Raw genomic sequence first — 72,089 nt, 5'->3', positions numbered from 1 at the left:
GACAAAAGCTCCAAGCACTCTCGATTAGAGTTGTGAGCAGAATTTGATTATCTATTGCTCAGCATGCTTTTCGAAAACCCAATTGGTTGAACAGTAAGACTTGTTTTAAATCTGCCCATTCTGTCAATTTGGCCAATAGGACCCTGGCGAATATTTTCGCTGGGGCATCCAGCATCGCCAGGATGCGAGAGCTGTTGGGATCGATGGTAGGGCCACACTTCTAAACCACAATACTCTCAGTCCAGGTACTAGGAAACTGACCAGTCTTGCTCATTTTCTAAAGCATACAACAGAGTACTGTATCCCATCTCTCTGGGATGCATTTCATAAGGGCGTTAAAGTACCCTACGGCCCTGGAACTCTGGAGTCCTTGCTCCTTTTTATATAGGAGAGGATGCCTTCTAGGTTGTGTTTTAAGTGCCACTTGCCACTGTTTCCATTGACATCCGTGTCCCCGTCCGGAGTCTTGGTCAGCGTCTTGGTAATAAACTCTTCCTATGCATCTTTATGCTCTCCCTCCAATCATTTTGGATTTCAGGGGTGGACATTGACCACTATCCGAAATGCATGCTCGTCATTTTTGTTAATCACCTCAATCAAGTTTCTCCAACATAATTTTTTATCATTTCTGTAGGCATGCAGACATTGCCGATATCGTTGTTTGATAAGTTTACAGTGGGCAATAACCACTTGGTGCACCTTCCTAGCATAGGCGACAGCACGTAACTCCCTTCAGAGAGTACGTTTCTTATCACAGATTTTGCTGTCATTGCAATGTGCACATTTTTCCCTGACATTTAGTATTCACAGTTCTTTTCTCATATAGAAAAACATCAACCCCCAAGCTCAGAAAGCCTACCACTTCTTTCAGCAGTAGGTTATAAATTAATCTAGAATATAAATGCACTACAACTAAGTCTGCTATTTGCACATTTGATAAACTCGATTTGTGCTAAGTGCTTGGTGCTCACTGAATGAATTGGAGGAATTGACTCAAATAAAGCAAGGAGGAAGGAAGAACTATATATAACCAATTCAATTGAATCCTTAAATCGAATTTCAAAACCAATTTGTTAAAAGTTGGATTGAGTGGGTTTCCTCATAAGCTCCTTACGATGTAGCCACATATATTTTATTTTAGACCAATTTGATCTTTCATTTGAAATTGTCAATGTTGGTTTATCTTGGTTCAGATATTCCTCCTGTTCTTAACACCCATTGCTCAAAGTTTCCTTCATAGGTCGAAAAAGTTGGTGATATCACTACATCATCTATGGGCAAATGATTCACTGTGTTCAAGACCCCTGATGCTGGTTTCACCAATAAAGTATCATATCTAGAGGGTTGTGCTGTACGGTTCTTTAAATAGGACAGAAATGATAATTCAAACACATGTTTTTCCAGCTTTGCTGTTCTTTTTGCTCACAGCTATATCGTGTACAGAAGGCTTATGTTGCTCTTGAGGTTCACTTATCTTTTTTGGCTGTTTCCTTTTTTTCATAGTTTATTTCTTCCTCCTCGCCTGCGATAACCATTGTGGAATTTAACTCAGGGTTTAGTGATCTCAAACATTTCTGTGAGCTCTTCATTTTAAATTACGGTGCTCTCTTGACTTTATTAGTTTTTGGTGCCTTCTCTCTGCCCTTATGTAATATTGTCTGTGTACTCTTTGAGTGGTCATAAACTCCCAAATCCGTTATAATTGCCTCCCTGAGCAGTTTCCAAAGATGGTTCACATTCATCCCGGCACTCCTGATTTCCTTCAAGCACAATTGTATTAGGCCTAAAGTAGAAGATTGATAAAATATAACAGATCTTCCTTCTTCTCTCTTTTCTATTTCCTCCCTTCTACCAGCATCAGGTGTGTAGTTATGGTCCTGATGAATCTTATCCTGTATAACAGATCATTTTTTGAATATAGCCTTGATATAGGTTAGTAAACACGTATGTCTTAACTCACTTCACTCAGAACATCATATAATCTAACCAACCATTGCAATACCAAATTTAGAGCCATAGTGAAGTTTGTTTGTATCCAGCTAGGAAAACTCAGAAGCAGACGTTATGGTTGTGTCATGACTAGAGTGAGTAGTACCCACAGATTTCTGTTGCTTAACTGCGTAATTTAGTAATGAAGGTACCTGCAAATCATTACCAGAGACTGACCCATTCATCATAGAATTCTGAAATAATCCCAGAGTTAAATATAAGGCCATTTTTTCCAACTGGTCTCCTTCCTTTTCCAAACTTTGACACAGTTGTAAAATGAGTTGTAAAATGAGGACACAATGTCTTCAATTGGACGGTTTACCCATCTAATTGTCACATGTGTCAGAGATTCAATCCTTGTTGAGTCTTTTAGGATTGATAGTGTTGTTTTCAGTCCTAGATCATGGGTGCAATTAGCCACAGTGTTAGGAGGCTGGGATACACAGAGAGACCACTTGTCTGCTAAAAGTGATTGAATAAGTAACGATTCATTGATAAAGTCAGAAAGTATCTCTAAAGGGCCACTACGAAGGTTATTGCACAGGGGGTAAGACAGGACTTAATGCGGGGACCAGCATAGATATAATGAAATATCAGGGTGTGTCTTAGGAGACTTATCCACTTTCGACTGTGTTTCTGCTGCTGGCAGCCTGCCGTCAGCTGAACTGCCATACTGCACTTTTTTGCCCACACCTCCGCACACAGTGCACCCGCGCTGACCAATGCAATAAGTACCTCCTCCTTGCAATATGAGTAATAGGCAATATTTTACATGCAGTGATGATCTCCCAGTGCCAAAGTTCACTTTTTGCCCTGCACTTGTGTGCTTGGCGCTCCCTCGCTGACCAGTGCAATAAGTAGTCCCTCCTTGCAGTAGGTGTAACAGCTATAAGGTCCCCACAGTAATGGTCTCCCAGTGCCAAACTTTTTTGCCCATACGTCTCCGCTCAGGGCTTCTGCGCTGCCATTGCAATAAGGAGTTCCTCCTTGCAGTAGGTGAAACAAGCAATAGTATCCTTGCAGTTACGGTCTCCCAGTGCCAAACTGCACATTTTCACATGCATTTCTGCATTCCCAAAATGAAAAACACTTTCGTAATGATGCCCACAATACACCTCTTAAACACTTTTCATGTGCGGTTATTTATTTATTTGTTTATTTATTTATTTAATACATGTATATAGCATATCTAACCATTAGGCATCAGGGTGCTTCGTTTAAGAATATTGTTACATCCAGTTACATTACAGGCTTAATCCATGTCACAGCTTGTGCTTCACAATATGATTACATCCAGTTACATTTCAGGCTAGTCCAAGTCATAGCATTTAACAGTTATCCCACTGTCTAACATGATGAACAAAACAATATGTGTTCACATATGCTCGGGGGAAAAAATGTTCAATCTTCCTGTGTCCAAAATATTGTACTCTTACCACTTTTAATCCCTTTAATAATGGTGCTGACCGTACATGTCAGCACAATGCCATGGTACATCACGTATTACCTCAATACCCTGACAAACAAATAAATATGTGCATGCACCACACTCACACATAAAAAGATGTTCTCAACCAATGATGCCAATTCATGCACACTCATTTAAACTTTAGCGCACACACACAAACACATTGCATAACATTCTAAATGCACATGCATACTTACACCTCTTTTAGAATGCAAGTTTTTTGGACAACCAGCAATCTCAAAATGACCTTCAGAGCATTTTTATAATTTAATTTGTATTTTGAAAGGCATGTTGGAACCATTTCTTGTTAAGTAAACAATATTTTCTAGACAACATTGATATATATGAATTTACACTGTTGTGCTATGTTGAACTCTTTTCACTTCCACCAATCGACCGCCACTATGAGCAAGGAAGCTAGCAGTCTTGTTTGCATTAGCCATGAGATTTACTTGATATCTGGAATTTAAAGCTCATTCAGTGACATGTTTGTGACTTCTAGGCATTCCTGTCACCATATTGCCCCCTGGCCACCTTCCGAATGTGAAATTAACCCTACACCCTATACTGATAAACTTCATGGAGTACCAACAAACAACCATGTTTTAAAAGCAAACATAACAAGTCAATCGCTGTAGTGCCTCTTGTATTGGTAGTTATGGGTAACTTATTAGGCTCTTGACACATTTTTTCTACATTGCTGATAACCTTGCGTTCCTACAAACCATAAGAACATGCAAGCCTCTGGGCAGTGTGGCTCAGCCTGCGTGGAGATGCATAGCCCTCTTGCACACGTAAACACACATACCTCTTTCCTATTCTCTTTCAGAGACCCTCAAGAACCTGGAGGATGTTGGGTGGGTCATATGTCTGAAGCGGTACGTTAGCTACTCATGCACGAGTAAATCATTTTACAATAATATTAACGGTTGTATTATGCAAGTCTATGCAAAAAGGACAAGTATACTCATCCTTGGCAATTAAGGTGTGAAAATAACGTGTTCATGGTCAATCACCAGAGCAAATACAGTGCAGTTGAATTTGTGGTGGGGCTAATTATATTTGACCCAACTGGACTTGACCATGTATAATTTATCATAATACCACCCCAATTGTTAATAATCATGAATAATTAAGGAATCCACTCCTGCATAAGATGAATTTATTTTGTAAAACAGATTCACTGAATGTCTTAAGTTACCCTTTCACCTGATTGAACAATACATTCATATCTTGTTATTTAATATAGCATATCTTGTGGTCATCAATTGATCAGCTTGTAAAAAAACATGCTCATAATTGATGCAACTCTCAATTTGACATTGTCAGTGATAACATGTGTTTTGTTGAAATCCTCTGATGAATCGGGATTTATCACCCGTCTCTTCTTTCAGGTTTTTGTTGTTGATCCTTGATTTGTGCACAAAGTATATATCAATTTTCATGTGGAAGACAGCAATATCTTTTCCCCAAAAGGCACAATCCTTATTTTTCTCTAATATTCATGACCTAATTAAATTACAAAGGTGCATTTCATACTCATTAAATTAATTCTTTCCATTCATAATATTCCAACTTGATAAATCACTGCACACTGACAACCTCAGTCATGCAAGTGAATGCATATTTGTTATGTTTATTTAACTTTGTTTGTGTGGCTTCCTATTTTATGCAAATTATTTAAACATTTAGTTTGGTATGTTTAGCAACTTAATTTATTTTTCTTTTGGTAGATACTCAAAATTATGCCTACTATCGGAAGATATTTACATTTTCTTTCAGAGTTGAATGCTCTTTTGAATAGGGGGACAAACATTGATAGAAACATGATTAATTCTTAAAACCAGATAGGGTTAGATTATTCACGGCCTTCTGCTCTGATCAATTAGGGCAGTTCCTTAATTTAAATGTATGCATGCAAATCAGATTATATTTTCTCTTTCCTTTATCACTGGTGGTGTAAAGAATACTCCAAATCCCAGAGATGGCTTAAGTGTTTTAGTAAATGTTTCATCAGGGTGCAAGGGCTGTCTTTCTCTCTCTCTCTCTCTCTCTCTCTCTTTCTTTCGCTCTCTCTTTCTCTCTCTCTGGTCTTGATTTATTTTTTATTTTTTTTATTTTGTATTAGTGTAAAATAGTTTATTACAAACTTTTCAACATTTACATCCACTAAAAAGAAATAACCTAAAACACACCTTTCCCCAAAAGCTTCTACAGGTAATTCTTTTGTAGATTGTTCTTCTTTATCTTTCACGATTAGTCTTTCAACCTTTTTCCTTCCATCTTTCTAATGTAACCTCTAGAAACTTTACAGTGGCTAAATACAGTGGCTAAATTAGTTTTTACAATTTCAACATCCATATATCAATTTCCACCAATGCTCCGCCTCTGGATCTCTCAAGTCTATGATTTGGTCATGTAGATGAATGGTCCTCAAATCTTTCAGATCTGGACAGAAAAGGATTAGATGTTTTAGTGTTTCACTTTCTGATTTGCACAGTTGACAGACTATGCATGCAGCTCTGATGTTTACCGTATCTTTGCAATGTGGTTTTGTTGTGTAACACATTTAATCTAAATCTTTGTAAAAGATCTTGCTGCTTGTTATGGTGGAATCTCTTAAGATTCAAGGGGAGGACATTCATCATTCCCCAGTCAGTTCCCAGAATTGTGTGAGTCTTAGATTTGTATCTTGCATATTCAGATTTCTGCCAATCATCTGCCCACAGATTTTTCTTTATTAAGGTTGGATTTTTGATCAAGGTATCTGTTGAATTTCCAAGTTTTCCCATGACTGCGTCACATTCCAATTTCCATTTGTCTAGAATGTGCTCTTTATTTACCAGTTAGAACATTCCCAGAACTCTGAATTGTTGAAGGCAATCATTCGCAATTGCTTTTCTGTAGAGCCTCAACTTACTCTCGGTAACTTGTGCGTGGAGCGATATTAGCCCCAATTCTTGTCGAATTATGGCTATATTGGTAGTCGTAGGATGTGCTTCCAAAAATATCCTTCTAATAAATTGCATGTCTCTGGTTTTAATCCAAGACAGGTTTCTCCTCCATACACTAGTGCAGGGGCCACTTTTTGCTTGTAGAAGGCAATAATCGATTGCAGTGAAAATTTCCCATATCTTCTGTTTATGGTCATTCCCTGAGCCGCCAGTGTCTTTGTCTTCAATCTCAGAGTGTCCAGCCATGCTTTTTCACTTTGTAGCATGCTTATCTGGACTCCAGATACTTTATAGCCTTTACTGGTTTCAGTTGTTTCCGAACTAAAGTCCAACTTTCTTGTATTTTTTTCCGCCTATGATCTCCCAGAACCATGGTTTCCGATTTTGCAGCATTTATTTTCAGGTCTTTATATAATACGTATTTCTCCAACAGATTTAAAGATGTTTGTCGGCCAGTCTTTGTTTGGTCTAGAAGAATTACATCACCGGCACACAATAGTCTGCCTACTTCTGTGCCATTTATTTTAGGTGGAAACAGAATCTTATTCTCTGGGAGCATTTTCATGTCATCAATATAATAACTGAACAAGGTGGCAGCTAAAGGGCATCCCTGTTTCAGTCCTTTTTTGTTTCGATTTTCTTTTACTGCTTTTAGAAGGTCATTTGGGCATCCATTTGATTTGAGTTTACTCCACAGCTGACCTCGAGCCACGCTATCAAAAGCCTGTTGTAGGTCTATACTAGCCATATAGATCTTGTGCTTGTTGTGTAAAGCCAGATTTTTCTATATACTTAATATGAATAGGTTGAGACTACATCCTACTTGTTCCACAAATCCTGATTGTATAGTGGCATAGTGTGTTGTCTCTTTGATCCATCTTTTTAGGTGGTTTAAGAGTAGTGTGGCAAAAATGTTCCCTATGCAATTGATTGGGACCACAATTGAGCCCTTCCAAGAGTCTGGAACTTTTCCTATTCTTACTATCCTTTGAAATAGGGTCTCACAAAATTCAGAACATAGTATCGGGTTCACTTTTAGAACTGCATTTGAAATGCCATAGGGCCTGGTGCTCTTGATGCACTTGCTCTCTTACTGAGGTTTTCAATCTCGTTTCGGTTAATTGCTATATCCCAGGGCTCTGTGATAATTTGATCTTCTGCTGATTGCACTTGCTCATTTTGTTTTATCGTCAAATAAATTAATGAAATGATTTACCCACATATTTTCTGCAACTGGGTTTATGAAGCATGGATCTATTTCACCCTGTTCTCCTTTTAACAATTGCCAAAGATTTCTACTATTTGTGCTTCCTACTGCTCTCATCATACTTTCCGCATCGTTTTGTAGAAGTATTATTTTATGTGATTTTTGCCAGTTTTTGTATTTTTTTTTCTTTTTCGTATCAGCTCCATTTTATTATGATTTGTTGAGTTCTTCAGCAGTCGTAGGTCTTTTCTCAGTTGTTTTTTTTGTTCAGTTACTACTTTATCATATACGTGAAAAGCTTTGAATTTTGGTTTTAATGATTGAGTTTGGATTTCTTTAAAAGCTATCAGTATCTGATTATATTCTGCCGAGTTTGTTTCTCGAACTTGCCACCCTTTTAGTTTTAGTTCCTTTGTCATCACTGATATGTCTTTAGTTTTTATTCTCAGTCGGTTTTGTCTGGGTTCTAATTGCAGCTTCTCTCTCCAGAGATTTTTTTGTTCTTTTTCATTTTCACTTCTTTCTATCGTATCTATGATGGGATCATGATCGCTATGTCGGTTCCTTTTTACCTTTAGACAAAAAATGATTTTTAACATATTTCCTGAGTAAGGATGTAATCCAGCATGGTGTCTTCTGTCTGTCTGACCATGTTGAAACTGATGGCATATCTTCTTTTATGTTGCCATTCAGTATGTGAATACCCCAGGAAGTGAGTCTGCGGAACAGACCCAGATATCACTATTTTTTTACCTACACTTTTGGCCATTTAATACAAAACGACTTGACGCATTGACACCAAATGTACAAAAGCACACTTTTGGGACCAAGCCGCTGTACGTGGCACAAACCTGGGAAATACCCATCCAGTGATTTGGGCAGTAGGCGCAAGCAAACATTTGTTTCCATTGCATGTATGAGGATTTCCACTCATTTTGGGATCCCCCTATAATTTTGCCCCTCCTCGACGAAACCACACCAAACTTCAGAGAATAATCCAGAGGGGGCTGTATACTATTTCTACAAAGTGTGGTGAGGACTCGTCCAGGGGGGACAAAGTTATAAGCCACCCAATTAATGCTCTTTGTATGAGTTGAGCAACTTAACCATAACTACAGGGCCGCTACTGAAGGCCCCATAAATAGTTTCGCAATGACATTGGGGGTCATTACAAGTTTTCAGGTATACTGCCCAGCATATGGAATTAGCATTCCCACTGCCTGATATCCCGGTATTTCCGGGATATTACAGGTGGCGGGAATGCCAGTAACTCCTCCGTCCATGGAGTCCATGGGAAGAATTACCTCAATTAACGGCACCGCTAGAGGTCTGATTTACCTCCCGCTATCAGCTATTAGCTGGAGGTAAATCAGGTAACCCCCAACAGTATCCCTGTAGTTAGGAGGGCTGGTAAAAGTGCTGGTAACAAACTTACCATCCTTTTTACGGTCACTTTTACCACTCGGACAAACCTGTAATTACCCCCATTAATTGAATAACCTGAAGTTTGTGTCTATATAAATAGGCTGTTAGAGCCTCAGTTGAGAGCTGCAAATAAATATAACATCAGCAGCCATCACTAAGCCAAGAGAGTGATCAAGCCTGATTAGTATAGTCAATGTTTGATACCTAGAAATCATTTTGGCCAATATATTTTGGTTGTTTAAAGAAATACAAGGGAATACAAACACACTTTTCAACTCTCACACCTTAGTTTCACACCACCAGCCGTTCTGGACTGACCTAAAGAGCAATTGGGTAGTGCCTAAGTGCAGGCCCAGCATGCTGGTGTGGGACTTTTTTTGGTCAAAGTTGTGCCAGTTTGATGAGTTATTTAACTGTGCAGTTTTGATCAGTGTTGCAGAACTAATATTCTTTAAAATGCAAAACTTACAAGATATTTTACTAAAAAAACTCCCCGTTGATATCACTCAGTCTTTCAAGAAAGGAACACATTTCCATTAGGGACTATGAACTACATTTCCATTGGTGGCCGAGCCAATTCTGGGCAATGCTGCAGTGCCTCACAAAGCGAGGCAGGGTAACTGCTGTTACCATCAACAGGCCTGGAGAGGGGCAGCACGCCCTCTCCCCCTCTCTGCTCCTCTCCTCCCTCTCCTAGTCATAGAGACACGCAGTCTGTCCTGCACAAAGCTGAGGAAGAGTGAGGTGTGTGCAATCACCTCACACTTCCTTCATGCAACTAGGTGTGAAGTGTTAAGACAGATTTCTGAACTCTGTCCAGGAGGGGCAGAGGTTCAGAAGGTCAACCTAGTTTCTTGGAACAGGGTAACCTCTGGACAAGCCAGACCAATCAGGGTAGCTATCTCGGCGGTCAAGACTAGGTCTTAAGAGGGGTGAGGGTGACTGAAAGACCGCAATGAGCACACAAAGCAAGGACACTTACAAATTACTCCAAGCAGGTGTTATATTAAAAATATATACACATTTATTACAAGGCCTTTGTAACATTGACCGTAGCGAGAAATCACAATAAAACTCAAGTAAACCAACACATACCAAACCAATACAATATAAATACAAATACAAACGAGTCCAACAAGTTAGACGCACGAAATGTGTAGACCACCTAGATGGGGAGGAAAACAGGCAGTGCGAATAATAATTAGACCCAGTCCGCCTTCAGAGGCACCTAACTAAAAGCAAGTCCAAGCCCTACAAAGAGTGGACCCTTGTGCTCAAAAGTACCTGCACACGCTGGTGCCAACGGGCAAAAAGGGGAGTCTCTTCAAGGGAATCAGGCAGTTTAGTTCGGTGAACAAATGAAGATGAACAGAGCTCCGCAACTCAAGCGCAGCCTCCACTGTGGGCAGAAGCAGAGCGCGAGTACGGAAAGGCGTGCTGTTAGACACAGCGGGGAAAAGCTATGGGCTCCTGCAGGAGGGCGACCAGTTCCTAGCGATGCTACTCACCGGTCCCCGATGCAAGCAGACCCAGGCTTCTCCGTGTCAGTTTCAGTGCTGGCAGGTTCAGATACGAGCAGGGGACGTCTCGGCGTCGTGTAGATTCCGCAGCAGCAGAAGTTGAGTTGAGGATGCCCCAAACGCAGTGAACCCGCACAGTTTGTTACAACAGCAGGGCAACGGAGCGGCCGTGTGTATTTCAGCCCAATGTACACTACTCACTTCAGACCTGGGAATGCCAAGTGTACGAATCGTGTGAGAGTGACAAAGACTCGTAATACAACACAACCTGACGTCGGTTACAGAGCAAGGCTCCTGGGTAGGCTGGTCAGTCTGCTGGATGGCGCAGAGACACTTCCGAAGGCTTACGTGCAGGAGATGGTGAAGATGCAGAGAATAGTTGTTCCCACTATTCCAAGGGTCGAAGTACCAGTACAGGCCTTCTCGTTCGATCAGAGGTAGAAAGGGTTTCACCAAGCGACAGCAGTGCAGAGGAGCAGTCCTTCAGCGGGTCACCAGCGATTCCTCTGTTCAGCCTCGTGGTTGCAGGATACTTGGCTCCTGTATTCCTTTGTTCGTGAGAACTCAGGAGATCGACATGGTAGTGGTGTTTCCAGCCCCCTCTTATCCACGGTTCCCTTCGCACCAAAACGGAGGGGACCCAATGGGAGATCTGCTCACAAAACACTCACACCATACGTGGACCTATCACGGACCACGGAGGTCCCAGGCATTCACACCACCCTAGACTCTCTTGCATCCAGGATGTGTATTGGGACCAGACATCCAGCCCCCATCCTGGAGGCACACACAAGGCCTGTAGAAGCCTGCGAAAGCATCTGTGTTTCGCGGGAAAGTACATGCCCAAATAAGGAAGGCCCCGGGTCGGCTCGACCTGGGGAAGGTGAAGGGAGCAAGACGCTCAGCAGACAGGACAACAAGCCTCGTGGTCTGGCCATTTTGGGAGACAGGCCACCATTTTGGACTAAGCGCAAGAAACGCGCTTAAACGCCAAAAGGAGCTCAAAAACACAAAGAAACGATCGCTGCCACCAGTCCCGTCCGTGATTCACTTGCACCGTTAGTTAACAATCCAAAGAGAGTATCTAGGGCCTGTAGCAGACTAGAGACCCAAGAGAGCAGTAACTTAGCTTACAGTGCCCTCTTGTGCCATGTTGCGCGAATGCTGCAACATGATAAAAGAACTACGGAAAACAACGTTTCCCGGTACTGACTGTCTTAAGGGCATGTCAGTTTCCCCGTAAGAATGGAGCGAAAGCCCAGAGGAGTGCGGCAGAAGGCTGCACTTCCCTGGCAAAGTCTAGATCCTGGTGAAAACAACAGCAAAAAGTTTAGGGGTTGCCACATGGAAGGAAAATTACCCACAATTAGGAAATCTTTCCTAACACTAAGCACCGAAGGACACCAAAAGGCAGGCAGGGATCAGGTTCAAAGACCTGCCCCCCGGGGGGCCAGATAGTCGGCTATCCGGCCGGGGGCTAACACTTAACAGCCCCCACTACTATACACATCAAAGACCCAGGGCTCCCCTGGGTCTTATAAATACAGAGCGGCATGAGAAAACACAATCAGTTTGTGGACCCTGAACGGGGACCCGAACACACAGGAGGTGCACTGTTTACTCAGTGCCTTCCAAACCTTTGCTTCTTTGCCTATTAAAAGTTTGCGGCATTTCGCCGCGTCTTTTACCTCTTTGAACATTGACCTGTTCAACTCACCGAGAGCGAGCGGCGAACATTTTTGTTTACAAAAACGTCTCCCGGGAAGAATCGCGGAGAAGCGGCAGGAACAATTACCTAAGCAGAGCAGAGAAAACCCTGCAGCGCGGCTCGGTGTAGGCAGCTGCGTTTTGAAGCACACGTCTTTCTTTTACAAGGGTCCCGTCGAGCAGATTAGAACTTTATTTTCCTACGCGAGTAGGTCAAAATAAACATCCGCAGTCAGCCGCTCCTCAGGCAGTCTAAGAAGCGTCAGAAATAGCCCCAGGGAGGGCCTTCTTGTATTACCAGTTAACAGGCAATCTGGGTGCCACATTATGACATCTTTAGACACTTTCCCAACACGGGAAACAACATTTTGCAAAGAGGGGTGAAGAATTTTCAACAGTATAAAGAGCGCTCAAGTGGCACAGCGAGTAGCGCACACATTATTGACATCCATACAGAAACTGCTAAACGCAGTTTCGAATCCTGGCGGGGCCACATTCAGCCTTTCTTCCTTTGAGGTCGATAAATGAGCACCACACACCGGGGGCAATATTACGCAGCGCTCAGATACCTGAATTTTTGTAGCGCGATACAAGTGCAAAATTATTGTTATAAAGCAACTATTGCAGACAAACAAGAGAAGGAAGGTCAATATTTTTAGAACAGTGCAGAATTGACTTCACAGCAAGAAGCACGCACTAAAATAAACATTTCTTTCTATCAAAACAGGTAAAAAAGGAGACATGGGTCCCAAACGAAAATCACGGGATACCAGCACAACAGCGCAAAAACCCAAGTCCTCACACCTTTTAGCAGCCATAGAAGCAGCAGAGCACTACTGTTGGCCTTGGGTAAGGGAGAATATTTACGGCCTACCAAGGGATGGGATAACCATGCCACCCACCCAAGACGACGTCACTACACCTGCAAAGAGACAGAAAGTGACGGATGGCTCCAAAAAAGGTAATAAAAAGCTGGCAAAATTGTGCGAGAGCATGTCTGAAATGCAACAGATATTAAGGGAAATGAGGGAGAAGCAATTACCGCAAACAGGAGAACAAGTACCAGCTGCACCAACGACTGCCCCCACGGCTGCTCCAACAGCAATCACGGCAGACCCAACAAGGGGCTCTGAAGGCATGGTCAACTCCCAATGCAGTTACAGTAGGGCAAACGGGGCAGAACAACAACAATCCAACAGACATGGCAACAATTTGCAATGCCCAAATAGAACTAAAAATGAAATCTTTCCGGACTGAAATACTGAACAGATATAAAAGATGCCTTCCATGGAATATTGATATCACAATTAAGGAAGCCATATGGGCCAAAGAATTCATAGAAATCTTTTCTTTAATAGAAGCCTAGCGCAAAGGAAAAGCTGCTTTTAGAAACCCTAAAAAGATAGAGGAGAAAGCCATAACCAGAAACGCCCAGGTACAACAGAACTGGGAAAACTGGCTCCAAGCCTTCACCATTTTAGCAACTATCTATGAGGAACAATTCCCACACGATGGGAGAAAAATATGGGCCTCCACGGATAAAATAAGAGAGGTGAAAGTCGCACAGAAGGGGAAGACCTGGCTAGCATACGACATCAGATTTAGGAGAAGCATATCAGAGAGGCCAGCCATAGAATGGGACGAGGTCCAAAACGATTTGTACATGTTAAATGCGGAACACCCAGCAGAGGAAGAGGCCTCCCCGAACCCCTCCAAAAATACCAAAAACACAGGTCCCAGAAATAACGATAATGAAAAGCATAAAAAGGGAGAACAGCCTTTTCAGAAGAATCAGCCGTGGGCGGTTAAGTCCAATACCCAAAAGCAAAACAAAAACCATGGTTCAAAAGCCAAAACTCCGTGCAGGAATTTTGGAAAAAAACAATGTTCTTGGGGGAAGGAATGCTGGTACAAACACACTTGCACAAACTGCAATGGTGACCACGCAGCAAGCAACTGCACCAGACTTCCAGCCAAAAAACCCAAAAAACTAGTGCTAACCACGCTGTTTCAACCACGGTTTTGCCCCCAGGTTGTACACCAATTAACCCATACAACTTTAGAGATGCGCTATTGAACTACCCAGACAGAGAAACCAGCGAAAATATTTGGCAGGGTTTCTCCAAAGGTTTTATTATACCATTTCAGGGCTCAGGGTCACAGAACCTCCCACTGAACCTAAAATCTGCCAGGGACAACCCCCAAATAGTGGAAAGCAAAATCGGGAAAGAGCTGTCTTTAGGCAGGATCGCTGGTCCCTGGGACCATATGCCCCTCAAAGAGTACATAATATCACCGATGCGACTAGTCCCTAAAAAAGAGCCACGAAAAATTAGACTAATCCACCATTTATCCTACGCCAAAGGCATATCCCTAAATGACGGCATTCCACACACGGAATCTGCCGTATCCTACACACACCTCCAAGAGGCGGTAAGACTCATACAGGAATGCGGCAGGAACGCCCTGATGGCCAAACTAGACATTGAATTCGCTTTCAGATTATTGCCAGTCCACCCAGACTCCCAGCAATAGTTAGGTTTCACTTTTAACAACAAATTCTATGTAGACAGATGCCTTCCAATGGGGTGTGCAGTGTCCTGCGCCCTATTCGAGCAGTTCAGCTCCTTTTTTCAATGGGCCTTTCAAAAACAGAGACCAGGGAGCATAGTTCACTACCTAGATGATTTTATGGTCATAGACCCAGCAAACTCAGAGGAATGCAACAGGGCACTGGCGAGCCTAGAAGGAATGGCTGCACACTGGGGCATACCTTTAGCAAAAGAAAAAAACGACCAAACCAGCCACCAACATAATTTTCCTGGGCATTGAAATTGACTCTGCACAAGGACTATGCAGGATCCCGAATACAAAAATCGCAGAACTCTTAGAGAAGACACAAGCCCTGATAACTAAAGACAAGGGCACAGTCAAAGAAATTCAGTCTTTAGCAGGCAGTCTCAATTTCGCTGCCAGAATAATTCCTCAAGGGAGGATTTTTCCAGAAGCCTGGAACTGAAAATCAAATCATTTACCAAACCCCACCTACACATCCGACTAGGCACAGAGGTGAAACGAGATCTGGAAGTTTGGGAGAATGTCCTTCAAAATTTCAACGGGACTTTGCTGTGGCGAACACCTGTGAATACATGGACAAAAAGAGTCCTTTTCACAGATGCAGCCGGGAGCAAGGGGTTTGGAGCCATACTAGATGCAGAGTGGGTGGGAGGACACTGGCCCAACTCATGGCAACAGGCGGGGTGGACAAAAAACATCACCCTTCTAGAAATATTTCCCATCTGGCTAACATGACACATCTGGGGCAGGCAGCTCGCTAACACGGAACTCTGGGTATGGTGCGACAACATGGCAGTAGTAGGTTCCATCAACAGAAGGTCTACCAAATGCCCTTTAGTACTAAAAGTCCTACGAGCCATCACAGCAGTCACACTCCAAGAAAACATTGTGATCAAAGCTAAGCACATTGCTGGGGCAGATAATAACATTGCAGATGCTTTATCTCGCTTCCAGTGGCCAAGATTCCGGGAGCTAACGCCCAGGAACAGATGACGCCAGTACCAGCGGAATGCTGGGAAACAATGGGAAAGCAAAAATAACAGCATCAACGCCAGCGCCAGAGAGCCCAGGCCGGGATGCACAACATGAACCAGGCACCTCAAATACGGGTGCCAAAAATATAACAGCATCAATGCCAGTGCCAGAGAACCAAGGCCGGGATGTCCAACGAGAACCAGACACCTGAAATACGGTTGTCAACACCGCCCTAAGTTTCCTCACGGAGATGGCGGGGAAAGCGCTGGCAAGCACCACCGTAGCGCAATACAGTAAGTGCTTACAAACAGTTTTTAAAGCCACAGGCATAAAACACGTAGAGTTAATAACGATTAAAGATATAGAAACATTTTTTAAATGGGCACATGAACAGGGCTTTAAGATAGACTGGGCTAAAAGACATTGGGCCTCATTCCGAGTATGGCGGTAAGGGATAGCGGCCACCGGTAACGAGACCGGTGGCGGTAATCCCTTACCACCATACTCCGAGGTTCCCTTTGCGCCCTCGCCCTTAACGCCTGCTTTGAGCAGGTGTTAAAGTCGAGGGCGCAAAGGGGCCTCCAAGCCAATAACGGTGACCGTAATGAACGGTCACCGTTATTTGCATCTTCCCCATTCCCATTGAGCCCTATGGGGGCTCATTTGGGAATGGGGAAGAGCCTTGGTGAATGGGGAATTACCGCCCCGCCAACCTTGGAATGGGGCGGTAATTCCGCCATCCACCAAGGCGCTGCCGGTCCGGGTACGGCGTCAACCAAGGCGTTAATAGCGCCATTGGTTAGCGCCGTACTCGGAATGAGGCCCATTTAGTCGCAATCTCTTACTTTTCTAAAATACGGGGTGATTCAGACCCCACACAAAGTCCCCTCATTACTTATGCATTAAAAGGGTGGGGCAGAATGGAGGGCCCACAGGTAGACACCCGCCGCCCACTTGATTTCTGCAAACTGGTTCAAATTGCAAACCAGCTGGAGGCCATATGTTGGCATCCATATGAGATCTTACTGTTCAGAACAGCCTTTTTCTTGGCATACTTCGGGGCTTTTCGAGGGTGAACTCATTGCTTCCAGCACCAAGGCCAGCAACGGCCTGGGCGTCATGGAAGTCAGGGTCAGACAGGAGAGCATCAGCATAGAAGTACAACAATCGAAAACTGGGGCAAAAAGAACCATCAATATTTGTTGTATCGATGAAGCAGTAAACTGCCCGGTATGTATCACCAATCTTTACTATGCACAAAGACCCAAGGTTGGGGGAAGGTTTGTGATCCACAAGGATGCACTTCAATCAGCATGGATAGTCGGCCACTCTTTTATCTTCAGGACGGGCCGATGGGCAGAGGAGACCAAAGAAAGGCCACCATTCACGAACACCATTTCATCATGGTGGGGCTACAGAGGCCTGCGATGGGCAGAAATCCATGAAACATTAGCAGAACTGGTCGCATACAGGGATCCGCGAGAATTTCTGATCATCCCCTTAGGTGGCAATGACCAAGTATCAGTGGGGAGGAGACAGTTACTCAAGGACATGTGTGACTCCCTTGCAGGCATCGCACACAATTGGAAAGGAACAGAAATGTATTTCTCAGCCATCCTGCCTAGAAAGAACTGGCAAGGAGCCAATTGCTACAAATCTGTAGACATTTCCAGACAAAAAATCAACAGGGCTAGAAAAATTCTGCACAGCAAGAGGATTGGGCTTCATAAAGCACCCAGCCATTACACTGGGTGACCCGGACCTTTTTCACAAAGACGGCACTCACTTATCTATCAAGGGCATGGAACATTTCTTTCGAGAAATTACAGCAACTCTAGCCTCCAGGGGTTGTAAATAGGAGATACTTTTGGGGGAATGCGGTCAGCCATCAACCCGCCCACGTGTGGCGGCACGGGCCAGAGGGGGTAACCCCAAGACCCAGTGCCCAAAAGTATTGTTTATTATTTTATGATATGTGATTGTTATTGGCATAACCATATCTGTACAATAAAAACCTACGGCCTTTTATTGCCAACACTTGACAAACAATGTGTGAGCCAAATTATTAAGTGGGTAAGGGTATGGTTTCAGCAAAGTATAATGATGCATGCATATGGATTCAGCAGTTATGGGCAATGCTGCAGTGCCTCACAAAGCGAGGCAGGGTAACTGCTGTTACCATCAGCAGGCCTGGAGAGGGGCAGCACATCCTCTCCCCCTCTCTGCTCCTCTCCTCCCCCTCCTAGTCATGGAGACACGCAGTCTGTCCTGCACAAAGCTGAGGAAGGGTGAGGTGTGAGCAATTACCTCACCCTTCCTTCATGCAACTAGGTGCTAAGCACTGAAGGACAACAACAGGCAGGCAGGGATCAGGGTCAAAGACCTGCCCCCCCCGGGGGGCCAGATAGTCGGCTATCCGGCAGGGGGCTGACACTTAACAACCCCCACTACTATACACATCAAAGACCCAGGGCTCCCCTGGGTCTTATAAATACAGAGCGGCATGCTCTGAGAAAACACAATCAGTTTGTGGACCCTGAACAGGGACCCAAACACACAGGAGGTGCACTGTTTACTCATTCTATGTCCCAATCCGACCTTGACCACCGGAGCTATCATAAATAAGGTAGTTATTTCAAGGTCAGAGTCTGATCATTTTCTGTCTTTGGAGTTCTGATGACCTAAATGATTGACTGAAATCGAGCACGTCACATGCAGCAAACAAAGTGACTGTTTCCAGTCAGGAAATACACATAAATGTTTTCCATCATCCCGACCCAGCTCAACATAAGAGAATATCCTAATGTAGATTGCACAGTGTGAGGGATCCCAAATTTCATGAATATCAGATACACACAAAGTGACTTTGTAGTAAAACTAACATTTAAAAGACTCCACAGTCCGAGTCTGTGTCTCGACATTAAAGACTATGTTCAAAGGTAAGCAATCCGGGACGAAATTAGCAAATAACGCATTCAGTAAATTCCCTTTTGCAAGTGATTGGGCAAAGCTCCTGGTACGACCTTTTCCATAGAAAGAATTACAGGCAAGTCAAAGAGGCATCTCGGCACTTGCTGTCATAACGAAGTCGATTTGCCGACGTGCTGTAGCAGCCTGCTGCCCTACGGGCCTCGGCGAATCGAGGGTCAATTAACGTGGGTAGCAGGTCCATCACCTCCAGCATTGGCCATCTGTCGATGCTAACATTGCCCCCAAGGTCGCTGAAGACTAAAATAAATTATTTTAAAGAAATAACTCACTTGCCCTCTGTCATGACACCAGTTCAGTCAGAAGGAGTCCATGTCCAATGTTGATTACGATGATGTAATCAAAACTGAAAACAGACACCCTCTCACAGAACTGGCATATCCTGGGAAAGAAGGTACGTGCATTGTTCTTTGTTTGCAATTTGTTTTAGCCTTTAGCACCCACGTGTGTGTTTTCGTGGGAGCTAAATGTGCCGTGAGGACATAGGACACACATCAGTAGGATACACGGTACGTGAGCTTATACATTGTCCACAATCAAGCTTTCTGGTTGGATAGCAGCCCTATCCAGGCAGCCAATGTCATTGTGCAGCCCAAAACCAGTTTTATACCAAAGCACTCGGACAATTTTTACCACATGCTGTGTAGGGTGAGATGATTGACTGTTAGCCACCTGAACAGATTGACCATTACACATCAAGACTTTGCACAGTAAAACTTCTGAAGAGACAACGCGGCCCTATACCGGTTTAATATATAGTTTTAACTACGTAAAATATAAAGAACATTTACAACGTTTCCATAATTGATATTTCAGCATCCGCACTAACTTTGTGGGACGAAAAAATTTAAACATTCCATTCAGCCGAAATTCCGTGTTATATATTATTGTTAGTCAGATTCCAGTCAACACATTAAATCGTCATCCTGTATAAATCCACCTTATACCACTGTGTGCTTATATGTAGTGCATCTCATGTTAGCTGCTGTTTTCTGCATCCAGTTAGAATGTCTTCGTCATGAAAGAGCACAGCTCATCTAGAGTTCTAAGCAATTATAGAACATTATGTTCACTCTGGCATCAACTATAAATCCCATTTCAGTCTCCAGTTCTGTCCTTGTTCTAAATTATCTAAATCCCCATAGCCTTGTGGTGTAATCTAATCGGAACCTTAATATCCCATTTTAACAAATTGGGGTTGTTTTACCGTGGCGGAAAGGTCCGCGACGGAAATTACCTCATGAGAAATGTACGATATACATAAATGTTCATACATTTCTCATGCGGACATTCCTTGTAAAACAATCCCAAAACCTAACCCCTGCTCACACCCCCACCCCCGCCCACACCCCCAACACAGCCCCACCCCCCTACTTACCTTTCACATCGAAGCGCAGTGTCCCTGCGACGCTGGTTCCCTTTCACGTCCGTGATTGGGAACCAGCACCGCAGGGTCCTTTTTTTTGTTTCTTCTTTTTTTTCGGGTCAGCTGCAACCCCTGCTCACTATACTGCATAGTATAGTGAGCGGGGTGTTGCGGGGGACAGCCCTGCAGCCTTTGTTTTACTTTTAACCTACTTTTTGTAGTTTGAACTTTCGGTGGTATGTATTTTAGGTCTTTTGGTGGGGTAGGTAAATTGGATTTGGTCAATTCGGCTGAATCCCTTTTAACTGTCTAAGCTGCATGCATTCTTCTGTTCTCTGTACTGCCTACTCATCCAACACAAAGGCAAGGAATGGTTTAGCATAAATTCCTGGGTTCATGCCTGCATTTATCAATTGATATCAACGGAGGGGATGACACTTAAACTCTATTATCTTTAGGGCTGCAGTAAATGTGTCTATATACAGGGCAGTGTTTTACACTGTATTGTGCAGTCGGTGCACCGATGGCTGGCATTGGCCCCCAGTGTTTCTTTTTGATGGTCTTATCTTCAGTATAAAACAGTCATGCAAGAGTGGGTTCATACCCACTTCCATGCACAATATATCGCGCACTTCGCAACCAAGACGAACAGTAGGTTATTTTTGGAGTATTTTCTCGCTTAGGATTGCATCCGAAGTACATGGAGCAATTTGTAGGCAGCTCCCTGATATGGGATTACATTAAATTAAAAACAAACTCTGTGAAAACGCTGGAGGTAACAGCAACGTGGGCAAGCATCTCTAGGCCTCTGCGTTGGTGTAGGCTATGTGGCTCCGGTTCTTTAGAGTCTATGCAACATTTTCTGATTGTGTGTGAATCATTGAAGGCTCAACAGGCTGTGGCCATGCTTGCCACTGGTATAAATCATGTTTACCCAGATGAGGCTCTCTGGGAAAATGTTATGGGAGGGAATCATGAGCCTTGTCTTATATGATTTACTTTATTGTGGAAGAAGGTTGTGTGTTTGTTGGAAAATTTTAACCATCAGGCTGAACTTTAATGGTAACTGCTATGTCTTATGGTGTGTTTTCCATCTGCGCTTGTGTTGAAAAGCTGTTGCAAAACTGCTCTGTAACACTGGTCAATAAAAATAAATGAATGAATAAATAAATAAATTAACATATTTTAAATCATTTTTAAGTCATCAGACATAAATTGGCAGGATCACATACATTCTTGAACATAGCTATCATGAATTATTTTCAACACTAACCAAGTTTTGACTATACTGGTCAATATTGTTTTAACTGCACAAGTGCCATAATGGTTGAGGGCTTCACACCCGGGCTCAACTCAACGCCAAGTCCCTGAGGTTACACATCGACAAACACATCCCCTTCAAGACACACACAGCTAACAAAACTCCATCCTGTGCAAGTCAAGCCCTTCATCCTTATGGACAGCTTTAGATCCACCGTTCAAGCACTTGTCCTATCCCATCTAGATGAGGGCAATGTCGTCCTTGAAGGCCTCTCGTTGTTCTCCCTTGTGCCTCTGAGAATTGTCCTACACGAGGCTGCACGACTCATCAATGGTCTACACAGATACGACCACATCACCCCGGCACTCATCCACCTTCACTGGCTCCCACTGCACACACAAATCACCTTCAAGTCTTGTTTCATCATATATGATGAGGCAGTCGTCCTCAAGTGAACAAGCTGGATCTATGTTGAAAGACCGTATTGGAAAAGCTCGACTTACAAAACAGTGGAGCCGACTTGCTCACATTTTGTAACTGGAGCTTTACCGAATGTGCCTTTTTGTCTCCTGCTTTACATTTGATGTATGTGTGAAACACCCCCGCAACCCCTGCAGCCCATAATGCTGAACTAGGGAGAAGGGGAACATCCGGCAGTCACCTCTCCCCTTGTTCAGCATTATGGGCTACGTTTTTGTTGACAGAGCAAAATGCGCACTAAAAGTGCATTCAGCATTTTATTTATGAGCTTTTGGGCCGAACGACCCAGCTACCTCACAGAGAAACTCAGTATTTCCGCCGGACAGTGCACCACTAAAAGACAGGACACGTGCAGACTGGAAATCTGCTGCTGCAAAAGGGAAAAGACCAGAAAACAAGCCTTCACTGCTGACACCTCAAGACTATGGAACCTCCTCACCTTATATGTATTTATTTATAAATGTATAGCAGCACGCCAAACCCTCAGGTATCAGGGCACTAGTTACAGTGAGTGTGAAGTGAACTTTCTTCAAAGTGCAAGACTACTCAAACAGGTTACAACATACAAGTAGTTCTTAAAAAGCACAATCAGGCAGGAGCACAGTCTAGCAAAGCCACGCCTCATGGTGCGGGGGCTATGTCAGGTATACAGACAGGCAAAAACAGGTACAAGTACATTCTGGCAATACCATGCCTCATGGTACGGGGGGCTACATCACGTATACAGACAGGCATAAAACAGGTAGGAGTACAATCTGGCAAAACCATGCCTCATGGTACTGGGGGCTACATCAGTTATGCAGACAGGCAAAACCAAGTAGGGGTACAGTCTGGTAAAGCCACACCTCATGGTACATGGCCTACATCAGGTATACATACAGGCAAAATCAGGTAGGTGTGCAGTCTGACAAAGATACGCCTCATGGTGCGGGGCTGCATCAGGTATACAGAGAGGCAAAATGAGGAGTACATTCTGGCACAGCCACACCTCATGGTGCGGGGGGCTACATCAGGTTGAAAGCCTCAACCCATGGTGCAGGGGGCTACTTCAGGTGTGAAAACAAGCATAGGAGACACCATATGGTCAATCTCGGTTAGGGGATCCAATCTTTGAATGCCTCTACCTATGGTGCAGGAGGCAACATCGGGATAAGGGTGGGGAAAAGTCAAAATTAGAGTAGATGCCAGTAAGTGAGTAGAAGGGCATAGAGGCATCTAGGTACAAATACTAGTTAGGTTACATTGATGCAGTAGTTACATGGTTAAATGACATAGATGGCATAAGTCAATTCAAAGTCAAAGAAGAACAGAAATGACATTGATGGAGGGTCTAAGTTGATAGTGCTAGCCAGCAAAATAAATCGGGGGTGAGAGGTAGCGGCACAATGGGGTTGCAGGACAGGTCTAGAAGAAATAGACAATGTGCAGCCCAATAAGGATAGCAAATGCTAAACTGCAACTGTCAGGCCCTTGGCAAATTACATGTTTTTCGAGAATAGGGTTGTCCCCTTAAGGTGAGGGCTGTCCCCTCGAGGAATGAAGGTCATGCAGCTAATCCAGGCACACAGAGTCAACAAAGCTGCAGGATGGCTAATGGCAGAAGGAGAGTAGTTTGGTGAGAGGAAGTGCCGATAGGGTTATTGGCAATCGGTGTGACAGAAGGGCTATCCGTGTGCACGCAGACAGTAGGCAATACTGTATGCAAAGGTGAGATGGCAGGAAGGTTGTGAGTCAAAGATAGTATGAGGACAGCATCAGGCTCACCCCACGGTCCTACAATTCAGAAAAGAACTCAAGATCCACCTCTTCAAGCAGTCTCTGCTACTCAACAGCTAGGCCATCATATTGCCCTGGCAGCACCTGACTCGCTAAACGCTGTCCGCTCCTCTCCTCCCCACTACCCTATACAGTTGTACCGCTCCTCTGTGCCCCTCTGTATCCTTCCCCCACTATATATATGTTCTGTTGTTACCTCTGAAAACTGCTGCATTGTTTTGTCTGTATTGCTGTATAGCTCTGTAATGCGCTCGGTTTCTTCTCAAAGTTAAGTTAAATACCACAATAATAACAATAATCATAAAGTGCTTCCTGTGCAAAACCTTTAATTATCATGAAAAGAATATTACATAAACCTGCAATTTATATACATAAGTAATATCAGCATTGATATAAGGGAATTTGGAAATTGGAAAACACATACATCAATTATTAATTTTGTATTTCGAAAAACTAGATTTTCAATAAATGCTGACAAAATGTTAGACACAAATGTTCAGTTGGCTGTATTGTACATTTTATGTTTACCAATTTGTCCACCATCAAAATACTGGACAGAGGCACTTCCCTTACTGTAAGTGAATGTGCTGTAGCACTTTGAAGCATCCTCTATGCGCTAGATGGAATTTCCAATAAACATCTTAAACCAAACAATCGGACAGACCAAGGGAGATGGTAAAATACTGCTTTAATCTCAATAAAAGAAAGCAGGGAATTATACAGCTATGAAAATAGATGCATCAGAATCACACGTCCTCTAGCGTATACAGAGTTTATATACTTTTTCATAAGTCATCTATGATGTCATCTATGTGGCATTTTGCAAAACCTACTACCGGGAGGGAGTGGATTAGGGGAACATATCTACTTATAGACTCATACAAGTGTTATATCTCATTGGCTGCCCCTTGTCTGAGGACACGCCCTGTGCTACTTCTACATATGTAGTATACAGATTATAGAAGAGAATATGGCAGCAAATTGGTAACTGCAGCATTGTATGTGAAAGTGTGTGGCAGGCCTTATGAGTGGTTGGCAACCACATCCAACCTTGGACATTCAGCTAGTTTAGCAACACGTGAGTAGAAACGAAACCTAGGTGCCCGAGATGCGTCAATTAATTATTTGTTTTTGCTAATTAGTCCATCATATGTCATCGACCTGAAACTTAGTCAAGGCCTACTGTTTGTATTGACCTCATAGTCTGCTCACTGTTCTGGAACATTAAGGGCATATGAATAGACCACTATCTCTATCTGGGTTTTAATAAATAGCCCTTGTTTTTGACTTTGGAGTCACGTGTTAGGAGACGACAATTTTGTCAATTTCAGCCTCTTATTTAGGACTGCTGGATTTTATTACACAGGGTGCCATTACCCTCTCTGGCATTAAGGCACTTGCTCACTCCAGCTCACATAGACTTTTGCCCATGTGATTGTTCAGGACTTGGCACTTGCAAATGTCCTTGTCTTTCCTACTCTTAGCAGAAATGTGTCTCACACACAAGGTCCATTATTTCAACTCCCTTTGTGCCTTGCACCCATCTCTAGAAATAGCCTTCTTGATCCTCGGCCAAGGGACTCCCTTATTCTACACACAAAACAGCCTTTTCACCAGTTCTTCAATTTACAATCCTAGACTCGTCTTTTTGAGGTAACAGAGTTGATTCTTAGCACAGGCCGTCGTCCATTTTCTTCCAAATACTGTGCTAAATGTTGTATGTATACCTCCTTTTAGAAAGCTTCTATGTATCTTTTCTTCCTTGCATTTCAGCACATTTACAGTTATTGGTCAACACATTATTTCATCTTCTTACATTCATGACAGGGTTAGAAGCGGTGGAGTGGCCTCTTTTATCCTCGGATGAATGTGCGGCCAACAAAATATGCGTACTAAGTCTATTGAAGCTGGTCTTATTTAACAACGTTTTCAGGTTTGAAAATCGGTATTTTATTCAAATATCAGGGACATCCAGGGAGCAGCCATGGTGCCAGAATACGCCAATACGTGCATGTCTTATTTAGAACAGACACTGGTTTTGAATAATCCAGTATATCAGAAACATCTGAGGTGTTTTTACCGGTTTATTGATGATGTATTTGGGGTGTGGTGAGACACTCAAGGAGAATTGGTGGATCTTTTTCGACATATGACCCATTTAGCACCAAGAATTAAAGGAGTAGTGCGCTCAAAGATATTATTGTCCCAAGCATTCGGGCATGTGTTTTTAAGCATCTCCTATGCACCTTACCGTGGTTTTCCTCCCTTTTACAAATGCGAAGTCAGGCAGCAGGTCATGGCCATTTTGTGCTAATCTTATCCATTGCTGCATCGCCCTAAGCTCAAGTTCCCTACCGGCACTAAATCATAGTCCCCGCCCCTAAAACTGACATCACTCGAGGCGTACGGCCCATTTCACAATACAAATGCATGTCTTGTTTCAACAGTCTCTGCTAATGGCGTGTCTCCATGGAAATGGCAGGACAACTCTTTCCTCAAGTAGTATAAACAGAACGCTTCTCATCAGACAACATCAGAGTTGCTTTTTCAGTTGTTTCATCTTTTTTTTAATAAACTGTGACTCGTTTCTGCACTGTTCAGCTATCCTCCTTGCTCGTAGCCCGTGCGAACAGATACTAGTGCCAGCATTACTATTGATTTTAATTTTGTCGTATGATGGCATCAATAATGCCCTACCAGTACGAGTCAGAGTATTCTGAGGTGCAATTAGTGGAAAGAGAAAGACGTGGTAACGATGGGGCTTTGGACGAAAGTTTGGAAGATGAACCACCTGATCAAGAGCCTGAGCCTAGCCGCATGGACGACGTCTCCACTTGGTGTACCTGCAATTGGTGCAAGGTCATGCCAACCGAGGTGGAGACCTGCTGCTGCCGAGAAAACTGTGGATGCTTGGACTAAATATTGGAAGAAGACACACCACTGCTATGCGTTACGGAGCTGCATGACTTCAGGGCAGCCTGCCTCACAAGGTCCGCGTTGAGGATTATGATGGTGCTTATGCACGAACTTCGAGCAACAGTTAGCCCTCGCAATCCAAGTAACGAGTACGTGTGCTCTAGATGCGATTTAACTTAGGACATGGATGTCTCCTATATTGTCGTAACTTTGATCTATCACTGCCAAATGAATGTAGTCTGGCAAATCAATAGTTCTTTCGTGCTCTGTTCAAATCATAGTGGTCATCTTCTGTGTCTTTCATGTCGAACCAAGAAACAATATTTCTCTGTCCCCCAAACGTTATGGATTGCATGGGTGTTCACTTATGTGATGTGTCTACACTTTAAACCCCAATTGATCCATGAAGTAACATTTGTACTGGCAACTATGCCATAGAACACAGGTTTGCATGTTCAACTAAGGTTTGTACACCTATCATGTTCATTTAAAGTTACAGCTTGTATGTTTCTCTTCCACAGGTGGTATAGGCTGGTGGCCTATCGTTCGTTTACATGGTGGCTTCATGTGAGGCTTGGACACAACGTTCGATGAGTAATACTGGCCTGTGTCGTTGGAGCCATTCGCGCCAAATTCCCCCGCAACAGCGGACAGTACAGGGGATTTTCCCACACTGTGCAGCAACCCGAAGTGTACAATGTTTAGTACATGTGTGACATCGACATCAGCAACTGAATAAAATACAATTGAACTTTTCTGAATAGTTGTTTAATTTTTTTCAGTGAATCAATGACACTCTAACTTGTCCTGGCAGGGCAGGTGAGTGTACAGAATCCCCAAAATACAAATATAAGCTTTAGTAAATGGACACATCCAGAAGGGAATGAGACTGGGAGAGTGGTTGCGAGAAGTATAAAGGCTTTATGTAAAGTCAGCACACAGAGAACTCTGCTGCACTTGGGTCGGCCATGCTCATCTGGCCGATGTGAAGGTCAGGTAAATTCCGCGGGTGTTGGTCACTCCTGACTTTCCAAAATACATAACATTTTCTGATACACAATGAATAATGCAAATCGTGTACAACCCCTAGAATGTGGGGATACCTATAAATTGTAACTAAATATAAACATGTTTCATATCGAGGCCTTTGTAAGCGTAAGGGGTGCAATGGTCTTACTCTCCTAGTGCGTGATTAGAGGATTACATTCAAGATGTATTTGTCCTGGTGTCATCAGGCAAGAATGAGTGAAGTGACATGTGTTGATCTTAGCAAAATAAATGAGGACTTGTGGACAGGTTTTATTGGGGGCACTCTAGGGCGGTCAGTGGATAAGGTTCACTCTTCTACTACATCAGAGTGAAAATGTATGGGCACATGGGGCAACCGTGCGATAACTTCCACAGGACCGGGTGAAAGGCTCAAGAGCAGCTTTGTGGAGATGGATGGGTTGCAGGGCAGCATTTGGCCTGGTCACACACAAGGCAGATGAGCTCAGTGGAAGGATAAAAGAATACACTGTTTACTAGCAACAATTCAAGCCAGTACATCCGTGTGAAATGAGTTTGTGTGGCACAGGTTCCGGTGGAGTAAAAGGTGCCGGCTGTGTTTGCTGTTTGCAGCACAAAGTGGAGAGGAGGCTTCACATTAATCTGCACGTGGCCTAATCCAAAATGGAATTGGAGGTTTATACAAAATGGATTCGGACCGGGTCCTGCAGTAGGCCCTCTACTATTGTTGCCAGGATTTCTCTTCTGGCACCAGTGATGAGGCAAAACAACCCCTCCTTCCTCCTTACACTGTCCTCATAAGTGTGTTGCCTCCATTCAGCAGTTTTTTCCGGCCCCTTTCCCTATGCCTCTTGGGCCTCCATCACCCCTCCAGTATCAATGGCAGTTCGCACTTGCGGCCCTGCCCTCCCAAGGGTGCTGGCAGCATGGGAACGTCTGATCTGCGCTACACCTTCCACACTTCAAAGTTATCATCCGCAAAGCAGCCATTGTACTCAGGGCATCCACAGAGCCAGTGTCTGCAGGCCTGTTGCCTTGCTGCAGACCGCAGCCCTTCAATTCACATATGTGTGTCACCTCCATTCAGCAGTTTTCCGGCCCCTTTCCCCATGTCTCTTGGGCATCCATCCCCCTCCAGTTTCAATGGCAGTTTGCACCTGTGACCCTGCCCTCCCGAGGGTGCTGGCAGGATGGCAACGCCCGAGGTGTGCTACACCTTCCACACTTCAAAGTTATCTTCCGCAAAGCCACCATTGCACTCAAGGCATCCCCAGACCCAGTGTCTGCAGGCCTGTTGCCTTGCTGCAGACCGCGGCCCTTCAATCCACATAAGAGCATGCCATAAACACGTCACTCATTCACATTTCCGATTCTTTATAAACCCATTGATATTGATCCTGACAACATCTGTCAGCACTGGAAGTCAACTCATGATCGTGCTACCTGTGAGCACTGGAATTTAACTCCGGATCATGCTACCTTTTCTCCTGCTACTAACTACCCGGCTTGCTGAATCTCATTGATTGTTAGTCAAGGTAAGTGCAGGTCACCTGTTCGTCTCTCTTTGATCTCTGTAAAATTCTATCTATTTCGAAAGAATGTACCCAGTAGTCTAATGTTCATTCATCTCATTGCCTTTACCATTGTCTTCTATTTAATTGATTCTGTTCTCGGTATATAGCAAGTGTCAACAGTGTCAATTGGGATAGAATTGCATCCTTCGTGGACCATGTCTATAAGAATGTTTCCTTTTGATGCAAGAAAGTACATTCAACGGATGACTAGCACGAATTTCATAACCAATGGGTTAAAAGTTGGATTGAGTGGGTTTCCTCATAAGCTCCTTACAATGTAGCCACAGATATTTTATTTTAGACCAATTTGATCTTTCATTTGAAATTGTCGATGTTGGTTTATCTTTGTTCAGATATTCCTCCTGTTCTTAATACCCATTGCTCAAAGTTTCCTTCATAGGTGGAAAAAGTTGGTGATATCACTACATCATCTATGGGAAAATGATTCACTGTGTTCAAGACCCCTGATGCTGGTTTCACCAATAAAATATCATATCTAGAGGATTGTGCTGTACGGTTCTTTAAATAGGACAGAAATGATAATTCAAACACATGTTTTTCCAGCTTTGCTGTTCTTTTTGCTCACAGCTATATCGTGTACAGAAGGCTTATGTTGCTCTTGAGGTTCGCTTATCTTTTTTGGCTGTTTTCTATTTTTATAGTTTATTTCTTCCTCCTCGCCTGGGATAACCATTATGGAATTTAACTCAGGGTTTAGTGATCTCAAACATTTCTGTGAGCTCTTCATTTTAAATTACAGTGCTCTCTTGACTTTATTAGTTTTTGGTGCCTTCTCTCTGCCCTTATGTAATATTTTCTGGTACTCTTTGAGTGTTCATAAACTCCCAAATCCGTTATAATTACCTCCCTGGGCAGTTTCCAAAGATGGTTCACATTCATCCCGGCACTCCTGATTTCCTTCAAGCACAATTGTATTGGGCCTAAAGTAGAAGATTGATCAAATATAACAGATCTTCCTTCTTCTCTCTTTTCTATTTCCTCCCTTCTACCAGCATCAGGTGTGTAGTTATGGGCCTGATGAATCTTATCCTGTATAACAGATCATTTTTTGAATATAGCCTCGATATCGGTTAGTAAACAAGTATGTTCTTAACTCACTTCACTCAGAACATCATATAATCTAACCAACCATTGCAATACCAAATTTAGTGCCATAGTGAAGTTTGTATCCAGCGAGGAAAACTCAGAAGCAGACGTTATTGTTGTGTCATGACTAGAGTGAGTAGTACCCACAGATTTCTGTTGCTTAACTGTGTAATTTAGTGGCCTCTGCCAGCCTTTAGCGGCCTTACCACTGTGTTAATAATGCCATTGTGTGCCCCTGCCAGCCTCTGGCGGCCTTACCACTGTGTTGCTAATGCCATTGTGTGCCCCTGCCAGCCACTAGCGGCCTTACCACTGTGTTGCTAATGCCATTGTGTGCCCCTGCCAGCCTCTAGCGGCCTTACCACTGTGTCGCTAATGCCATTGGGTGCCCCTGCCAGCCTTTATCGGCCTTACCACTGTGTTAATAATGCCATTGGGTGCCCCTGCCAGCCTCTAGCGGCCTTACCACTGTGTTGCTAATGCCATTGTGTGCCCCTGCCAGCCTCTAGCGGCCATACCACCATTGTGCTGTCTCTCCAGCCCCTAACGGCCTTGCCACAGTGTTGCCGTGCCAGCCTTTATCGGCCCTGCCACTGCACGCGCCACCATCAACCCCTAGTACTAGCACTGTACCACATAGCCCCATCCAGCCCAGTGCTCTAATGCATCCCTCTGCCACCCACCTTACAGCGCCCACACCCCTCCTCTCCTTCTCCTCCATCTCGCTCTTTACTCTCTCTCTCTGGGCCATCTGCAGCCTGCTCCCTGCATACCCAGACCTCTCACCACCACCCACCATCATGCCTCACTCCTCCCCATCCACATCTCCACACACTACTTTCAACCACTACATTACTAACCCTCCTGAGCACCTCCTTAGGCGCTACAGACTTAGAACCCGCACCAAACCCTCATTTGTGCTCCACAGCTCCCCACCATCTACCCACAGTAGGAACCAAAAGCTCAGCTATTGCACCCACACATCATCTCTACGCTCACACCCTCTAGTCCACGCACATACCCACCACCTCCATGCGCCCATACATGCACCCCTCCCTCCATCACTCACAAGTGCTCCCACCACCTCGCTCACACCGAACACCAGTGCTCCTGACCCACCACCGACCAACCACATCCTAAAATGCGCACTCATTAATGCACGCTCCATCCATGCCCATGCCATAGAGATCAATGACCTCATCACCACCCACAAACTAGACATGCTAGCCGTATCTGAAACTTGGCTCAATGAGGCATCCCACCCATCCATACACCTTGCCCTCCCCCAGGATTACACTATCCTTAGGCAGGACCGCAAAACCTCTAAAGGTGGGGGTGTCGCCCTCATCTATAGAAACTCACTTGCCATTAGGCAGTGCAACCAACATTGGAATAACAACGCTGACCTTCTCTACGCTAAACTAGCTCTCTCCCCTAATTGCACTATCAACTTCTTAGTCACATACAGACCACCAGGCTTTCCTCCGGACGTCCAAAAGCATCTCCTCTAAATCATTAGCAACAACTTAAAAAGCTCCACTAAAACCATCCTACTTGGTGACCTTAACCTTGGTTTAGATGACCCCAAGGACAAATCAGCCACACACCTGGCCAACGATCTTTCCAACATGGGGTTCATTCACAAAATCACCAAACCTACTGCCTGCAAAGGCTGGTCCATCGAAGGGGTAGCAGACCATAACTGTTCATCATCCATCACCTCCATCTCACCCCTCCCCTGGACGGATCACCATCTCATCCAATTCTCCATCCCCACCACACCCACCCGTAAAACCCTCACGCATGCACCCCCTGCCAAGGTCAGAAGCTCCAAAAAACTCACAGCGACCAATCTCGCTCCTCTTCTTGATATCCCTGAACTCAAGCATCCCTTCATCCAAGATCCCACCTCCCTCGCTAACACTTACAACAACGCCCTCACCTGAGCCATTGACGCTATTGCCCTGTTGGAAGATAAAAAAGGAAAAAAATCCATGCACTCCAACTCTTGGTTCTCAGAAGAACTATCTGTCCTCCGTAACCTGAAGCGCAAAGCCCTATCCAAATGGCAGTCTACGCCCAACAAGTCCTCGCTCAACGAGTTCAAAGAAATCTCACAGACCTACAAAAATGCCATCTTCAAAGCCAAATCGAATCATATAATCAAAGAATAACCAAATCCAGCTCCGAAACCAGAGAAATATTCTCTATTTTCAAAGAACTCACCACTCCTGAGTCCAGCCCAGACAAAATCATCAAGGATGAAGCTTGGTGCACAGGCATCCAGACAGCCCTCTTAAATAAAGTCAAAACGCTTCAAGACAAAATTGCATCACAACGTAAAGCACTCAATACCTCCGCCACGCCTCCCTCTCCCCCCCTCACAACCCTCACTCAGAAATACCCCTCTTTGCCTTCAGAGAAGTCACATAACTAGAAACCGCTGCCTTACTCAAAAACATCAAACCCTCCACGTGCAAGGGGGACATATGCCCTATCATCAAAAAGTGCTCACAAGCCCTCAACCCCATCATCACAGCCTTCATCAATGCCTCCTTCTCCTCAGGAACCGTACCTCATTGCCTAAAAGAAGCCTGAGTTCGACCACTCTTAAAAAACCCTCCTTAGACCCCACCTCCCCCAGCAACTATCGGCCCATCACCACCGTCCCCTTCCTCCTCAAAATCCTTGATAAAGCAGCCCACAATCAAATTCACCAATACATAGAGACCCATGCTATCCTAGGCAGAAGACAATCTGGCTTCCGCAAAGGCCATGGGACTGAAACTGCCCTACTAGATTTAAAAAATCAAATCAAAATAATGGACACAGGCAAACTTGCTCTCCTCCTGCTACTCGACCTCTCCGCAGCATTTGACTTAGTGGACCATGGCATCCTCACATCTCACCTTTTCAACACAGCCCACTTCTCCCTCAAAGCAACCTCTTGGATCACCTCCTTTCTAGAAGGCCGAGCCATGAAGGTGTACTCTGACCAGGCCAATGCTCCCCCGACCACCATAAGCTGTGGAGTCCCACAAGGGTCATGCACTGCACCGACTCTATACAATCTCTTCACTAAACCCCTCTTCGACCTACTGGACGCCCTCGGCATAGCTTACACAAACTCTGCCGATGACACTCAAGTCCTCCTCCCCCTCACTGGAGACTATGCCCGAGACACAGAAGCCCTCCTCAACATTTACTCTGCGATCCAAGCATGGATGGCGATCAATGGCCTCTGCCTTAACGGAGACAAAACAGAGATCATCATCCTGGCCCCCAGTGCAATCCTAACCAAGCTCAGCCAAGACTACGCACACATAACCATCGACAACACCAACATACCTGTCTCCACTGCTGTGAAGACCCTAGAAGTATACCTAGACGCTACTCTCTCCATGACGAGACAATTCAACGCCATCTCCTCCTCTTCCGCATTGACCACTAAACTCATCTTTGCCATAAAACCCTATCTTACCACTCCCAACTGCCTCTCCATCGCCAGAGCCACCATAGGAGCCAGGCTAGACTATTACAACACCCTCTTAGCCGGCACCTCAACTAAAAATCTAAACAAGCTCCTAACAGTCCAAAACAATGCGCTCCGTGCTGCTCTGCACATCCCCAAATTCGACCATGTGTCGCAGGCCAGAAGAAATGCTCACTGGCACCCAGTTAAAGAAAGAATCGACTTCAAAGTACTCTCCCTTACAAACAAATGCCTCAATCACACCGCTCCCTCCTACCTAGCAGAAACCATCATGAGGAAATCTTCCCTTTGTCCTATAAGGACCCCCCCTCTGAGTTCCCACCATAAGAAGAGCTAAAGCTGGAGGCATTGGCTTCCCACACATAGCACCTAAGCTCTGGAACAACCTCCCTAACTCTCTCAGAGCGGAACCCTCGCTGCTTTCCTTTCGGAAATCCCTCAAAACCATGCTCTTCACATAATGACCTCCCACCTTCCCTTCTGACATGAACGGCACATATCTTAAACGCCCTGATGTCTGCACCGCTTATGTATGTAACTAAAACATATTACTGTAAATCTAAATTCCTTGTAAACGTATATATCTTAACATGTCACTGTAAATCAAAATGCCTGTAAACTTAATAACCTTCCTTCTGTAACCAGCCAAATGCTTATATACAACAGCGCCACGATGCCCATGGGCTGAGCGTGCGCTTTAAAAATATGGATAAATAAATAAATAAATGATGGTACCTGCAAATCATTACCAGTGACTGACCCATTCATCATAGAATTCTGAAATAATCCCAGAGTTAAATATAAGGCCATTTTTTTCCAACTGGTCTCCTTCCTTTTCCAAACTTTGGGCCTCATTACGACCCAGGCTATAAGTTACCGCCTGGGCCGTGACTTTACCACCATGGCGTAAACTACGTTTACGCCATGGTGGTTGGCGGACTTACCGCCCCATTCCGAGGTCGGCGGGGCGGTAAGTCCCCAATCCCCATTTACCCTTCCCCATTCCCATTTTTGCCCCATAGGGCATAATGGGAGTGGGGAAGGCGTTAATTACGCCACCGTAAATTACGGTGGCGTAATTAACATCAAGTTCCCTTACCGCCATGGTTTTTTACACCCGCTAGAAGCAGGTGTAAAATCCGCCATGGCGGAAAGGGAACTCGTGATTGGCGGTAAGGGGTCGGCGCAGCTAACGCTGGCGCTAACCCCTTACCGCCAGGGTCGTAATGAGGCCCTTTGACACAGTTGTAAAAATGAGGACAAAATGTCTTAAATTGGTCGGTTTACCCCTCTACTTGTCGCATGTGTCAGAGATTCAATCCCTGTTGAGTCTTTTAGGATTGATAGTGTTGTTTTCAGTCCTAGATCATGGGTGCAATTAGCCACAGTGTTAGGAGACTGGGAGACACAGGGAGACCACTTTTCTGCTAAAAGTGATTGAATAAGTAACGATTCATTGATAGTCAGAAAGCATCTTTAAAGGGCCACTACGAAGGTTATTGCACAGGGGGTAGGACGGGACTTACTGCGGGGACCAGTATAGATATAATGAAATATCAGGGTGTGTCTTAGGAGACTTATCCACTTTCGACTGTGTTTCTGCTGCTGGCAGCCTGCCGTCAGCTGAACTGCCATACTGCACTTTTTTGCCCACACCTCCGCACACAGTGCACCCGCGCTGACCAATGCAATAAGTAGCTCCTCCTTGCAATAGGTGTAATTGGCAATATTTTCCATGCAGTGATGGTCTCCCAGCGCCAAAATTCATCTTTTGCCCTGCACTTGTGTGCTCGGCACTCCCTCGCTGACCAGTGGAATAAGTAGTCCCTCCTTGCAGTAGGTGTAACAACAATAGTGTACCCACAGTAACAGTCTCCCAGTGCTAAACTTTTTTGCCCGTACTTCTGCGCTGCCATTGCAATAAGTAGTTCCTCCTTGCAATAGGTGCAACAAGCAATAGTATCCTTGCAGTAACGGTCTCCCAGTGCCAAACTGCTCTTTTTCACATGCATTTCTTCATTCCCAAAATGAAAAACACTTTCGTAATGATGCCCACAATACACCTCTTAAACACTTTTCATGTGTGGTTATTTATTTATTTATGTATTACATTTATATAGCACATCTAACCCCTAGGCATCTGGGCACTTTGTTTAAGAATATCGTTACATCCAGTTACATTACAGGCTTAATCCATTTCATAGCTTGTGCTTAAGAATATGGTTACATCCAGTTACATTTCAGGCTTAGTCCAAGTCATAACATTTAACAGTTATGCCACTGTGTAACAGTTTCATGATGAAGAAAACAATATGTGTTCACATATGCTCATGTAAAATAATTGTTCATGCTTCCTGTGTCTAAAATATTGTACTCTTACCACTTTTAATCCCTTTAATAATGGTGCTGACCGTATATGTCAGCACGATGCCACGGTACATCACGTATTACCTCAATACCCTGACAAACAAATACATTTGTGCATGCACCATACTCACACATAAAAAGATGTACTCAACCAATGAAGCTAATTCATGCACACTCATTCAAACTTTAGTGGACACACACACAAACACATTGCATAACATTCTAATTGCACATGCATACTTACACCTCTTTTAGAATGGCAGTTTTTTGGACAACCAGCAATCTCAAAATGACCTTCAGAGCATTTTTATAATTTAATTTGTATTTTGAAAGGCATGTTGGAACCACTTCTTGTTAAGAAAACAATATTTTCTAGACAACATTGATATATATGAATTTACACTGTTGTGCTACGTTGAACTCTTTTCACTTCCACCAATCGACCGCCACTATGAGCAAGGAAGCTAGCAGTCTTGTTGGCATTAGCCATGGAATTTACTTGATATCTGGAATTTAAAGCTCATTCAATGACATGTTTGTGACTTCTAGGCATTCCCGTCACCATATTGGCCCCTGTTCACCTTCCGAATGTGAAACTAACCCTACACCCTATACTGATAAACTTCATAGAGTACCAACAAACAACCATGTTTTAAAAGCAAAAAAGAACAAGTCAATCGCTGTAGTGCCTCCTGTATTGGTAGTTATGGGTAACTTGTTAGGCTCTTGACAAATTTTTTCTACATTGCCGGTAACCTTGCGTTTCCTACAAACCATAAGAACATGCCAGCCTCTGGGCAGTGTGGCTCAGCCTACGTGGAGATGCATTGCCCCCTTGCACACGTACACACACATACCTCTTTCCCATACTATTTCAGAGACCCTCAAGAACCTGGAGGATGTTGGGTTGGTCATATGTCTGAAGCGGTACGTTAGCTACTCATGCAAGAGTAAATCATTTTACAATAATATTAAGGGTGGTATTATGCAAGTCTATGCAAAAAAGGACGAGCATACTCGTCCTTGGCACTTGAGGTGTGAAAATAACGTTTTCATGGCTAATCACCAGAGCAAATAAAATGCAGTTAAATTTGTGGTGGGGCTAATGATATTTGACCCAACTGGACTTGACCATGTATAATTTATCATAATACCACCCCAATTGTTAATAATCATGAATAATTAAGGAATCCACTCCTGCATAAGATTAATTTATTTTGTAAAACAGATTCACTGATTGTCTTCAGTTACCCTTTCACCTGATTGAACAATCCATTCATAGCTTGTTATTTAATATAGAATATATTGTGGTTATCAATTGATCAGCTTGTAAAAAACATGCTCATAATTGATGCAACTCTCAATTTGACATTGTCAGTGATAACATGTGTTCTTTTGAAATCCTCTGATGAATCGGGATTTATCACTCGTCTCTTCTTTCAGGTTTTTGTTGTTGATCCTTGATTTGTTTACAAAGTATATATCAATTTTCATGTGGAAGACAGCAATATCTTTTCCCCAAAAGGCACAATCCTTATTTTTCTCTAATATTCATGACCTAATTAAACTACATAGGCACATTTCTTACTCAGTTTCCAATCTCATTAAATTAATTCTTTCCATTCATAATATTCCAACTTGATAAATCACTTCACACTGACAACCTCAGTCATGCAAGTGAATGCATATTTGTTATGTTTATTTATCTTTGTTTGTGTGGCTTCCTATTTTATGCATAATTACTTCAACTTGCAGTTGGGTATGTTTAGCAACTTAATTTTCTTTTTTGGTAGATCCTAAATATTATGCTTACTTTTATCAGAAGATAGTTACATTTTCTTTAAGGGTTGTACGCTGTTTTGAATAGGGGACAAAAATTAATAGAAACATGATTACTTCTTAGACCCAGACAGGGTTAGATTATTCACGGCCTTCTGCTCTGATCAATTAGGCAGTTCCTTAATTTAAATGTATGCATGCAAATCAGATTATATTTTCTCTTTCCTTTATCACTGGTGGCGTAAAGAATACTCCAAATCCCAGAGATGGCTTAAGTGTTTTTAGTACATGTTTATTTATCAGGGTGCAGGAGTTGTCCCTCTCTCTCTCTCTGGTCTTGATTTTTTTTTTATTAGTGTAAAATAGTTTATTACAAACTTTTCACCATTTACATCCACTAAAAAGAAATAAATTAAAAATGAGTTAAATAACACGCCTTTCCCCAAAAGCTTCTACAGGTAATTCTTTTGTAGAGTGTTCTTCTTTATCTTTCACGATTGGTCTTTCAACCTTTTTCCTTCCATTTTTCTAATGTAACCTCTAGAAACTTTACAGTGGCTAAATTAGTTTTTACATTTCAACATCCATATATCAATTTCCACCAATGCTCAGCCTTTGGATCTCTCAAGTCTGTGATTTGGTCATGTAGATGAATGGTCTTCAAATCTTTCACATCTCAACAGAAAAGGATAAGATGTTTTAGTGTTTCACTTTCTGATTCGCAGAGTCGACAGACTAAGCAGCTCTGATGTTGCCCGTATCTTTGCAGTGTGGTTTTGTTGTGTAACACATTTAATCTAAATCTTAGTAAAAGATCTTGTCATGGCGGAATCTCTTCAGATTCAAGGGGAGGACATTCATCATTCCCCAGTCAGTTTCCAGAATTGTGTGAGTCTTAGATTTGGATCTTGCATATTCAGATTTCTGCCAATCATCTGCCCACAGATTTTTCTTTATTAAGGTTGGATTTTTGATCAAGATATCTGTTGAATTTCCAAGTTTTTCCAGGACTGTGTCACATTCCAATTTCCATTTGTCTAGAATGTGCTCTTTATTTACCAGTTAGAACATTCCCAGAACTCTGAATTGTCGAAGGCAATCATTCACAATTGCTTTTCTGTAGAGCCTCAACTTACTCTCTGTAACTTGTGCGTGGAGCGATATTAGCCCCAATTCTTGTCGAATTATGGCTATATTGGTAGTCGTAGGATGTGCTTCCAAAAATATCCTTCTAATAAATTGAATGTCTCTGGTTTTAATCCAAGACAGGTTTATCCTCCATACACTAGTGCAGGGGCCACTTTTTGCTTGTAGAAGGCAATAATCGATTGCAGTGAAAATTTCCCATATCTTCTCTTTATGGTCATTTCCTGAACCGCAAATGTCTTTGCCTTCAATCTCAAAGTGTCCAGCCATGCTTTTTCACTTTGTAGCATGCTTATCTGGACTCCAGATACTTTAGAGCCTTTACTGGTTTCAGTTGTTTCCGATCTAAAGTCCAACTTTCTTGTTGTATCTTTTTTCGATTATGATCTCCCAGTACCATGATTTTCGATTTTGCAGCATTTATTTTCAGGTCTTTATATAATACGTATTTCTCCAACAGATTTAAAGATCTTTGTAGGCCAATCTTCGTTTGGTCTAGAAGAATTACATCATCGGCATACAATAGTCTGCCTACTTCTGTGCCATTTATTTTAGGTGGAAACAAAATCTTATTCTCTGGGAGCATTTTCATGTCTTTAATATAACTGAACAAGGTGGCAGCTAAAGAGCATCCCTGTTTCAGTCCTTTTTTTTGATTTTCTTTTATTGCTTTTAGGTCATTTGGGCATCCATTCAATTCGAGTTTACTCCACAGCTGACCGCGAGCCACGCTATCGAAAGCCTGCTGTAGGTCTATACTAGCCATATAGATCTTGTGCATGTTGTGTAAAGCCAGATTTTTCAATATACTTAATATGAATAGGTTGAGACTACATCCTACTTGTTCCACAAATGTTCCCAATGCAATCGAGCAGGGCGATTGGACGGCAGTTCATAGGTTGAGTCCTGTCCCCCTTTTTAAAGATTGGGACCACAATTGAGCCCTTCCAAGAGTCTGGAACTTTTCCTATTCTTACTATCCTTTGAAATAGGGTCTCACAAAATTCAGGCCATAGTATTGGGTTCACTTTTAGAACTGCATTCGAAAATGCCATTGGGCCCAGGTGCACTTGCTCTCTTAATGAGGTTTTCGATCTTGTTTCGGTTAATTGATATATTCCAGGGCTCTGTGATAATTTGATCTTCTGCTGATTGCACGTGCTATTTTTTTTTTATCATCAAATAAATTCATGAAATTATTTACCCACACATTTTCTGCAACTGGGTTTATGAGGCATGGATCTATTTCGCCCCGTTCTCCATTTAAACATTTCCGAAGATTTCTACTATTTGAGCTTCCTACTGCTCTCATCATACTTTCCGCATCGTTTTATAGAAGTATTATTTTACGTGATTTTTGACAGTGTTTTTAGTGTTGTTTTCTTTTTCGTATCGGCTCCATTTTAATACGATTTATTGAGTTCTTCAAGAGCCATAGGTCTTTTCTCAGTTTTTTTTTTGTTCAATTACTTCTTTATCATATACGTGAATAGCTTTGCATTTTGGTTTTAATGATTGAGTTTGGATTTCTTTAAAAGCTTTCAGTATCTGATTATATTCTGCCGAGTTTGTTTCTCGAACTTGCCACCCTTTTAGTTTTATTTCCTTTGACATCACTGATATGTCTTTAGTTTTTATTCTCAGTCGGTTTTATCTGGGTTCTAATTCCAGCTTCTATCTCCAGAGAGTTTTTTGTTCTTTTGCATTTTCACTTCTTTCTATCGTAACTATGATGGGATCATGATCGCTATGTCGTTTCTTTTTTACCTTTAGACAAGAAATTATTTTTAACATATTTCCTGAGTAAAGATATAATCCAACATGGCGTCTTCCCTCTCTCTGACCATGTTGAAACTGATGGCATATCTTCTTTTATGTTGCCATTCAGTATGTGAATACCCCAGGAAGTGAGTCTGCGGACCGGACCCAATATCACTATTTTTTTTTACCTACTTTTTGGCCATTTTATACAAAACGACTTGACGCGTTTACACCAAATGTACAAAAGCACACTTTTGGGACCAAGCAGCTGCACGTGGCACAAACCTGGGAAATACCCATCCAGAGATTTGGGCTGTAGGCACAATCAAACATTTGTTTCCATTGCATGTATGAGGATGTCCACCCATTTTGGGATCCCCCCTATAATTTTGCCCCTCCTCGATGAAACCACACCAATCTTCGGAGAATAATTCAGAGGGGGCTGTGTACTATTTCTACAAAGTGTGGCTAGGATTCGTCCAGGGGGGACAAAGTTATAAGCCACCCAATTAGTGCTCTTTGTATGAGTTGAGCAACTTAACAATAACTACAGGGCCGCTAACACAGGCCCCATAATTAGTCTCGCAATGACATTGGGGGTCATTACAAGTTTTCAGGTATACTGCCCAGCATACGGAATTAGCATTCCCACTGCCTGATATCCCGGTATTTCCGGGATATTACAGGTGGCAGGAATGCCAGTAGTTCCTCGGTCCACGGAGTCCATGGGAAGGATTACCTTAATTAACGGCAGCGGTAGGGGTCTGATTTACCTCCCGCTATCAGCTAGGTAATTCAGGTAACCCCCAACGGTATCCCTGTAGTTTGGCAGGCTGGTAAAAATGCTGGTAACAAACGTACCATCCTTTTTACGGTCACTTTTACCACTGGGCCAAACCTGTAATTACCCCCATTTATTGAATAACCTGAAGTTTGTGCCTATATAAATAGGCTGTTAGAGCCTCAGTTGAGGCTGACCAATAAATACAACATCAGCAGCCATCACTAAGCCAAGAGAGTGATGAAGCCTGATTAGTATAGTCAATGTTTGATACCTAGAAAACAGTTCGGCCAATATCTTTTGGTCGTTTAAAGAAATATAAGGGAATATAAACATATTTTTCAACTCTCACACCTTACTAGTTACACACCACCAGCCGTTCTGGACTGGCCTAAAGAGCAATAGGGTAGTGCCCAAAGCGCAGGCCCAACATGCTGGTGTGCCAGTTTGACGAGTGCAGCTAGCAGTTTTGATCAGTGTTGCAGAACCAATATTCTTTAAAATGCACAATTTACAAGACATTTTACTAAAAAAAAACTCACCGTTGCTATCACTCAGTCTTTCAAGAAAGGAACGCATTTCCATCAGGGACTATGAGCTACATTTCCATTGGTGGCTGAGCCAATTATATGTCCGAATCTAACCTTGACCACCGGAGCTATCATAAAAAAAGCAGTTATTTCAAGGTCAGAGTCTTATCATTATCTGTCTTTGGAGTTCTGATGGCCTAAATTATTGACTGAAATCGAGCACGTCACACGCAGCAAACTAAGTGACTGTTTCCAGTCAGGAAATACACATAAATGTTTTCCCGACCCAGCTCAACATAAGAGAATGGCCTAATGCAGAAGGGCAGGATTGCACATTGTGAGGGATCCCAAATTTCACGAATATGAGATACACATAAAGTGACTTTGTAGTAAAACTGACATTTAAAAGACTCCACAGTCCAAGTCCGTGTCTCGACATTAAAGACTATATTCAAAGGTAAGCAATCCGGGACGAAATTAGCAAATAACCTATTCAGTTAATTCCCTTTTGTAAGTGATTGGGCAAAGCTCCTGGTACGACCTTTTCCATAGAAAGAATTACAGGCAAGTCAAAGAGGCATCTCGGCACTTGCTGTCATAACGAAGTCGATTTGCCGACGTGCTGTAGCAGCCTGCTGCCCTACGGGCCTCGGCGAATCGAGGGTCAATTAACGTGGGTAGCAGGTCCATCACCGCCAGCGTTGGCCATCTGTCGATGCTAACATTGCCCCCAAGGTCGCTGAAGACTAAAATAAATTATTTTAAAGAAATAACTCACTTGCCCTCAGTTGAGACGCCAGTTCAGTCAGAGGGAGTCGATGTCCAGTGTTGATTACGATGATGTAATCAAAACTGAAAACAGACACCCTCTCACAAAATTGGCATGTCCTGGGAAAGAAGGTACGTGCATTGTTCTTTGTTTGCAATTTGTTTTAGCCTTTAGCACCCACGTGTGTGTTTTCGTGGGAGCTAAATGTGCAGTGAGGACATAGGACACACATCACTAGGAAGCTCGGTAAGTGAGCTTATACATTGTCCATAATCGGAGCTTTCTGGTTAGATAGCAGCCCTATCCAGGCAGCCAATGTCATTGTGCAGCCCAAAACCAGTTTTATACCAAAGCACTCGGACAATGTTTACCACATGCTGTGTAGGGTGAGATGATTGACTGTTAGCCACCTGAACGGATTGACCATTACACATCAAGACTTTGCACAGTAAAACTTCTGAAGAGACAGCGCGGCCCTATCCCTGTTTAATATATAGTTGTAACTACGTAAAATATAACGAACATTTACAACGTTTCCATAATTGATTTTTCAGCATCCGCACTAACTTTGTGGGACTAAAAAATCTGAACATTCCATTCAGCCGAAATTCCGTGTTATATTATTTTTAGTCAGATTCCAGTCAACACATTAAATCGTCATCCTGTATAAATTCACCTTATACCACTGTGTGCTTATATGTAGTGCATCTCATGTTAGCTGCTGTTTTCTGCATCCAGTTAGTTTGTCTTCGCCATGAAAGAGCAAAGCTCATCTAGAGTTCTAAGCAATTATAGACCATTATGTTCACTCTGGCATCAACTATAAATCCCAGTTCAGTCTCCAGTTCTGTCCTTGTTCTAAATTACCTAAATCCCAACAGCCTTGTGGTTTAATCTAATCAGAACCTTAACATCCCATTTTAACAAATTGGGATGGTTTTACCGTGGCCGAAAGGTCCGCTAGGGAAATGACTGCATGAGAAATGTATGATATACATAAATGTTCGTACATTTCTCATGCGGACATTCCTTGTACAACAATCCCAAAACCTAACCCCTGCCCACACCCCCAACACAGCCCCACCCCCCTACTTACCTTTCACCTCGAAGTGTGGTGTCCCTGCAACGCTGGTTCCCTTTCACGTCCGTGATTGGGAACCGGCACCGCAGGGTCCTTTTTTTGTTTCTTCTTTTTTTTGGGTCAGCTGCAGGGGTTTCCCCCGCAACTGCCCACTCACTATACTGCATAGTATACCCCTGCAGCCTTTGTTTTTCTTTTAACCTACCCCACCAAAACACACATATCACAAAATGTTCTAACTTTTAGTAGTTTGAACTTTTGGTGGTATGTATTTTAGGTCTTTTGGTGGGGTAGGTAAATTGGATTCGGTCATTTCGGCCGAATAGCTTTTAACTGTCTAAGCTGCATGCATTCTTCTCTTCTCTGTACTGCCTACTCATCCAACACTAAGGCAAGGAATGGTTTTGCAAAAATTCCTGGGTTCATGGCCTGAATTTATCAATTGATATCAACCAGGGGATGACACTTTGAACTCTATTATCTTTAGGGCTGCAGTAAATGTGTCTATATACAGGGCAGTGTTTTACACTGTATTGTGCAGTCGGTTCACCGATGGCTGGCATTGGTCCCCAGTGTTTCTTTTCGATGGTCTTATCTTCGGTATAAAACAGTCATGCAAGAGGTGGTTCATACCCACTTCCATGCACAGTATATCGCGCACTTCGCAACCAAAACGAACAGTAGGTTATTTTTAGAGTATTTTCTCGCTTAGGATTGCATCCCAAAGTACATGGAGCAATTTGTAGGCAGCTCCCTGATATGGGATTACATTAAATTAAAAACAAACTCTGTGAAAACGCTGGAGGTAACAGGAGCGTGGGCAAACATCGCTAGGCCTCTGCGTTTGTGTAGGCTATGTGGCTCCGGTTCTTTAGAGTGTGTGCAACATTTGCTGATTGTGTGTGAATCACTGAAAGCTCAACAGGCTGTGGCCATGCTTGCCACTGGTATAAATCATCTTTACCCAGATGAGGCTCTCTGGGAACATTTTATGGGAAAGAATCATGAGCCTTGTATTATGTTTTACTTTATTGTGGAAGAAGGTTGTGTGTTTGTTGGAAATTTTTAACCATCAGGCTGAACTCTAATGGTAACTGCTATGTTTTATGGTGTGTTTTCTATCTTCACTTGTGTTGAAAAGCCGTTGCAAAACTGGCCTGTAACACTGGTCACTAAAAATAAATGAATGAATAAATAATAAGTCATCAGACATAAATTGCCAGGGTTACATACATTCTGTACATAGCTGTCATGAATTCTTTTCAACACTAACCAAGTTTTGCCTATACTGGTCAATATTGTTCTAACTGCACAAGTGCCATAGTAGTTGAGGGCTTCACACCCGAGCTCAACTCTTGCGCCAAGTCCCTGAGGTTACACATCGACAAATATATTCCCTTCAAGACACAGACAGCTAACAAAACTCCATCCTGTGCAAGTCAAGCCCTTCATCCTTATGGACAGCTTTAGATCCACCGTTCAAGCACTTGTCCTATCCCATCTAGATGAGGGCAATGCCCTCCTTGAAGGCCTCTCGTTGTTCTCCCTTGTGCCTCTGAGAATTGTCCTACACGAGGATGCATGACTCATCAATGATTTACACAGAGACGACCACATCACCCCGGCCCTCATCCACCTTCACTGGCTCCCACTGCACGCACAAATCACCTTCAAGTCTTGTTTCATCATCTATAAGGCAGTCGTCCTCAAGTGAACAAGCTGGATCTATGTTGAAAGACCGTATTGGAAAAGCTCGACTTACAAAACAGTGGAGCCGACTTGCTCACATTTTGTAACTGGAGCTTTACCGAATGTGCCTTTTTGTCTCCTGCTTTACATTTGATGTATGTGTGAAACTCCCCCGCAACCCTTGCAGCCCATAATGCTGAACTAGAGGAGCAGTGGGACACCCCTGCAGTCCCTCTCCCCTTGTTTAGCATTATGGGCTACGTTTTTGTTTAGAGTCAAATGCGCACAAAAATTGCATTCAGCTTTTTATTTATGAGCTTTTGGGCCGTACGACCCAGCTACCTCACAGAGAAACTCAGTATATCTGCCGGACAGTGCACCACTAAAAGACAGGACACGTGCAGACTGGAAATCTGCCGCTGCAAAAGGGAAAGGACCAGAAAACAAGCCTTCACTGCTGACACCCTAAGACTATGGAGCCTCCTCCCTTCCTATTTATTTATTTATTTATAAATGTATAGCAGCATGCCAAACGCTCAGGTATCAGGGCGCTAGTTACAGTGAGTGTGAAGTGAACCTTCTTCAAAGTGCAAGACTACTCAAACAGGTTACAACATACAAGTAGTTCTTAAAGGGCACAATCTGGCAGAGCCATGCCTCATGGTATGGGGGGCTATATCAAGTATGAAGACAGGCAAAATCAGGCAGGAGTACAGTCTAGCAAAGCCACACCTCATTGTGCGGCGGGCTACATCAGGTATACAGACAGGCAAAAAACAGGTAGGAGTACAATCTGGTAAAACCAAGCCTCATGGTACAGGGGGCTACATCAGGTATATAGACAGGCAAAAAACAGGTAGGAGTACAATCTGGCAAAACCATGCCTCATGGTACTAGGGGCTACATCAGGTATGCAGACAGGCAAAAACAGGTAGGGGTACAGTCTGGTAAAGCCACACCTCATGGTACATGGCCTACATCAGGTATACAAACAGGCAAAATAAGGTAGGTGTACAGTCTGACAAAGCTACGCCTCATGGTGCGGGGCTTCATCAGGTATACAGAGAGGCACAAACAGGTAGGAGTTCATTCTGGCAATGCCACGCCTCATGGTACGGGGGCTATATCAGGTATACAGACAGTCAAAATCAGGTAGGTGTGCGGTCTGACAAAGATATGCCTCATGGTCCGGGGCTGCGTCAGGTATATGGAGAGGCAAAAACAGGTAGGAGTACATTCTGGCAATGCCATGCCTCATGGTGTGGGGGGCTACCTCAGGTTTTCAGACAGGCAAAAACAGGTAGGAGTACAATCGGGCAGAGCCACACCTCATGGTGCAGGGGCTACGTCAGGTATACAGTCAGGCAAAATCAATTAGGAGTACAGTTTGGCAGAGCCACACCTCATGGTACGGTGGGCTACATCAGGTGCAAAGCCTCAACCCATGGTACAGTGGGCTACTTCAGGTGTGAAAACAAGAATAGGAGACACCATAGGGTCAATCTTGGTTAGGGGATCCAATCTTTGTAATGCCTCTACCTATGGTGCAGGAGGCAATATCGGGATAAGGGTGTGGAAAAGTCAAAATTAGAGTAGAAGCCAGTAAGTGAGTAGAAGAGCACAGAGGCATCTAGGTACACATACTAGTTAGGTTACATTGGTGCAGTAGTTACATGGTTAAAGGACATAGATGGAATAAGTCAATTCAAAATCAAAGAAGAACAGACATGTCATTGATGGAGGGTCTATGTTGGTAGTGCTAGCCAGCAAAATAAATCAGGGGTGAGATGTAGCAGCACAAAGGGTTTGCAGGACAGGTCTAGAAGAAATAGACAAGGTGTAGCCCAATAAGGATAGCAAATGCTAAACTGCAACTCTCAGGTCCTTGGCAAATGACATGTTTTTCGAGAAAAGGGTCGTCCCCTTAAGGCGAGGGCTGTCCCCTCGAGGAATGAAGGTCATGCAGCTAATCCAGGCACACGGAGTCATCAAAGCTACAGGATGACTAATGGCAGAAGCAGAGTAGTTTGGTGAGAGGAAGTGCCAATAACCAAAGCTGCAGGATGACTAATGGCAGAAGCAGAGTAGTTTGGTGAGAGGAAGTGCCAATAGGGTTATTGGCAATCGGTTTGACAAGAGGGCTATCCATGTGCACACAGGCGGTAGGCAATACTGTGTGCTAATGTGAGATGGCAGGAAGGTTGTGAGTCAAATATCGTATGGGGACAGCATCAGGCTCACCCCACGGTCCTACAATAAAAAAAAGAACTCAAGATCCACCTCTTCAAGCAGTCTCTGCTACTCAACAGCTAGGCCATCATGTTGCCCTGGCAGCACCTGACTCGCTAAACACTGTGCGCTCCTCTCCTCCCCACCACCCTATACAGCTGTACCGCTCCTCTGTGCCCCTCTGTATCCTTCCCCCACTATATATATGTTCTGTTGTTACCTCTGAAAACCGCTGCATTGTTTTGTCCGTATTGTTGTATAGCTCTGTAATGCGCTCGGTTTCTTCTCAAAGTTAAGTTAAATACCACAATATTATCAATAATCATACAGTGTTTCCTGTGCAAAACCTTTAATTATCTTGAAAAGAATATTAAATAAACCTGCAATTTATATTCATTAGTAATATCAGCATTGATATAAGGAAAATTGGAAATTGGAAAACACATACATCAATTATTAATTTTGTATTTCAAAAAATTAGATTTTCAATACAGGCTGAGAAAAACGAAATGTTAGAAAAAAATGTTTAGTTGGTTGTATTGTACATTTTATGTTTACCAATGGGTCCACCATCAAAATACTGGACAGAGGCACTTCCCTTACTGTAAGTGAATGTGCTGTAGCACTTTGAAGCATCCTCTATGCCCTAGATGGAATTTCCAATAAACATTTTAGACCAAACAATCGGACAGACCCAAGGGAGATGGTAAAATACTGCTTTAATCTCAATGAAAGAAAGCAGGGAGTTATACAGCTATGAAAATAGATATATCATAATCACACATCCTCTAGTGTACACAGAATGTATATACTTTTTCATAAGTCATCTATGATGTCACCTACGTGGCATTTTGCAAAACCTACTACCGGGAGGGAGTGGATTAGGGGAACATATCTACTTATAGAATCATATAAGTGTTAATATCTCATTGGCTGCCCCCTGTGCTCCTTCTACATATGTAGTATACGGATTATAGAAGAGAATACGGCAGCAAATTGGTAACTGCAACATTGTATGTGAAAGTGTGTGGCAGGCCTTATGAGCGGATGGCAACCACATCCAACCTTGGACATTCAGCTAGTTTAGCAACATGTGAGTAGAAACGAAACCTAGGTGCTCGAGATCCGTCAATTAATTTCTTGTTTTGCCAATTAGTCCAATATATATGTCATCGTCCTGATCTTTAGTCAAGGCCTACTGGTTGTAGTTGACCTCGTAGTCTGCTCACTGTTCTGGAACATTGAGGGCGTATGAATAGACCACCATCTCTATCTGGGTTTTAATGAATTGTCCTTGTTTTTGACTTTGGAGTCACATGTCAGGAGACAACAATTTTGTCAATTTCAGCCTCTTATTTAGGACTGTTGGATTTTATTAAACAGGGTGCCATTACCCTCTCTGGCCTTAAGGCACTTGCTCACTCCAGCTCACAAAGACTTTTGCCCATGTGATTGTTCAGGACTTGGCACTTGCAAATGTCCTTGTCTTTCCTACTCTTAGCAGAAATGTATCTCATGCACAAGGTCCATTATTCCGACTCCCTTTGTGCCTTGCACCCATCCCTAGAAATAGCCTTCTTGATCCTTGGCCAAGGTACTCCCTTATTCTGCACACAAAAACAGCCTTTTCACCAGTTCTTCAATTTACAATCCTAGACTCGTCTTTTTGAGGTAACAGGCCGTCGTTCATATTCTTCCAAATACCGTCCTAAATGTTGTATCTATACCTCCTTTTAGAAAGCTTCTATGTATCTTTTCTTCCTTGTATTTTAACACATTTACAGTTATTGGTCAACACGTTATTTCATCTTCTTACATTCATGATAGGGTTAGAAGCGGTGGAGTGGCTTCTTTTATCCTCAGAAGAATGTGCAGCCAACAAAATATGCGTACTAAGTCTATTGAAGCTGGTCTTATTTAACAACCTTTTTCAGGTTTGAAAATCAGTATTTTATTCAAATATCGGGGACATCTAGGGGGCAACCATGGTGCCAGAATATGCCAATACGTATATGTCTTATTTAGAACAGACACTGGTTTTGAATAATCCAGTATATCAGAAACATCTGAGGTGTTTTTACCGGTTTATTGATGATGTATTTGGGGTGTGGTGAGGCACTCAAGGAAAATTGGTGGATTTTTTTCAACATATGAACCATTAAGCACCAATAATTAAAGGAGTAGTGCGCTCACAAATATTATTGCCCCAAGCGTTTGGGCATGTGTTTTTAAGCCTATGTTGATCGATCGTAAAAACATCTCCTATGCACCTTACTGTGGTTTTCCTCCCTTTTACAAATGCGAAGTCAGGCAGCAGGGCGCAGTCATTTTGTGCTAATCTTATCCATTGCTGCATCGTCCTAAACTCAAGTGCGCTACCGGCACTAAATCACAGTCCCTGTCCCTGAAATTGACATCACTCGATGCGTACGGCCCATTTCACAATGCGAATGAACGTCTCGTGTCAACGTTCTCTGCTAATGGCGTGTCTCCATGGAAATGGCAGAACGACTCTTACCTCAAGTAGTATAAACAGACCGCTTCTCATCAGACAACATCAGAGTTGCTTTTTCAGTTGTTTCACAGTCTTTTTTTCGAATAAGCTGTGACTCATTTGCTCTGTTCAGCTATCCTCCTAGCTCCTAGCCCATGCGAACAGATACTAGTGCCAGCATTACTATTGATTTTAATTTTGTCGTATGATGGCATCAATAATGCCCTACCAGTACGAGTGGGAGTATTCTGAGGTGCAATTAGTGGAAAGAGAAAGATGTGGTAACGATGGGGCTTCGGACGACAGTTGGGAAGACGAATCACCTGATCAAGAGCCTGAGCCTAGCCGCATGGACGGCGTCTCCACCTGGTGTACCTGCATTCGGTGTGAGGTCATGCCAACCGAGGTGGAGACCTGCTGCTGCTGAGAAAACTCTGGATGCTTGGCCTACATATTGGAAGAAGACATCCCACCGATATGCGTTACAGAGCTGCATGACTTCAGGTCAGCCTGCCTCACAAGGTCCGTGTTGAAGATTATGATGGTGGTTATGCACGAACTTCGAGCAACAATTCGCCCTCGCAATCCAAGTAACGAGTAACAGGCCGATTCATGGAATAAATGTGCGCCGAAAATTCCGGCGCAGAGGGGCCTATACGTGCGCTGCGCCGAAAAATAGCGAAAAGCGCAGGGAAACCAGCGCACGTCGATTCATGGAAGTCCGTGCGTAAGAAAAGCATAGGACGTGCGCTGAAAAAGTGCGCGGCGCACGCCGGCGCACAGGTCAACCAACGGCGTGCGCCACGGCCACTGCGCTATCACTCCGAGCGCAGCGCACAGCTCTAAAGTAGGCGGAACACAGGGCGGGACACTCGGAATGGGGAATAAAATGGGGCACAACACTCGGAATGGGGAAGAATGTGGGCGGCACGGGGAAGTACAGGAGGCAAGTGCGCGGAACGCCCACACGCTCTCCGGCAACACGTATTCATGGATTCGAACAGGGCAAAACAGCGCTCGATCAAACCAGCGCACAGGCCCAAAAACGTACGCCACAAGTAAGCAGGCGGTAGCGTCCCGACGCACTTAACGAAAGTGCGCCAAAACCTGCGCCAACAAATACCACCCACATACAGCAATGGGCCATACCGTGACCCCAAAGGACAAATGAGGTGCAAAGGTGTACGCCATTAACACGGACACCCACTGTTCAACAATTCGCGCGTGTGTGTACAACGGGTTGCGCGAGAAGTCACTCGCGCGATTGCCCTGGGTACGTGTATCCAGGGGTGCGGGGAAGTCCCACACGCGATTGCCCTGGCCACGTCGATATCAGGGGTGCGTGTGAAGTTCCACACGCGAAAAGCCAGGGTACGTCAATTACAGGGGTGCGCGGGAAGTTTCACACGCGAAAAGCTAGGCTATGGGAATTCCAGGGGTGCGCGTGAAATCCTACACGCGAAAAACTAGGGTACGTCATTTACAGGGGTGCGCGGGAAGTTTCACACGCGAATAGGCTGGGCGCGTGTATTACAGGGGTGCGCGGGAAGTCCCACACGCGATTACAGCAGGGTACGTGTATTTCAGGGGTGCGCGGGAATTTCCACACGCGAAATAGGCTGGGCGCGTGTATTTCAGGGGTGCGCGGGAAGTCACACACGCGAAAAGCCAGGGTACGTCCATTACAGGGGTGCGCGGGAAGTTTCACACGCGAAAAGCTAGGCTACGGGAATTGCAGGGGTGCGCGGGAAGTCCCACACGCGAAAAGCCAGGGTACGTCCATTACAGGGGTGCGCGGGAAGTTTCACACGCGAAAAGCTAGGCTACGGGAATTGCAGGGGTGCGCGGGAAGTCCCACACGCGAAAAGCCAGGGTACGTCCATTACAGGGGTGCGCGGGAAGTTTCACACGCGAAAAGCTAGGCTACGGGAATTGCAGGGGTGCGCGGGAAGACCCACACGCGAAAAGCCAGGGTACGTCCATTACAGGGGTGCGCGGGAAGTTTCACACGCGAAAAGCTAGGCTACGGGAATTGCAGGGGTGCGCGGGAAGTCCCACACGCGAAAAGCCAGGGTACGTCCATTACAGGGGTGCGCGGGAAGTTTCACACGCGAAAAGCTAGGCTACGGGAATTGCAGGGGTGCGCGGGAATTTCCACACGCGAATAGCCTGGGCGCGTGTATTTCAGGGGTGCGCGGGAATTATCACACGCGATTTGGCTTGGTACGTGTATTACAGGGGTGCGTGCGAAGTTACACACGCGATTAGGCTGGGTGGGTCCTGTCACCCTCGACGGCCCCTGCAGGCAGCCCACAAAACAGGGGACTACCCTGCACACCTGCTCATGTCTCCCACCACCCCCACCCCCCACCATCCAGGGGCAGCCTCCACCAGGCCCCCACTCATGTCTCCCACCACCCCCACCCCCCAGCAGTGCAGGGGCAGCCTCCACCAGGCCCCCACCCATGTCCCCTATCGCCCCCACCCCCCAGCAGTGCAGGGGCAGCCTCCACCAGGCCCCCACCCATGTCCCCTATCACCCCCACCCCCCAGCAGTGCAGGGGCACCCTCCACCAGGCCCCCACCCATGCCCCCCACCACCCCCACCCCCCCGCCACCAGGGGCAGCCTCCACCAGGCCCCCACTCATGTCTACCACCACCCCCACCCCCCCCGCAGTCAGGGGCACCTGCCAGAAGGCCCCCACCCATGTCTACCACCACCACCCCCCCCCCGCAGTCAGGGGCACCTACCAGAAGGCCCCCACCCATGTACCATCCATGTCCACCTTCACCTGGGTCACAACCCCACACAATCATGACCGTAATGGACAGTCTGCCCTGCAAGAATTCCCAAACAACTATCCCATCCACCCACATATCAAACACAATGACATGTGACACACCCAATGTAAATCATATGAATGAACACATGTCTGTCACACACAGATGTTGCAAGTGAATGTCCAAACACCCCACATGTCATGCATGAAAGCAATGAGATGATACAACACATTGAAGGATCAAATGAAAATGTATTAAAAATAAACAAGGATGGTAAAAATAAAAAATAACAATAAACAAGCAATGCAAACTAAATAATAAAAAAGTACAACCAAAAAAATCAGGAACACTAATTAACAAAAATAAAGTAAAATAGGGGTCCAAAGTCAAAGTCCAAAATTAAATCCAAGTACAAATGAAAGAAGAAACACATTGCCTCATGTGAAAAATTAAAATAAATATTAACATCCCTCAAACTATCAACATGATGATCCGGGTCCATGAGCCCTAATAAATGAAACCTAACTATTTACACTAAGTAAGAAAATGTCTATATACAAAAATGTGGTGCATTGTCCTTTGGCAACCAAATAATAACATTAAAACAAAGGAAACCTAACTACAAGTAAACTACAGAACTATATACAAAGGCGGCGGGCAAGTCCTGCGGCTCACTGATTGTTGTTCCGGGCCAGGGCATCATCGAACTCCCGCTCGATGTCCCGGAGGCGGCCCCGTTCCACAGCCCCGAGGGTCCGCAGGGACGCCGATGTACCCACCTCCAACTCCCTGCGGATGGCCTCGAGGCACTCGGCCCGCCTCAGGGCCCTCCGCATGGAGTTCTCCGCCCTGACCATAGCGAGCCGCGCCTCTTCCGCCCGCCGCCGCTCCGCATCTATGGCATGGCCCAACCGCTGCCACACGGAAGCCACTTGACGTCCAGGGTCCTCCTGCCCTCCGGCTGATGCCTGCCCCTCTGATGGTGATGGCCCCGAGCCATCAAGGCTCCCACCTTCTTCCTCCTGCTGCTGACGTGCTGGTGCCGGTGCCCTGACACCTGCTGCCTGCACATCCTCCATTGTTTGGGGTGCTGTTGTTGCGGTGGCCACCCCTGCTGGACTCACGAATCCCGACTGGGGCAGGGATGTGTCCTCCACCAGCCTGGCCCCATCGTCAGAGGCAGCTCCACAGGGCACCCAGGTGACAGGTGGGTAGGAAGATGGCACGGAGGACGACTGGCGCATAGGGGGTTCAGGTGAGGAGGGGGTCGGAACAAGGCCCAGTGTATGGAGGAACACAGCCTGGTCTCCCTGAGAATGGGTCCGGACGTGGGCAACCCTGCTGGTGCAAGATGATGCAGACACAGGACCGGGGACAGGATTACACACAGGCACCTCTGCGGCGGCCTGTGCTGCCTCCTGTCCCTGCCCCTGTGCTGCACCACTAGCACCAGTGGAATGCCCACCTCCAGACCCCATCTCAGTCCCTTGCACGGCCTCCTCCTCCACCAAACCCACCACCAACCTGGATGACTCCCTGCCATCTTCCGCCGCGGAACCCTGTGGGGTCTCAGCTGCCCCTTCTGCTGCCGAGGAGTCCAACTTCCTCCTGCGCCTCCTGGACCTCCCCTCGGCAGCTGCGACCTGGGACACAGCACCGGACTCCTCACTCCCCGACGAGATGACAACAGGGGAGGGGAGCCGGGCCTTGCGTCTCCGGCTGGCGGTGGCATCCCTGCCGCTGTGCTCCACAGCACCTTCTCCGCCCTCCACATCAGATGACGCTGCAGGCAGGGAGAGACAGGAGACAGGCATCAGGACACTGTACAATTGACTCACACACATAACAGTTGTACAAGAGTGGCATTGTCATACTCCAGACCTGGCATCACAATCCCCAACACACTTGTCTCCTCAACGCACACACATGAGTCATTCAACAGCCATATTGCTACAGCCCGCTACATACATTCACATACAGCAGCATGAGCAGACAAAGGTGAGCCACACATCACATGATACACACGGACTCAAATACACATGCACACATGCAAAGCACACATCCAAGCATGTGTACCACTCCGCAAACTGTCAGTCATGAGATGAACATCCATGTCACATTTGCAATTCACTCTCCAACATGACAGTGTCACCTGCATCCATGTAGCAACACTGTTGCAACCTTCACAACTACACACACGCACATGCTGCAGACTAATGCACCTGGAATCAACATCCATGTGTCACACCACAAGCATGCCAACTCACATGCACAGTCAAACACATGTGCCCACACACAAGCATTTGCACTGCAAGCACACACACACACACATGCACCATCCTTGTCTCACACATCACAGGCACACATGTGCTTGTCTCACAGCCCTGCACACACACATTTATACATGGCCACACAAAGACATGTGCAACATGCACACTCCTGGCACACCACCACACACACAGCTTACAATCAGTATGCATGTACACTCACCGCTCGACTCCAGACGGGTCTGCCTCCCAAGGACCTGGACATGGAGCGCTGGGGGTATGCGTTCCAGGACCTGAAGTTCATCTTGCGACAAGTGGCCCCGCCGCCCCTTGGCATCCACTGCCTTCACGAGGTGCCGGGCCTTGTTCAGGGTCCTGGACCTGTAGTCCTCCCAGCGCTTCTTGACTTGATGGAATTCTCGGACTGCCACCCCCTCTGCGTTGATGGCAGTCACAATGTCCGTCCAGATCCTGGTCCGTCCTTCCTTGTCGAGGCGCATCCGTCCGTAGAGGGCATCATACTGCCCCAGGACTCGCTCCACCAGGACACCAACTTCGGTGGCACTGAAGCTGGTGCCCCTCTGCCTCCCTGGCCGGGGGTTGCCAGTCGTGCCAGATGTTGTGCTCCCTGACATGGCAACCCCAGAGGCAGAAGTGGGTGGGCAACTGGGTCCTGGGGCTGGGCTGTGGAGCGATGGTACGGCTGTCGGGAGTCTTTGGTTCCAGCAGGGGTGGTCACAGCAACTGCACCCCTGGCTGATGTGCAGGCAGCAAACAGCAGGGCACGTGGGCAGCAGGCAGTCAGGCAGCAGCAGATGGCAGGTGGGAGCGTGCTCGGGACTCTGGGGGGCAGGATTCCGGCCTTCGGGGCAGGAGCGTGGTCTTCCGTGTGTGAACGCGTGGCCAGCTTGATACGGAGTGAATTGGCACGTGAAAATCATGCACGTCTGCGTGGAATCCGAGGAAAGGCCGCGTAAGCACGTCAGCACGCGTACGCGATTTCATTGGTCCAAAGGGCCAGGCGCGTAAGCGCGCCTATGACGCAAGGGTGTTTCCCAACCCACGTGAAAAAAATACACGTGCCGCGCGAGCGCGTCAGCACGCGTACCCGATTTCATTGGTCCAAAGGCACACAGCGAGTAATCGCATATTCAACAGCGCGCGTGAAAAACGCCCGGTTACCATTTACATCTGAATACAATTACAATATTAATAACGTACATTTAACCTGGTAAACCTCGAGCATGTAGTCACACACGCTCGGCCACGACACGTGCAAAATTACAACAGGCAATACGGAAAGACGTACGCCTGCAGGAAGCAGGCATACGTGACCCGGCACGTCTAAATATTCACGTGAAAACATCCTACAAGCTCAGTGCAAAGATGAACATACCATTCCTAGCAGCAGTGGCTGTGGGTTACCAAAGGAGGAGGAGGAGGAGAGTCAGGGCCAGAATTTTCTCACCCAGAACCAGCCTATTCGGGATGCCTGATGACCAGGTGTATGGGAGGTACAGGTTTCCAGCACACATCATACTGGACCTGGTCAGTGAGTGGGAGGATGACCTCACATCACCCACCCTGTGCTCCCAAGCACTCAGCCCCCTGCAGAAGGTCCTCAATGTACTGCACTTCTTGGGCACTGGATCTTTTCAGCGGACAAGTGCCATAGTGGGTGGTGTGTCACAGGCCACGCAGTCACGCTGTCTACACCAGGTCTTGAACATCATCACTGCACGGCCATCAGTCCGCAGGCACATATATCTCCCCAGGACTCCTGCAGAAAGGCGGGCGTGCATCCAGGAATTCTATGGTGTGGCTCAATTCCCCAAAGTGCTTGGTGCAATTGACTGCTCCCATGTGGCTCTACGTCCCCCCAGGGCAACGGAGCACATCTATAGAAACCGCAAGCACTGGCATTCCATCAACGTGCAAGTTGTATGCAATGCCAAGGGAATCATCACATCAGTATATGCCAACTATCCCGGGTCCACCCACGACAGCTTCATCTACAGAATGTCTACCCTAAGCCGGGACCTAGAGGCTGGCCGGCATGGAGATACATGGCTGCTTGGTGAGCATGAATGCCACTGCACATGCATGCATGTCAGATACAGGGTCATGTCACAACACCACTAATGATACCCATCACCACCTCCGCAGGGGACAGTGCCTACCCTATCAGCCCCCACATGATGACCCCAATCCGGAACCCCACCACGCCACCCGAGGTAAGGTACAACACAGCCCACATTGCAACACGGGGCATAGTGGAGCGCACATTCGGAGTGCTGAAGTCACGCTTTCGCTCCCTTAACCGTTCTGGCGGGCAGCTGTTATATGCTCCCCCACTAGTGTGCAGGATCATAGTGGCAGCATGTGTCCTGCACAACGTTGCAACACGCCGGGGCCTGCCCGTGGACATGGTGGTGCCCCCACATCCACAACCACATGCACGCCCGCTGCGCATGGGAGGGGAAAGGGCACGGGGGGAGGCAGCCCGTACGCAACTGGTGGCCAACTTCTTCACCTAGGAATCACAGTGCTGGCTAGTGCACACTGCTCTGGCACATACCATCTGACGATCAATGATGACACTACCTGACAATGTCACAAAATTTCTTGACAATAAACTGTCAGAAACACATCAGCCTGAGATTGTTAACATGGAAGTGTCACTATGTGTGCACCCCTACCTACACATACACCAGCAATGCATAACTATGAAAAGACACAACTCCATTCATCAAATATGCATTGGCACAGGCGAATTGCTACATGACAACATTGCCATGTCACCCAATCCCTTCACAGTCCCGCCACAGAGGACACCATGTCATGGTATGTGAGAGCAAACAAACTGACCCTCACAACATGACACCGGTGTCACAAATTGCAGTGCCCCAAATGGAACATAGCCGCACTTGAACAGCTAACCGTGATGGAGGCACTACTACACACCTGTGTAAGAGTCATTTCAATCAAATTACACACCAACCCACCCTGAAGCCCACCAAAACAAGACACAATGCATGTAATCAATGGTAGTCTCAATACCTGATTGTGCTGGTATGTCCTCACCGTCCAGATGTACAGTGATGGCGCCACGCAAAAGTGTCACTGCACATCTACCGACATGTAGTCTGACTCCAGAGAGTATGCCCGTGTGAAGAACTGTGTGAAATACCAGAAAAACATGAGTAACATATGTAAGTTGAGGCACATATCAAACCATCATGCATAGTTAGGTGCAACAACAATGTACACTATGAATGTCTACACAGTATTGACTATGGACTGCCCAACAGCTCATGGGAGTCCAATGTCACTGTGTAATTTGCTGTCACTTGGGCACACCCTTTGCAAGCCCATGGAAACGGAAGCAGGAGGGGTGTGGATGCCAGGTACCCAAGCATCGAAACCAAACTCAGGACAAGCCTGCATGTGCCCAGCCACAATACAGTGTATGCCCAGGTACCCACACAAGGCACCACACTTGAAAAAGAAAAATATGATAAGAAAAAATGGCCATGAAAGGGCCGGCGGGGAGGGGGGGGCCACCTATGTGGTCCGAGGACAGGATGCACGCCACAATCCACCTGTGTGGATCATGGGAAGTAAAAACACCCCATAGGCTCGTGACCCACACGGCTACTCTGTTGTGGGAGATGAGTCGCTATCGCTCTGGCCAGACCCTGCAGCTGACTCAGGAGGTGGGGGAGCTGCCTCAGAAGATGGTGTGACAATGGGAGGCAGCCCACGCAAAGCCCGAGTTTGCTCCTCCATGGCTGCAAGCAGGCGGGTCTGGAAGGTCTGGTTCTGGATTATAATCATGCGGAGGTCCCCATGCAGTAACTTCCGGGATGACCTGACCTCCGCACGAGTTTCCTGCATCTCGGCCGAGAGCGTCCGTGTCAGACGCTCCAGCTGCTCCTCTGTCCTTCTATGGGATGAAGCCTCAAGCTCTGACAGGGTCGACCTGAGGTGATGGAATTCTTCCCTCAGGCCTTCCCTGTGGCGCTGGGACTCCATGGAAAGTGATTCCCGCAGAGTCGCCAGTCCTGCCCGCCTGTCCATGTTGGACGCCAACATGTCCTCCCTGTGTGCCTGGTAGATGGACTCTGTAGCCTGCTCCAGTCGCTCCATCAGCCTTTCTGGGGGGACAATGGAAGTGGCCACCCTATCCATGGCCTGTGCAATCATCTCGGATGATGCTGCCTGTTGGGTGGCCATACCGTAGATGGATTGCTCCCAAGCGGTATTGCCAGGTGGCATACGGCCACCACGTTGGTGGGCACCACACTTGCCTGGGGCAAGGCGGACTGCGCCTTGCTGTGCCGGCAAAGCCTCAGGCTGCAGGACTGCATTCCCTCTCTGATCTGCAGCCCCAGGAACAGGATCAGAGATTGTGTGGTGTGGCCCTGCAACCGTAACCACCGGAGGCTGAGCTGCCGACACTGACATCCCCATTGAGGGCAATAACCCGGCTGCAGGTGGGTCGGACAGAGGAGATTCTCTCCCAAGAACACTCACCTGCGACTGCACATAGGTGTCATCCTCCGAGTCTACACCTGAATACTGCTCGGGGGAGGAACCCCCAGAGACACCCCTCGACAGCACGACCTGCAGCACTTGTGGGTTTTCACCCACAAACACACCACGTCCCTCACTTGTGGAAGGTCGGCCCGGGTTGCCCTCCTGGGACGGCTCCACCACCACATCCCCAGCATCAACAAGTGCGTCGTCCCCTGCAAAGACATGAAAGAGAGAAATGGAAACAGGCATTAGCACCATGGCATACAACAAGGGCTGATGAACAACAGAGCCAGTAGTTCAATGACACATGTCCCACATGACTGGGAAACCTCCTATGCATTCACCATCACTGGGTCTGGAGGGGAGGCTCAGGGCACACAATGATGACACAGAGAATGGAGAGCAACGCCTGCTCCCCATGCTGCCTAGCACTGGCATCACACATTGGCCGGTGATTGCCATGTCAAATGCACATGCCATCACACACATGGCATGTGACATAGCCACCAAGTGAAGAGGGAGAGGAGGGCAACTAATTTGGATTTTGGCCACTCTGGTCCTGACATTGCTTCATCACATCAAGAAGTTAACATGTTGGACATGGATCTGCTAGTCCCAATTGGCCACGATGCACAGTGCCTTGTCAACATTAACAAAATGCAGTAAACAATGAGATTCCACCTCCCCATCACCTGTAATGGATTCATATAGCATTCGTGAAGCACCTGTACAGAAATGTATGAAGGTACAGCGGAGCACTGAGGGGTGGTGGGGCAGAAGGGGATGCCATTCAACAATCCTACTGGTGCTGGTGTCATTCATGTAACGCAAGTGCAGAGGTGGGTGGCACAATGAAGTGCAAGGGGAAGTTGCGGCTGGAAGTGCTGTACAAGGTAAGTAGGACTTAACGTCGAGGGCAGATGGTGGTAGGCGCAGACAAGTGCTGGGGGGGTGGCCTATAGGGGTACAGAGACAGTCATGCAGTGCTGTGGGCTCGGAGGGGACAGGGGAGGTACACACTGCATCTGGCTCGGCAAGGTCCTTGCAGATTTCAATGTGTCCTGCAGAGTTGTCAGATGCTGCAGATATGTGCCCTTGGATTGGGGCTCTCATCTTGGTGAGAAGGGTGAGACGCTATTGCCTTTGGAGCAGGCGGCAGGCCAGTTTGCCAGAGGATGAGCATGATGCAGGCCATTTCCTCTCTGCCACCCGGCACCTGTGTTTTGGGTTCACAAGATCCGAGTCATGCCAGGAGTCAGCATTGGCATGGGGCTTCAGGCGGATTGTCATGACCGTGGCAAAGACATCCAGTGTACCTGACATAGAGTGGAGCATGGAGTGGGCCCTGTCAGGATGGGAGTGAGCCTAAGGGGGAGCTGGATGGGGGGGAGATTTTGGCAGCATAAGCCTCGACTGACACACACTTCATGGGTTGGAATACCAAGAAGGTGTGTGACTGTGGTGAGGGTGGCTTTGCCTGTGGGGTGGTGAGGGTGAGGTGGGAGGAGAGGAGAAAGTGATCACTCCAGGAGAGAGGAGTGCAGAGAGGGATGGAGAGGGGAAGGTCAGATGAGATCAGAGCATCAAGAGTGTGCCCTGCAGAATGAGTAGGGACAGACGGGAGTTTAGAGGGTGATAGGGAGTTGCTGAGGTCACGGAAAAGTCACGTGGGGGGGACAACAAGCATGCAGGTGGATGCGTACATCACCAAGGAAGAGGATTTCAGTGTCTGGGGACATGAGTGAGGAGGAGAGGTGAGGCCACTCAGAAAGGAAGTAGTACATTTGACCAGTTTTCCGATACACAGTACGCACAGTTTGTGAATGTCGAGGTGAGATGGAGAGAGACGTCACACAAGCCATTCCAGAGGGGAGTAGGTCTACGTAGGAGTGACAGTGGCAGGAATACCCTCAGGGAAGGCAAGGGCACACCCCCCCTGCACAGTAGTGCCGGGCCAAGGAGAGGATCTCCTGAACGTCAGGTAGGAGTGTGTCAAAGATGCAGACAGAGCTGGCCGTCAGACATGTTTCCATGAGACCAAGGATGTCAAGGTGCATTACCTCATGTAAGTGACATATATTGGAGGAATGCCTGATGCAGCGGCAGAGTAAGGAGTGTAAATGTGGAGGAGGTTGACAGCCTTGTAGGACTTACGGGGAGTGCTACAGATCAGAGGTGCAGCATGTGTAGGAGTTGGAGTGGGAGGCGGAGAAGGATCATGGGAGGGTGCAGGGAGGCAGTGCAGGATAGATGAGGAGAGAGGAGGGGGGACAGCAGGAGAGGAAAGGAAGTTGATGAGATGTGGGTAGCATTTGTCAAGGAGAATAAGGTTGGCCTGAGGGCCTTGGACTGAGATGCTCCCATTACCATACACATCAATTGTGGCCTCTGAGGATTGGAAGGAGGCCAAGAGTACACCCCAACGGGTCACACCATTGATGGTGGAAGAGGAGCAAGGAGAGAGGACTGGGACCATGTGAAGGGTCCATGGGACAGGCAAAGGCATGTATGAGCAGATGTCAGTGAGAGTTAACCTTGAGTAGGCTCAGATGTACTTGTCAGCAATAGGGTGGGTCGCATTGGAGGGCAGGGTGCCCTCATTTGACTGTTTGCAAGCAGGTGTCGTGAGTAGGGCACGATGGTCTGAACAGTAGAAGTCAGGGAAGATAGACCATGAAGAGCAGCATGGAGTGTGAGGGAATGGGGCTTGAAACCAGACGGAACAAGAGCACACAGGTAGGAGGTGGGTGTGAAGGCAAATTCCAGAGTATGACAGCATGTTGAGTGCCATGTATATACAGAGGACGCATTAGCATGTGGTATCATTGCATGTCAGGCATGTGACGATGGAACTTGAATGGCTGGGGGAAAGTGTAGGAATGGTATGTAAGACATAAGATGAATAGACAGGGGAGAATGAGCAACAATGTCGTGACAAAATGACAATTCAAGGGGAACTTCCATGGTGTAGGGCCATATGTGCACTGTTGCCAGTAGGGATAGTGGTGTGGGCACATGGTGTTGCACTGAACATACTGGATGAGGCACATGGGTGACACTATCAACTCTGCCACACACCCCCTTGACAGGCACCCAACATGAAGGCTTCGCACACACACCATGCACATGGATATAACACACATGCATGTGCACTCACCGGATGATGCCTCGTAATCAGGGAGATCTCCCACACCTTGGAGTTGTCCCTCGGTGACGTAGGATCCAGCTACGGACTCGTGTGGTGTGAGTTCTATTTCCTGTGCTGGGGACCCACCTCCAGTCACCAAGGTTGCGGCATGACTTGAGGCCAGCTTATCCTTTGCCCTGCGCTTAAGGTCATTCCAGCGCTTCTGGCAATCACTAGCTGTGCGCCTCACTACTCCAAGGGCACTTATTTTGTCAGCAATGGTCTGCCAGTGTGCCTGGCGTCTGGCATGTGTGGTCTTGGACCCTGCAACGATGACCATTTCCCTATCATGGTCTGACACATACTGAACAAGTGCATTCAGTTCGGCGTCTGTGAAGATGGGCTTCCTTGATGGGCCAGACTGTGCAGCCGTGCCTGGGGCATCAGCCTGTGCCGGACGTGCACTCTTCCTCTTCCGCTTGGAAGGGGGTGGGGATCCAGAGTGTCCTACGCCGCTGTGGACACTAGGGGCAGGAGCCGTGGTGGACTCAGTACTGGGTGTGTGGGATTGCACACTCAGCATGGGAGTAGGTGCAGGCATTGGGGGTAGAGGGATAGGGTCAGGCCTGATCTGAGGTGCATGAACTAGGACCGACACAGTCTTGGCAGGGTGTATGAGAGGTGGGGTGGATGGAGCCACACCCTGCCCACGGGGGGCAGCAGATGACCTATCTGGCATAGATGCGCGTGTCCTGATGACACCAATGTGCACCGGTGCACGTGCAGTGGACCTGCTGACCTGGATGTCAGCGATGGAGTCACCCTCGGACAGGTCTGGTGCCACAATGGGCTGGTCCAACAAGGGCTGATCAGGGTTGGTATCAGCCACATGACCCTCAACCTGGGGGGGGGGGGCATGGGTGTCCCTGACTGGTCCTCCAGACTGGGGGGGACAGGGGCACCCTGCAAGTCACAACCATGTCCCCTAGTGGATCCTCCACGGCCACCACGTGTGGCTCGGCCACCTTTGCCACCCTTACGGCTTGCACGCCTCCCAACCATGGCACTGATGTTATTGTGCGTATGGGAGTGGGTGTGCACAATTGTCCTGGGCAATTGGGTGTCAAAGGGGTTGGGTACCAGATGGTATTCGTACCCTAGTGCAGTGGCAAGGCTATATGACACCCCTGGGGAAAGATGACGGGTCACGCAACGCACAGGCACCCCAAAAAAGTTAAGGAACGTGCACGATACCCCTCCTAGACCACGTGTGCGTATAAAAAACCCTGCACTACGCTGTGGCATCCAGTAACACAAGAATGAACGTATGCGTGTCACACGCAGCCTAAATTGACCTCTGAAGAGGTACGTGACACACGGGGCAAGCACAGATGATAGATGCGTGCGCAACTCACCGTCTGCCAGGGAGAAATGCGTCAAAAAGACGCGCGTGTGCGCGTTGGCAACACCCCCGCCAAAAGAAGAATGGGACGCTGTCTGAGGAGACAGGACAACAGTAGAAGGGAACGCTGTGTGAGGAAACAGGCCCAGGAAAAAGAGCAATAGAGAAAAAGCTGTCAGAGGTAACAGGGAGTACGACCTTTGAACGCCGTGAAGTAAATCGCGTGTCAACTGACAAGAAGTACAGAATACACCAACTCGCTCTCCACGAAAAGCACGTACAAGGAAATGGCGTTCTACATGTACCTTTTATGCAGGCCCACAGGTCCTGCGTCACTTCCGCGTGTAGGCGCTGAAGGGCCAGCCTCCAATCACACGCATTGACACTGGCTTGTGTTTCTTTCACGTGGGTTGGGAAACACCCATGCGTCATAGGCGCGCTTACGCGCCTGGCCCTTTGGACCAATGAGATCGCGTACGCGTGCTGACGCGCTCGCGCGGGAGGTTTATTTTTTCACGCGGGTTGGGAAACGGCCGTGCGTTATAGACGCGCTTACGCGCCTGGCCCTTTGGACCAATGAGATCGCGTACGCGTGCTGACGCGCTCGCGCGGGAGGTTTATTTTTTCACGCGGGTTGGGAAACGGCCGTGCGTTATAGACGCGCTTACGCGCCTGGCCCTTTGGACCAATCACGCGGGTTGGGAAACGGCCGTGCGTTATAGACGCGCTTACGCGCCTGGCCCTTTGGACCAATGAAATCGCGTACGCGTGCTGACGTGCTTACGCGCTGAGGGCCTTTCCTCGGATTCCACACAGACGTGCATGATTTTCACGTGCCAATTCACTCCGTATCAAGCTGGCCACGCGTTCACACACGGAAGACCACGCTCCTGCCCAGAAGGCCGAGTTACTGCCCCCCAGTGCCCCGAGCAGCCTCCCACGTGCCATCTGCTGCTGCCTGCCTGCCTGCCTGCTGCCACCGTGCCCTGCCATTTGGTGCCTGCACATCAGCCATCTGCAGGCGTACAGTTGCTGTGTCCACCCCTGCTGGAACTGAAGACTCCCGACTGGAAGAACACCACTCCACAGCCCAGCCCCAGGACCAAGTTGCCCACCCACTCCTGCCTCTGGGGTTGCCATGTCGGGCACTGAAACATCTGGCACCACTGGCAACCCCCAGCCAGAGAGGCAGAGGGGCCCCAGCTTCAGTGTCACCGAGGTTGGGGTCCTGGTGGAGCGAGTCCTGGGGCAGTATGATGCCCTCTTCGGAAGTAGCCGCGCCAACTATGAAGGACGGACTCGGATCTGGGACGACATCGTGACTGCCATCAACGCGGAGGGGGTGGCAGTCCGCGACAACCCACATGTCAGGAAGCGTTGGGAGGACTGCAGGTCCAGGACCCTCTCAAAGGCCCGGCGCCTCGTGGAGGGGGGCCGGGGCCACATGAGTTCGATCCAAATGAGGGTCCTGGCACGCATACACCCAGCGCTCCACTCCCAGGTCCTTGAGAGGGAGACCCGTCTGGAGTTGAGCGGTAAGTGTGCAGGCATTGCTGTGTGAGACAGTGCATGTTGCAGTGTGCTGGTTGTGTGATGCTGTATGTGTGGAATGGGCTTTGTAGGCATGTATGTGTGCAGTGTTGTCATGGCGATGCATGTGCGACCAGTAATTTGTGGATCACATGGTTGTTGTATGTGTTGCTATGCAACCTGAGGAGGCCTATGCAGATTGGACACATGTGAGCATGCAAGTGTATGTTCGTGGACATGGGTGTGGGTGAGGGATGGATGCTGATGCCAGGTACATGTATGGTGTCGAGGTCGGTGTGCTTGACCTGCATGTCTGTGACTTTTGAATGGCATGGATGCATGAGACATGTCTGTGACACTGTACAGATTCACTGATGCTGCCTAATCATCCTTGTATCCACTGTGTTTGTGATGTACGAGGCCACATGGATGTGACAGAGGTGAAGTGTGTGCGTGTGATTTGCATGACCAATGATGCATGTGAGTTCCATGACATCGTACTTTAGAAGAGTGCAGTGGACATGTATGTTGATGTGCATGCCATGGACCATGGGTGTTGCGTGTGTGTATTGCCTGACCCATGTGTTGTGGAGGGACATGATAGAAGTGTACTTTACCATTGCCAGTCATCTGATTTTGCTTCCTGTGTAGGGGACCATTGTACAGTGCCCTGATGCTTGTGTTCTATGTCTCCCTCTATGCAGCGGCTAGTGATGGAGAGGGCGGAGACGGCGCTGTGGAGGTAGACGGCGGCGATGCCCCCACGGCTGCGGCGGAAGGGGTGGGTGAGCCCCCACAGGGGCCAGCTACAGCGGAAGAGGGCAAGGAGCCATCCAGGTTGGTGGTTTCTACAGAGGAGGAGGCGGCCGAGACTGAGGCACACCTGAGGCCTGGTGGGGGCATCCCTGCTGGTGCAAGTGGTGCAGTCCAGGGCCAGGGGCAGGAGGCAGCACAGGTCGCCGTGGAGGTGCCTGTGCATGTCGCTGTCCCTGACCCTGTGAGTGCACCACCATGCACCAGCATGGATGCCCCGTCCCAGGCCCGTCCGCAGGTGGAGGGGGTGTCTATGTCATCTGACTCCCCTCCACCTGCGGACGAGGGGACCCGTGGGCGCATGGAAAAGGTCCTGATTGGGGTCGCGTTGCGCACGGGGGTCATTCGTGATGACGTGCGTGCTTCCCGGGAGGAGCACGCACATCATCACGAAGAGCACCGTGCCGACGTGGCCCAGTTGGGATCTGCCATTGGCGCGGGTTTTCTGCAGGTGATGGCCAATGTGTCGGGCATCTCCTCCTCTGTGGAAAGTATGCGCCGGTCGTTCTCCTTGCCGTCTTCCGGCCCAGTTGACACCAGGGCCCCCTGTGGACCTGCCCCGACCAATGCAGCCGGCTCAGTGGGGATCCCATCCCTGCCACAGTCGGGAGTCGGTGGTCCAGCTGGTATGGACACCATGGCAACTGGACCCCTGCAGGTGGAGGATGTGCCGGCATCATCAGGCAGGGCACGTGCACGACGGCGTCGGTGGATACCATCAGCCTGGATGCCGTCGTGCTGGCAGAGGCAGTGGCTGCAGAGGCAGCGGCAGCGACGTGGGAGGCGTCATGGCTCGGGGCCATCAACATCGGAGGGGCAGCCATCGGCTGGAGGGCAGGAGGACCCTGGACAGAATGTGTCTTCCGTGTGGCAGCGGTTAGGCCACGCAATAGATGCGGAGAGGCGGCGGGCAGAAGAGGGGCGGCTCGCTATGGTCAGGGCGGTGGACTCCATGCAGAGGGCCCTGAGGCGTGCCGAGTGCCTCGAGGAGATCCGCAGGGGCTTGGAGGTGGACACTGCGTCAGCCCTGCGGGCCCTCGGGGCCATTGAGGATGAACGCCTCGGGGAGATAGAAAGGGAGTTCGATGATGCCCTGGCCCATAACATCTCTCAGTGAGCCGCAGGACTGGCCCGCCGCCTTTGTATATAGTTATGTAGATAGTAGGTTTCCTTTATTTTTATTTATTATTTGGGTTGATTGGACAATGGCCCACGTTTTTTGTATATAGTTAGCATTAGTTAGGTTTTGGGTAGGTTTCATTTTATGGTTTTTAGGGATATTGGACCCGGACAATCATCTTTGTACATAGTTTGTGGATATTTTCGATTTTATTATTTGGACCATGGGGCAATGTGTTTGTTTTTGATTTCCATTTTGATTGACTTTGCACCCGTTCTTTTGGATTTCACCTTTCATTAGATTTTTTTTTGTTTTTTACCTGTTACTTTGTGTATTCATTTAGGTGTTTCTTTTTTTTCCTTCTTACATTTTAATACATTGTTCTTTTGATTCTATTGTGTGGACTTCTCTCATTGGTTTGTTGACTGTCACAATCTGGGTTTTCACAGTCATGTGTTGCCATTGTGTGAGTCTGACGGACTTGGACTCATGCGCATACTGCTCATTGGTTATGTATCATGTAATGGGTATTTGATTTTTGAATGGATGTGTACCTTGGATGTGTGTATGGACTGGGGTGACATGGGGTGGGATGTGGTTGCCCATGGGATCCTGGGATCTGTATTGTGATTTCCTATTGGCAGGGGAACATCTGTGTGGGCCTGGTGGAGGGTGCCCCACAGTGCTGGGGGGTGGGTGTGGTGGGAGGCATGAGTGGGACATAAGTGGGGGCCTGCTGGCAGGTGCCCCACAGTGCTGGGGGGTGGGTGTGGTGGGAGGCATGAGTGGGACATAAGTGGGGGCCTGCTGGCAGGTGCCCCACAGTGCTGGGGGGTGGGTGTGGTGGGAGACATGAGTGGGACATAAGTGGGGGCCTGCTGGCAGGTGCCCCACAGTGCTGGGGGGTGGGTGTGGTGGGAGGCATGAGTGGGACATAAGTGGGGGCCTGCTGGCAGGTGCCCCACAGTGCTGGGGGGTGGGGGTGGTGGGAGGCATGAGTGGGACATGGGTGGGGGCCTGGTGGAGGGTGCCCCATGACTGCTGGGGGGTGGGGGTGGTGGGAGACATGGGTGGGGGCCTGGTGGAGGGTGCCCCATGACTGCTGGGGGGTGGGAGTCATGAGCAGGTGTGCAGGGTAATCCCCTGTGGTGTGGACTGCATGCAGGGGACGTGGAGGCTGTACAGGGAAGACCTGTGAAGACCCAACGATCGGAGTAGCGTGTTCAACTATCCACGCCCCCCTGAAATGGACGTAGCCTGGGATTTCGCGTGTGAAACTTCCCCGCGCACCCCTGTAATGGACGTACCCTGGCTTTTCGCGTGTGGGACTTCCCGCGCACCCCTGCAATTCCCGTAGCCTAGCTTTTCGCGTGTGAAACTTCCCGCGCACCCCTGTAATGGACGTACCCTGGCTTTTCGCGTGTGAAACTTCCCGCGCACGCCTGAAATGGACGTAGCCTGGGATTTCGCGTGTGAAACGTTCCCGCGCACCCCTGAAATGGAAGTAGCCTGGGATTTCGCGTGTGAAACTTCCCCGCGCACCCCTGTAATGGACGTACCCTGGCTTTTCGCGTGTGGGACTTCCCGCGCACCCCTGCAATTCCCGTAGCCTAGCTTTTCGCGTGTGAAACTTCACGCGCACCCCTGTAATGGACGTACCCTGGCTTTTCGCGTGTGGGACTTCCCGCGCACCCCTGCAATTCCCGTAGCCTAGCTTTTCGCGTGTGAAACTTCACGCACACCCCTGTAATGGACGTACCCTGGCTTTTCGCGTGTGGGACTTCCCGCGCACCCCTGCAATTCCCGTAGCCTAGCTTTTCGCGTGTGAAACTTCCCGCGCACCCCTGTAATGGACGTACCCTGGCTTTTCGCGTGTGGGACTTCCCGCGCACCCCTGGAATTCCCGTAGCCTAGCTTTTCGCGTGTGAAACTTCCCGCGCACCCCTGTAATGGATGTACCCTGGCTTTTCGCGTGTGGGACTTCCCACGCACCCCTGCAATTCCCGTAGCCTAGCTTTTCGCGTGTGAAACTTCCCGCGCACCCCTGTAATGGACGTACCCTGGCTTTTCGCGTGTGGGACTTCCCGCGCACCCCTGCAATTCCCGTAGCCTAGCTTTTCGCGTGTGAAACTTCCCGCGCACCCCTGTAATGGACGTACCCTGGCTTTTCGCGTGTGGGACTTCCCGCGCACCCCTGCAATTCCCGTAGCCTAGCTTTTCGCGTGTGAAACTTCACGCGCACCCCTGTAATGGACGTACCCTGGCTTTTCGCGTGTGGGACTTCCCGCGCACCCCTGGAATTCCCATAGCCTAGCTTTTCGCGTGTGAAACTTCCCGCGCACCCCTGTAATGGACGTACCCTGGCTTTTCGCGTGTGAAACTTCCCGCGCACCCCTGAAATGGACGTAGCCTGGGATTTGACGTGTGAAACTTCCCGCGCACCCTTGAAAATCGCATGGGCCGCTTGCCGTGATGGTCCAGGGTTAGCGCAGCCCCTTGCGCTGGTTTGTGATTTTTATGAGAATTCCCAGCGCAAGGGGCGTTCCTGGGGGCGTAACTGGCGCTGCAGCGAGTCGCTGCGCCACTGTGCGCCACGGCTGCCTGGGGAAGCTAAAATCCATGAATACGCTGTGCGCCGGATTCGGTTTTGGCGCACGCGGCTGGCGCAGACTATCGCACGCGCACGCTGTGCGCCAGCCGCGTGCGCTACTTGTGCGCTGAATTCTATGAATTACCCTGTTAGTGTGCTCTAGATGCGATTTAACTTAGGAATGGATGTCTCCTATATTGTCGTAACTATCACTACCAAATGAATGTAGTCTGGCAATTCAATAGTTCTCTGGCGCTCTGTTCAAATCATAGTGGTAATCGTCTGTATCTTTCATGTAGAACCAAGAAACAATATTTCTCTGTCCCCCAAACGTTATGGTTTGCATGGGTGTTCACTTATGTGATTTGTCTACACTTTAAAGCCCAAGTTCATTGATCCATGAAGTAACATTTGTACTGGCAACTATGCCATAGAACACAAGTTTGCACGTTCAACTAAGGTTTGTACACTTATGATGTTCATTTAAAGTTACAGCTTGTATGTTTCTCTTCCACAGGTGGTATAGGCTGGTGGCCTATCGTTCGTTTACATGGTGGCTTCATGGGAGGCTTGGACACCGCGTTCGATGAGTAATACCGGCCTGTGTCGTTGGAGCCATTCGTGCCAAATTCCACCGCGATATCGGACAGTACAGGGGATTTTCCCACACTGTGCAGCAACCCGAAGTGTGCAATGTTTAGTTCATGTGTGACATCAACATCAGCAACCAAATAAAATACAATTGAACTTTTATGAATAGTTGTTTCATTTTTTCAGTGAATCAATGACACTCTGAATTGTCCTGGCAGGGCTGGTGAGTGTACAGAGTCCCCAAAATACAAATATAAGCTTTAGTAAATGGACACATCCAGAAGGGAATGAGACTGGGAGAGTAGTTGAGAGAAGTATAAAGGCTTTATGTAAAGTCAGCACACAGAGAACTCTGCTGCACGTGGGTCAGCCATGCTCATCTGGCCGATGTGAAGGTCAGGTCAATTCCGTGGGTGTTGGTCACTCCTGACTTTCCAAAGTACATAACATTTTCTGACACACAATGAATTATGCAAATCGTGTACTACCCCTAGAGTGTGGGGATACCTATAAATTGTAACTACATATAAACACTTTTCATTTCAAAGCCTTTGTGAGCGTAAGGGGTGCAATGGTCTTACTCTCATGGTGCGCGATTAGAGGATTACATTCAAGATTTATTTGTCATGGTGCCATCAGGCAAGAATGAGTGAAGTGACACGTGTTGGTCTTAGCAAAATAAATTAGGACTTGTGGATAGGTTATATCGGGGGCACTCTAGGGCGGTCAGTGGATAAGGTTCACTCTTCTGCTACATCAGATTGAGAATGTATGGGCACATGGGGCAACCATGCGATAACTTCCACAGGACCGGGTGAAAGGATCAAGAGCAGCTTTGTGGAGATGGATGGTTTGCAGGGCAGCATTTGGCCCGGTCACACACAAGGCAGATGACATCAGTGGAAGGATAA

The sequence above is a fragment of the Ambystoma mexicanum genome, chromosome 5q (assembly GCF_040938575.1).
Source record: "Ambystoma mexicanum isolate Mex_15411 chromosome 5q, UKY_AmexF1_1, whole genome shotgun sequence".
In the NCBI taxonomy this organism is placed as follows: domain Eukaryota; kingdom Metazoa; phylum Chordata; class Amphibia; order Caudata; family Ambystomatidae; genus Ambystoma; species Ambystoma mexicanum.
The sequence above is the reverse complement of the archived record's forward strand: the minus strand, read 5'-3'. Positions refer to the sequence as shown.